At 43.7% G+C, this 55807-nt stretch overlaps 3 protein-coding genes across 3 annotated transcripts; 2 read left to right on the forward strand and 1 right to left on the reverse strand.

Annotated features, from left to right (window-relative positions):
• The first annotated feature begins 2396 nt into the window (after positions 1-2396).
• Positions 2397-41027, forward strand: pdzd3b (PDZ domain containing 3b). Its single transcript, XM_041894553.1, has 11 exons — positions 2397-2503; positions 33800-33827; positions 34365-34429; positions 34601-34812; positions 36541-36745; positions 36875-37011; positions 37239-37446; positions 37657-37853; positions 39013-39243; positions 39984-40196; positions 40296-41027. The coding sequence occupies exons 1-11, from the start codon at positions 2488-2490 to the stop codon at positions 40329-40331; spliced, it is 1548 nt and encodes a 515-aa protein (XP_041750487.1). The 5' UTR covers positions 2397-2487; the 3' UTR covers positions 40332-41027.
• A 1121-nt stretch (positions 41028-42148) lies between these two features.
• atp5l (ATP synthase, H+ transporting, mitochondrial F0 complex, subunit g) lies at positions 42149-45671 on the forward strand. Its single transcript, XM_041894555.2, has 3 exons — positions 42149-42296; positions 44999-45159; positions 45471-45671. The coding sequence occupies exons 1-3, from the start codon at positions 42245-42247 to the stop codon at positions 45567-45569; spliced, it is 312 nt and encodes a 103-aa protein (XP_041750489.1). The 5' UTR covers positions 42149-42244; the 3' UTR covers positions 45570-45671.
• Positions 45672-46561: 890 nt separating this feature from the next.
• On the reverse strand, positions 46562-50494 carry ift22 (intraflagellar transport 22 homolog (Chlamydomonas)). The gene is made up of 5 exons (XM_041894554.1): positions 50185-50494; positions 49785-49867; positions 49559-49648; positions 49133-49335; positions 46562-46932 (listed from the first exon to the last, which is right to left on the reverse strand). Exons 1-5 carry the CDS (start codon positions 50221-50223, stop codon positions 46784-46786), a joined length of 564 nt encoding a protein of 187 aa, XP_041750488.1. The 5' UTR covers positions 50224-50494; the 3' UTR covers positions 46562-46783.
• Positions 50495-55807: the final 5313 nt, after the last annotated feature.

The following is a 55807-nucleotide window of genomic DNA, read 5'->3' on the forward strand; positions in this document are numbered from 1 at the left end:
AAAATACTGATGGATTCTGATTTCTAAACTTGAAATATTGTTAATCATCAGTTATCCTAGAGACATGAGGAGTGACATGGTTTATACACCAGAGGTTAATGGTTATCTGTAGGAGGAATGTAAATTATATGGTGGGGTCAATGAAGGTTGGATAGGAGCCAGGGGGCTTTGGGAGGTACTGAGTAGAGGAGAGGCAATCACATGATTGCAGTCACTGATAAGGTGGAGAGCTGTGGATTAGTGAGGAATGGGGTCGAGGTCAGGTAAGGTCACATAAAGGGAGAAGGAACAGTTTATTGCCTGCATCACTTAACTTCCTGCCTAGCAATGAAAATGCAATGTTTAGAGGGAAGGAGGAGGTCACCTAAATTGGAGAATATATATCTGTGCTGGTTGGAACATGTCCTTTGTCTTATGCAGCTGTGTGACCCAGTGGGTGAATAAACTTGGTTTGCGCTTTACTAGTAGTCCGTCTGTGTTTACCTTGTTATTTAGAACCTAACAATTCATTAACAATTGTTGTCAGAGTTTGTAGAATATTTTATTAATATACATCACTGGTCAAAAGTTTTAGAACACCTACTCATTCAAGGGGTTTTCTTTATTTTTACTATTTTCTAGATTGTAGAAAAATAGTGAAGACATCAAAACTATGATATAACACATATGGAATCATGTAGTAACCAAAAAAGTGTTAAACAAATATATTTTATATTTGAGATTATTCAAATAGCCACCCTTTGCCTTGATGACAGCTTTGCACACTCTTGGCATTCTCTCAACCAGCTTCACCTGGAATGCTTTTCCAACAGTCTTGAAGGAGTTCCCACATATGCTGAGCACTTGTTGGCTGATTTTCCTTCACTCTGCGGTCCGACTCATCCTAAACCAACTCAATTTGGTTGAGGTCGGTTGATTGTGGAGGCCATGTCATCTGATGCAGCACTCCATCACTCTCCTTCTTGGTAAAATAGCCCTTACACAGCCTGGAGGTGTGTTGGGTCATTGTCCTGTTGAAAAACAAATGATAGTCCCACTAAGCCCAAAGCAGATGGGATGGCGTATCGCTGCAGAATGCTGTGGTAGCCATGCTGGTTAAGTGTGCCTTGAAGTCCAAATAAATCACTGACAGTGTCACCAGCAAAGCACCCCCACACTATCACACCTCCTCCTCCATTCTTTACGGTGGGAAATACACATGCGGAGATCATCCGTTTACCTACACCGCGTCTCACAAAGACATGGCGGTTGGAACCAAAAATCTCCAATCTGGGCTCCAGACCAAAGGACACATTTCCACCAGTCTAATGTCCATTGCTCATGTTTCTTGGCCCAAGCAAGTCTCTTCTTATTATTGGTGTCCTTTAGTAGTGGTTTCTTTGCAGCAATTTGACCATGAAGGTCTGATTCACAGAGTCTCCTCTGAACAGTTGATGTTGAGATGTGTCTGTTACTTGAACTCTGTGAAGCATTTATTTGGGCTGCAAATTCTGAGGCTGGTAACGCTAATGAACTTTTCCTCTGCAGCAGAGGTCATTCTGGGTCTTCCATTCCTGTGGCGGTCCTCTATGAGATCCAGTTTCATCATAGCGCTTGATGGTTTTTGCGACTGCACTTGAAGAAACTTTCAAAGTTCTTGACATTTTCCGTGTTGAATGACCTTCATGTTTTAAAGTAATGATGGACTGTTGTTTCTCTTTGCTTATTTGAGCTGTTCTTGCCATAATATGGACTTGGTCTTTTACCAAATAGGGCTATCATCTGTATACCATCCCCACCCCCACCTTGTCACAACACAACTGATTGGCTCAAACGCATTAAGAAGGAAATAATTTCCACAAATTAACTTTTAAGAAGGCACACCTCTTAATTGAAATGCATTCCAGGTGACTACCTGGAATGCAAAGAGTGCAAAGCTGTCATCAAGGCAAAGGGTGGCTATTTGAAGAATCTCAAATATAAAATATATTTTGATTTGTTTAACACTTTTTTGGTTACTGCATGATTCCATATGTGTTATTTCATCATTTTGATGTCTTCACTTATTCTACAATGTAAAAAATAGTAAAAATAAAGAAAAACCCTTGAATGAGTAGGTGTGTCCAAACTTTTGACTGGTACTGTATTTTATGTTGTGTCTTATGGTATCAGCCAGGTTCACTGAACTTTCTGACTTACCTTTGTGTTGCACGTTTCATAAGTTACATGTACTACAATGTTGTGATGTAATGCAGCAAGGTTTACGAGGCGGTGTGATTGAGTGCATGTGTGAATGTGTGAGTAGGGGGAATGGAGACGTGAGGGACAGTGTCTCACTATCAACTCCCCCAGCATCCCACCCACCTACGCCCTGTACACACGCACAGATTAGATATTAAGCCTAGTGCTGTCCCGTTTGTAAGTGGGAAGCTAGAGTCCCACAGTGCCACATTTTCCGTCACTCTGTGTGTTTCTCTGCTGACCAGCTGGGACAGAAACAGAGACAACATGAAACAAACTACAGGTACAGCCTTGTTCTCTTCATCTGCATCTTTTCTCATGACCATCTGAATCTTGCTCTGTTTCATTGTATTCATGTTCCGTCACAGTAATCCATATTCTCATAATATTATTCCTAAATAGGCTAATAGCAGGCAACCATATTGTTGAAATATTGATTTGTAGCCTACTTTATCTGTTTTGGAGAATATTCAGTTGTGATATCATATCATGATATTTTATGATATTATGCTCCTATTCCATAGATGTTTATCTATTGTCTTGTAAAGAGCAGTGAATGATCATAGTATATTGTTCGGTGCAATAGGTATTGCTCTGCAGGCAGTGTCAATAGGTTGGCTATAACCATGATTCAGTCACCAGACCCATCTACAATACCCCTAATCGACTGGCTCCATCTTTCCCACCCCTCTGTAGTCTGCGATGCCCTTACTTTATTAGGTTTATTTGACTGTGCCAATTTACATTTCTATAAATGTGCTGTAAAAGATTCCACCAGCAGGCTAATTTTCCACTGTAGTCCCTGCCTAGGCAGGTAGATAAAAGCCACGTTTCCCTAGCACTGGGTACATGCTGATGTCATTGCAGTGATTGTAGTCTAGTTTATGTGACCTCACTTGCCATGCTGAAGGTTTATTGCGGGGAAAGACAAACAGAGGACCATTAGCTAAACCAGAAAGGCCCGCTGTGCATGTTCAGTCAGGGGCGTGAGGTCGATGAAGATTCCCCTTAATGGAACATTGATCTAGGTTTTATTTATACATGTTATAAACAATATTATGTTATAAACCTATCATAAGCATCCATACATGTTCTGAACATGGAACAAATATACTAAAACATTCATTTTCAAGTTATTTGATTGGTTTACTTTGCTGCACTGATGGGTGCAGCAAAGTGTGATGGGTTTTAAAAAAAAGCTTTGAATGTGTAAATTAAACACTAATACACACCTCCATATCAGAGTCAATAAAGGATATATTGTGGTCAATATGAAGATCAACATAAACTCCATAACTATTGAATAACATCCCAAATACTGTATTCATGTGAGTTTGTATGAGGAGCAAAGTCCAATATCTGTAAGGCCGATATGGGAAGTGCTAACACCTACTGTATATGTCACTATTATTTACCAACTAATTTATCAAACTGATAAACACAAAGGTGAAGAAGAGGTTAGTTATTTAATGATGAGAATGATGTTTACTTAAGTTCTACCTTCCTGTAAATAGGTTGTAAATCGAAGATATTGGAATAACCTAGATAACCCACTCCCCTCCTTTCATAACACAGAAATCTCAATTATTACAGTGTATCTTCTGCTGTTGTGTTTATGAGATTAATTAAAACCGTGGCTGTTTCTGAAATGGCACTTAATTCCCTATATAGTGCACTTGTTTTGACAAGAGCCCTTTGGGCACTGTCACGTTGTATAATGATTAGAAGACAGGCGCAGGAATAAGTATTAGGGGTTTTATTTACTCCACCTAACACAAACAGGTAATATATATCAAAGGGATGTAACCCACACAAAGAGTGAGGTGTAACCTCTACACAATACACGGGACGAGACCCGTAAACAACAAGAGCACACTACACGGAACTCACGAGACCAACGGACATGGGACAATTATCGACAAGGACAATTGGGAACAGAGGGCACATATGTACACATACTAATCAGGGGGAACGGGAACCAGGTGTGCGTAATGAGACAAGACAGTCCAGGGTTGGTGGTAATGATCTAGTTCAGTGACACCTAGAAGGCCGGTGACGTAGCCCTCCGGAGCTGGTGAACGGAATGAGCAGCAGTACCGTGGGGATCTGTGACAGGCACTGGTCAAAAGTACTGCACTATGTAGGTGTAGGGATTGGGACGCATCCCAGTTTTCATAATGTCCTCCCTCTGTGGAGAAGAAAAGTAAGTAGCATTGCCCAAGCTCATAAGAGCAGGAGCATGTCTCCTGTTTCTGTAGTATGATGTACAAGTACACCCCCTGGATAGGATGCTAGTCTATCGCAGGGGGAAAGGACAAATGCTACATGTAATAACAGATTGATCAGAGCTCCGTTCGAGACTATCCTATCAACGTGATCTGAAGAACTGTAATATCCTATGTTTCTCAGAGTCGTGGCTGAACAAGGACATGGAAAATATACATCTAGCTGGTTTTTCTATACATCGGCAGGACAGAACGGCAGCGTCGGGGAAACTCAGGGTGGTGGTGTTTGTCTCTATGTTAACAACAGCTGGTGCGCAATCTCTAATATTAAGGTCTCGAGGTTCTGCTCGCCTGCGTTAGATATCTCGTGATACGCTGTAGACCATACTATTTACCAAGTGAGTTTTCATCTATAGTTGTCTACTTACCACCACAAACCGATGCTGGCACTAAGACCGCACTCAACGAGCTGTATAGGGCCATAAAGCAAACAAGAGGACTGTGAGCTCTCGTTCTCCGTGGACGACGTGAGTAAAACATTTAAGCGTCCCAGACGGCATCCCTAGCGCAGACCAGCTGGCTGGAGTGTTTTCTGACATATTCAATCTCTCCCTATCCCAGTCTGCTGTCCCCACTTGCTTCAAGATGTCCACCATTGTTCCTGTACCCAAGAAAGCGATGGTAACTGACCTAAATGACTATCATCCTGTAGCACTCACTTGTCCTCATGAAGTGCTTTGAGAGGCTAGTTAAGGTTCATATCACCTACACCTTACCTGACAACTTAGACCCACTGCAATTTGCATACCGCCCCAACAGATCCACAGATCTCTTTTGCACTCCACACTGCCCTTTCCCAACTGGACAAAAGGAACACCTACAGAACCAGTCAAAGTTTGGACACACCTACTCATTCAAGGGTTTTTCTTTATTTTTTACTATTTTCTACATTGTAGAATAATAGTGAAGACATCCAAACTATGAAATAACACATATGGAATCATGTAGTAACCAAAAAAGTGTTAAACAAATCCAAATATATTTTAGATTTTAGATTCTTCAAAGTAGTCACCCTTTACCTTGATGACAGCTTTGCACACTCTTGGCATTCTCTCATCCAGCTTCACCTGGAATGCTTTTCCAACAGTATTGAAGGAGTTCCCACATATGCTGAGCACTTGTTGGCTGCTTTTCCTTCACTCTGTGGTCCAACTCATCCCAAACCATCTCAGTTGGGTTGAGGTCTGGTGATTGTGGAGGTCATCTGATGCAGCACTCCATCACTCTCCTTCTTGGTCAAATAGCCCTTACACAGCCTGGAGGTGTGTTGGGTCGTTGTCCTGTTGAAAAACAAATGATAGTCCCACTAAGAGCAAACCAGATGGGATGGCATATCGTTGCAGAATGCTGTGGTAGCCATGCTGGTTAAGTGTGCCTTAAATTCTAAACAAATCACAGACAGTGTCACCATCAAAGCACCCCCACACTATAACACCTCCTCCTCCATGCTTCACTGTGGGAACCACACATGCGGAAATCATCCGTTCACCTACTCTGCGTCTCACAAAGACACAGCGGTTGGAACCGAAAATCTAAAATTTCCACCGGTCTAATGTCCATTGCTCGTGTTTCTTTGCGGCAATTCGACCATGAAGGCCTGATTCACACAGTCCCCTCTGAACAGTTGATGTTGAGATGTGTCTGTTACTTGAACTCTGTGAAGCATTTATTTGGGCTTCAATTTCTGAGGCTGGTAACTCTAATGAACTTATCCTCTGCAGCAGAGGTAACTCTGGGTCTTCCTTTCCTGTGGCGGTTCTCATGAGTGCCAGTTTCATCATAGCGCTTGATGGTACTTTGCGACTGTACTTGAAGAAACTTTCAAAGTTCTTGAAGTTTTCCGGATTGATTGACCTTCATGTCTTAAAGTAATGATGGACTGTCGTTTCTCTTTGCTTATTTGAGCTGTTCTTGCCATAATATGGACTTGGTCTTTTACCAAATAGGGCTATCTTCTGTTTACCCCCCCAACTTGTCACAACACAACTGATTGGCTCAAACGCATTAAGAAGGAAAGAAATTCCACAAATTAACTTTTAACAAGGCACACCTGTTAATTGAAGCTGGTTGAGAGAATGCCAATAGTGTGCAAAGCTGTCATCAATGCAAAGGGTGGCTATTTGAAGAATCTAAAATCTCAAATATATTTTGATTTGTTTAACACTTTTTGGTTACTACATGATTCCATATGTGTTATTTCATAGTTTTGATGTCTTCATTATTATTCTACAATGTAGAAAATAGTAAAAATAAAGAAATCCCTGGAATGAGTAGGTGTGTCCAAGCTTTTGACTGGTACTGTTTGTGAGAATGCTGTTAATTGACTGCAGCTCAACATTCAACACCATAGCGCCCTCTAAGTTCATCACTAAGCTAAGGACCCTGGGACTGAATACCTCCATCTGCAAATGGATCCTGGACTTCCTGACGGGCCGCCTCCATTTGGTGAGGGAAGGCAACAACACATCCGCCAAGCTGAACCTCAACACGGGGGCCCCTCAGGGGTGCATCCTTAGTCCCATTCTGTACTCCCTGTGCACACACGACTGCACACGACCTCACTCCAGTGCCTTGCTGTTCACCTTTGCACTCCTGTGCCAGACTACACTCAATCATAAGACCTACTGAAGAGATTCAGTAAATACGTACGTATGTACAGTGCATTCGAAAAAAAAAAAAAACATTTACACATTTACGTAAGTATTCAGAACCTTTACTCAGTACTTTGTTGAAGCACCTTTGGCAGCGATTACAGCCTTGAGTGTTGTTGGGTATGATGCTACAAGCTTGGTACACATATATTTGGGGAGTTTCTCCCATTCTTCTCTGCAGATCCTCTCAAGCTCTGTCTGGTTGGATGGGAAGCATTGCGCACAGCTATTTTCAGGTCTCTCCAGAGATGTTAGATTGGGTTCAAGTCCGGGCTCTGGCTGGGCCACTCAAGGACATTCAGAGACTTGTTTTGAAGCCACTCCTGCATTGTCTTAGCTGTGTGCTTAGGGTTGTTGTCCTGTTGGAAGGTGAACCTTCGCCCCAGTATGAGGTCCTGAGTGCTCTGGAGCAGGTTTTCATCAAGGATCTCTCTGTACTTTGCACCATTCATCTTTGCCTCGATCCTGACTAGTCTCCCAGTCCCTGCCGCTGAAAAACATACCCACAGCATGATGCTGCCACCACCATGCTTCACTGTAGGGATGGTGCCAGGTTTCCTCCAGACATGACGCCTGGCATTCAGGCCAAAGAGTTAAATCTTGGTTTCATCAGACCAGATAATCTTGTTTATCATGATCTGAGAGTCTTTAGGTGCCTTTTGGCAAACTCCAAGCGGGCTGTCATGTGCCTTTTACTGAGGAGTGGCTTCTGTCTGGCAACTACCATAAAGGCCTGATTGGTGGAGTGCTGCAGAGATGGTTGTTCTTCTGGAAGGTTCTCCCATCTCCACAGAGGAACTCTAGAGCTCTGTCAGAGTGATCATCGGGTTCTTAGTCACCTCCCTGACCTAGGACCTTCTCCCCCGATTGCTCAGTTTGGCCAGGTGGCCAGCTCTTGGAAGAGTCTTGGTGGTTCCAAACTTCTTCCATTTAAGAAATGGAGGCCACTGTGTTCTTGGGTACCTTCAATGCTGCAGAATTTGTTTTTGTCTGTCCTATACGGACAATTCCTTCGACCTCATGACTTGGTTTTTGCTCTGACATGCACTGTGGGACCTTATATAGCCTTTCCAAATCATGTCCAATCAATTTAATTTACAATAGTTGTAGAAACATCTCAAGGATGATCAATGGAAACAGGATGCACCTGAGCTCAATTTCGAGTCTAATAGCAAAGGGTCTGAATACTTATGTAAATAAGGTATTTCTGTTGTTTTTATTTCATTAATTTGCAAGAATTTCTAAAAACCTGTTTTTACTTTGTCGTTATGGGGTATTGTGTGTTGATTGCTGAGGATTAAAATTTTAGAATAAGGCTGTAATGTAACAAAATGTGGAAAAGGTCAAGGGGTGTGAATACTTTCCGAAGGCACTGTATGTAGCCTGAGAAACAAGGTTCATGAAATCAATAACTTTCTAGTATCAGATTACATTAATATTCTGACTATCTCTGAAACTCACTTAGATAATTCCTTTAATGATACAGTGGTAGCAATACATGGTTATAACATATATAGAAAGACAAACATGCCATTGGGGGCGGTGTTGCGGTCTATATTCAGAGCCATATTCCTGTAAAGCATAGAGAGGATCTCATGTTAAATACTGTTGAAGTAATATGGCTACAGGTTCACATGCCTCACCTAAAGGCCATTCTTGTGGGAAGCTGCTATATACCACCAAGTGCTATCAGTCAGTATCTGGATAATATTTGTGAAACGCTTGATAATGTATGTGATATCAACAGGAGATATATTTTCTGGGTGACCTTTTAATATTGACTTGCCCACTCAAGAAAAAGCTTCAAACTGTAACCAGTGCCTGCAACATGGTTCAGGTTATCAGTCAACCTACCAGGGTATTTACAAACAGTACAGGAATGAAATCATCAACATGTATTGATCACATATTTACTAATGCTGCAGAAATCTGCTTTAAAGCAGTATCCAATTTCATTGGATGTAGTGATCACATTGTAGTAGCCATATCTAGGAAAACCAAAGTTCCAAAGGCTGGGCCTAATATAGTGTATAAGAGGTCTTACAATAAGTTTTGTAGTGATTCCTATATTAATGATGTAAAGAATATTTGCTTGTCTGTGGTGTGCAATGACGAGCAACCAGACGCTGCACTTGACGCATTTATGAAATTGAGTATTCCAGTTAATAATAAGCATGCACCCATTAAGAAAATTACTGTTAAAACTGCTAAATCCCTGTGGATTGATGAGGAATTGAAAAATTGTATGGTTGAGAAGGATGAGGCAAAAGGAATGGCAAATAAGTCTGGCTGCACAACAGATTGGCAAACTATACTATGAAACAAAGAAAGATATATAAAGAATTATAGTAAAAAGCTTCACCTTAAATGAAATTCTGGGCAAAAAGGCAAACTCAGCTCCATCATTCATTGAATCAGATGGCTCATTCATCATAAAACCCACTGATATTGCCAACTACTTTAATGATTTCTTCATTGGCAAGATTAGCAAACTTAGGCATGCCAGCAACAAACGCCGACACTACACATCCAAGTATAACTGACCAAATTATGAAAGACAAGCATTGTAATTTTGAATTCTGAAAAGTGAGAGTGTGGAAGAGGTGAAAAAATTGTTGTTGTCTATCAACAATGACAAGCCACCTGGGTCTGACAGCTTGAATGGAAAATTACTTGGGATAATAGTGGACGATATTGCCACTCCTATTTGCCATATCTCCAACCTAAACCTACAAGAAAGTGTGTACCCTCAGGCCTGGAGGGAAGCAAAAGCCCCCTTTACTGGCTCAATTAGCCGACCAATCAGCCTGTTACCAACCTTCAGTAAACTTTTGGAAAAAATTGTTTGACCAGATACAAAGCTATTTTATAGTAAACAAATTGACAACAGACTTTCAGCACACTTATAGGGAAGGACATTAAACATGCACGGCACTTACACAAATGACTGATGTTTGATTGTGGGAGCTGTTTTGTTAGACTTCAGTGCGGCTTTTGACATTATCGATCATAGTCTGCTGCTGGAAAAACGTATGTGTTATGGCTTTACACCCCCTGCTACAGTGGGGGAAAAAAGTATTTAGTCAGCCACCAATTGTGCAAGTTCTCCCACTTAAAAAGATGAGAGAGGCCTGTAATTTTCATCATAGGTACACGTCAACTATGACAGACAAAATGAGAAAAGAAATCCAGAAAATCACAATGTAGGATTTTTAATGAATTTATTTGCAAATTATGGTGGAAAATAAGTATTTGGTCAATAACAAAAGTTTCTCAATACTTTGTTATATACCCTTTGTTGGCAATGACACAGGTCAAACGTTTTCTGTAAGTCTTCACAAGGTTTTCACACACTGTTGCTGGTATTTTGGCCCATTCCTCCATGCAGATCTCCTCTAGAGCAGTGATGTTTTGGGGCTGTCGCTGGGCAACACGGACTTTCAACTCCCTCCAAAGATTTTCTATGGGGTTGAGATCTGGAGACTGGCTAGGCCACTCCAGGACCTTGAAATGCTTCTTACGAAGCCACTCCTTCATTGCTCGGGCGGTGTGTTTGGGATCATTGTCATGCTGAAAGACCCAGCCACGTTTCATCTTCAATGCCCTTGCTGATGGAAGGAGGTTTTCACTCAAAATCTCACGATACATGGCCCCATTCATTCTTTCCTTTACACAGATCAGTCGTCCTGGTCCCTTTGCAGAAAAACAGCCCAAAGCATGATGTTTCCACACCCATGCTTCACAGTAGGTATGGTGTTCTTTGGATGCAACTCAGCATTCTTTGTCCTCCAAACACGACGAGTTGAGTTTTTACCAAAAAGTTCTATTTTGGTTTCATCTGACCATATGACATTCTCCCAATCCTCTTCTGGATCATCCAAATGCACTCTAGCAAACTTCAGACGGGCCTGGACATGTACTGGCTTAAGCACTGGGACACGTCTGGCACTGCAGGATTTGAGTCCCTGGCGGCGTAGTGTGTTACTGATGGTAGGCTTTGTTACTTCGGTCCCAGCTCTCTGCAGGTCATTCACTAGGTCCCCCCGTGTGGTTCTGGGATTTTTGCTCACCGTTCTTGTGATCATTTTGACCCCATGGGGTGAGATCTTGCGTGGAGCCCCAGATCGAGGGAGATAATCAGTGGTCTTGTATGTCTTCCATTTCCTAATAATTGCTCCCACAGTTGATTTCTTCAAACCAAGCTGCTTACCTATTGCAGATTCAGTCTTCCCAGCCTGGTGCAGGTCTACAATTTTGTTTCTGGTGTCCTTTGACAGCTCTTTAGTCTTGGCCATAGTGGAGTTTGGAGTGTGACTGTTTGAGGTTGTGGACAGGTGTATTTTATACTGATAACAAGTTCAAACAGGTGCCATTAATACAGGTAACGAGTGGAGGACAGAGGAGCCTCTTAAAGAGGAAGTTACAGGTCTGTGAGAGCCAGAAATCTTGCTTGTTTGTAGGTGACCAAATACTTATTTTCCACCATAATTTGCAAATAAATTCATAAAAAATCCTACAATGTGATTTTCAGGATTATTTTTCTCAATTTGTCTGTCATAGTTGACGTGTACCTATGATGAAAATTACAGGCCTCTCTCATCTTTTTAAGTGGGAGAACTTGCACAATTGGTGGCTGACTAAATACTTTTTTCCCCCACTGTATATTGTGGATAAAGAGTTACCTGTCTAACAGAAGACAGAGGGTGTTCTTTAATGGAAGCCTCTCCAGCATAATCCAGGTAGAATCAGGATTTCCCCAGGGCAGCTGTCTAGGCCCATTACTTTTTTCAATCTTTACTAATGACATGCCAATGGCTTTGAGTGCAGATGACTCAACACATTACACGTCAGCTACTACAGCGAGTGAAATTACTTAACAAAGAGCTGCAGTCAGTTTCAGAACGGGTGGCAAGAAATAAGTTAGTCCTAAATATAAAAAAAAACTAAAAGCATTGTATTCGGGACAAATCATTCACTAAACCCTAAACCTCAACTAAATCTTGTAATGAATAATGTGGAAATTGAGCAAGTTGAGTTGACTAAACTGCTTGGAGTAACCCTACAGTGGCTAAGATGGGGAGAAGTATGTTCATAATAAAGCACAGCTCTGCCTTCTTAACAACACTATCAACAAAGCAGGTCCTAGAGGCCTTGGTTTTGTCACACCTGGACTACTGTCCTGTCATGTGGCCAAGTGCCACAAAGAAGGACTTAGGAAAATTACAATTGGCTCAGAACAGGGCAGCACGGCTGGCCCTTAAATGTACACAGAGAGCTAACATTAATAATATGCATGTCAGTCTCTCATGGCTTAAAGTAGAGGAGAGATTGACTTCATCACTACTTGTTTTTATAAGAAGTATTGCCATGCTGAATGCACAGAGCTGTCTGTTTAAACTACTCGGATACCCATGCATACCCCACAAGACATGCCACAAGAGGTCTCTTCACAGTCCCCAAGTCCAGAACAGACTATGGGAGGCGCACAGTACTACATGCAAGTAGTACAATTTGATTTAAAAAACAAATAAAAATACACCTTTCGGAACAGCGTGGACTGTGTAGAGACACAGGCACAGACACATGCATACACATAATAACACACGCATTCTACACACACGTACACATGGATATTGTATTGAATGTATGTGGTAGTAGAGTAGTGGCCTGAGGGCACACACTTAATGTGTTGTGAAAAGTGTTATGAAAGGTAATGTAATCTTTTTTATTGTATGTAACTGCCTTAATGTTGCTGGACCCCAGGAAGAGTAACTGCTGCCTTAGCAGCAGCTAATGGGGATCCTTAATACACACACACACACACACACACACACACACACACACACACACACACATACACATTTTCACACTCTTCACATACACTGCTGCTACTCTGTTCATTATCTATCCTGATTGCCTACATACTTTTACCCTTACATACATATTACCTACATTACCTCAACTACCTCGTATCACTGCACATTGACTCGGTATCGGCACTCCGTGTATATAGTCTTGTTACTATTATTTCATTGGGTTACTATTTCCTTTTTGATTTGTTGTTAATTTTTCTTACTTTTTAACTCTGCATTGTTGGGAAAGGGCTCATAAGTAAGCATTCCATGGTAAAGTCTACACATGTTGTATTCGGCAAGCGACAAATAAAATATGTTTTGAATTTGATTTGTTTTATGATGCCATCAGCTGATAATTGGGGTCAACAACCTGGTAATCAACCAGGTAATCACAGGCTAACACCATAACACCAGTGTAGATGTCTCATAAAAGCATTAGAGGACGTTCAGCTGTACCCCTGTACTGGGATTTATGTGTAAGTGAAAGGATAGGATTTTGTTGTGCTGTAAAGGTAAGCCAGGGATTGGATTAATAGATATGATCTGTTAGTTTGAGTAATTGAAAGTGAAGGGGACCATTTAGGCTACTACCCATTGGGCAGATCACGCCAATGCAATGTGGATAATTAGGTAATATTTGGTTGAGACGTTGATCAATGAGATTACAACCTACTGTATTTTCACCCACTCAAAAAGACAGCCAAAAGTTAGTTGAATTTCCAATGTGTTATCACTATGCTCTCAACCATCTAAAAGCACAAACAAATTCCAATGGAAAAACAATGTCTGATTTTTTATTTAGTTTTCACCAAAATGTATATCACTGCACTTTCAACCATTTAAAAGCACAGCAAAGATCAAATGGGAATACAATGTCTGATATTTTGTTTATTTACAGTGCTATGAAAAAGTATTTGCCCCCTTTCTAATTTTCTCTACTTTTGCATATTTGTGATACTGAACGTTATCAGATCTTCAAACAAAACCTAATATTAGATAAAGGGAACATAAGTGAACAAATAACACAACAATTACATATTTATTTCATAAACAAAGTTATGCAACACCCAATTCCCCTGTGTGAAAAAGTAATTGCCCCCGGTCCTGCCTCAGGTCCTGAGGCAGCAAAGCATCCCCAAACCATCACACCACCACCACCATGCTTGACCTTTGGTATGATGTTCTTACTGTGGAATGCAGAGTTTGGTTTTCGCCAGGCATTACTGGAACCATGTCGTCCAAAATGTTATACTTTTGAAAAATCTGTCCATAGAAGGTTCTTCCAAGAGTCTTCATGATCATCCAGGTGCTTTTTGGCAAACTTGAGTCAACTTTTTGGACGAGATGGGTCCCATTATGCCTGGCGAAAACCAAACACTGCATTCCACAGTAAGAACATCATACCAAAGGTCAAGCATGGTGTGGTGGTGTGATGGTTTGGGATGCTTTGCTGCCTCAGGACCTGGACGACTTGCCTTAATAGAAGGAACCATGAATTCTGCTCTGTATCAGAGAATTCTACAGGAGAATGTCAGACCATCCGTCTGTGAGCTGAAGCTGAAGCGCAGCTGGGTCATGCAGCAAGACAATGATCCAAAACACACAACCAAGTCTACATGAAAATTGCTAAAAAGCAACAAATTGGAAGTTTTGGAATGGCCTAGTCAAAGTCCAGACCTAATCCCAATTGAGATGCTGTGGCAGGACTTGAAATGAGCAGTTCATGCTTGAAAACACACATGTCACTGAGTTAAAGTAGTTCTGCATGGAAGAGTGGGCCAAAAGTCCTCCACAGCGACATGAGAGACTGATCAACAACTACAAGAAGCAGTTGGTTGGAGTCATTGCAGCTAAAGGTGGCACAACCAGTTATTGAGTGTAAGGGGGCAATTACTTTTTCACACAGGGGAATTGGGTGTTGCATAACTTTGTTTATGAAATAAATATGTAATTGTTGTGTTGTTCACTTATGTTCCCTTTATCTAATATTAGGTTTTGGTTGAAGATCTGATAACATTCAGTATCACAAATATGCAAAAGTAGAGAAAATTAGAAAGGGGGCAAATACTTTTTCATAGCACTGTTGTCACGGTATACTTGTGGATGTGGTGGTGAAGTCAGGCGCAGGACACAGCGGATAAGTCAAAACGACTTTACTAAGACTCAATGACAAAATACAAAATAAATGGCCTCGAACACACAGGAGGCGAAAGCCTACGCGCAACGCGTAAAGATCACTAATGCACAACATATACCGAATAAAGACAAACGACAGGCGGACAATAACACAAAACTACAAAACATAACACAGTGAAACTTATAGGTGACATAATCAGGACAGAATACGAAACAGGTGCACTAAACTAGACATGACCAAACAAACATCGAAACATCAAACGGTGGCAGCTAGTACTCCGGGGACGATGAACGCCGAAGCCTGCCCGAACAAGGAGGAGGAGCAGCCTCGGCGGTATTCGTGACAGTACCCCCCCCCCTTGACGCGTGGCTCCAGCCGTGCGCCGACCCCGGCCTCGGGGACGGCCAGGAGGACGCGGAGCAGGGCGCGTGGGATGGTTACGGTGGAACTCCGTCAGGAGGGAGGGATCTAAGATGTCCCTCCTAGGCACCCAGCACCGTTCCTCTGGACCGTACCCCTCCCACTCCACGAGATATTGTAGACCCCCCATCCGACGTCTCAAATCCACGATGGACCGGACTGAGTACGCCGGAGCCCCCTCGATGTCCAGTGGGGGCGGAGGAGTCTCTCTTATCTCACTGTCCTGGAGTGGACCAGCTACCACCGGCCTGAGGAGAGACACATGGAACGAGGGGTTAATGTGATAATCATTAGGCAGTTGTAACTTGTAGCATACCTCGTTCAATCTCCTCAGGACTTTAAATGGCCCCACAAACCGCCGATCCAGCTTCCGGCAGGGCAGGCGAAGGGGCAGGTTTCGAGTCGAGAGCCAGACTCGATCTCCAGGTGCATATACTGGACCCTCACTGCGGTGGAGATCGGCGCTCGCCTTCTGTCTACGGATAGCCCGCTGCAGATGGACGTGTGCAGCGTTCCACGTCTCCTCCGAGCGCCGAAACCACTCATCCACCGCAGAAGCCTCGATCTGGCTCTGATGCCATGGTGCCAGAACCGGCTGATATCCTAACACACACTGGAAAGGGGTCAGGTTAGTAGAGGAGTGGCGAAGAGAGTTCTGAGCCATCTCTGCCCAGGGGATATACCCCGACCACTCCTCCTGCCGGCCCTGGCAATACGATCTCAGAAACCTACCCACATCCTGGTTCACTCTCTCCACCTGCCCATTACTCTCAGGGTGGAACCCCGAGGTAAGGCTAACCGAGACCCCCAAACGTTCCATGAACGCCCTCCAGACTCTAGAGGTGAATTGGGGACCCCGATCAGACACTATATCCTCGGGAACCCCGTAGTGCCGGAAGACGTGGGTAAACAAAGCCTCAGCAGTCTGTAGGGCAGTAGGGAGACCCGGCATTGGGATGAGACGACAGGCCTTAGAGAACCGATCCACAACGACCAGAATAGTGGTATTCCCCTGAGAGGGGGGAAGGTCTGTTACAAAGTCCACCGAGAGGTGAGACCACGGCCGTTGTGGAACGGGCAGGGGTTGTAACTTCTCCCTGGGCAGGTGTCTAGGCGCCTTACACTGTGCGCACACCGAGCAGGAGGAGACATAAACCCTCACGTCCCTAGCCAATGTTGGCCACCAGTACTTAACACTAAGGCAGTGCACTGTCCGGCCAATACCTGGATGTCCAGAGGAGGGTGACGTATGAGCCCAATAAATTAGACGATCGCGGACCTCGAGCGGCACGTACGTCCGACCCACTGGACACTCTGGGGGAGTAGGGTCGGTGCGTAACGCCCGCTCAATTTCCGCATCGACCTCCCATACCACCGGTGCCACCAGACAAGACTCCGGCAGTATGGGAGTGGGCTCAATGGACCTCTCCTCTGTGTCATACCGCCTGGACAGGGCGTCTGCCTTACCGTTCTGGGACCCTGGGATGTAGGTTATCTTAAACACGAACCGGGTCAGAAACATGTTCCACCTAGCCTGATGAGGGTTCAATCTCCTAGCTGCCCGGATGTACTCCAGGTTACGGTGATCAGTCAGAATGAGAAAAGGGTGTTGAGCCCCCTCAAGCCAATGCCTCCACACCTTTAGAGCTTGAACCACGGCTAACAGCGCCCTGTCCCCTACGTCATAATTCCGTTCCGCCGGGCGGAGCTTCTTAGAATAAAAAGCGCAGGGACGGAGCTTAGGAGGTGTGCCTGAGCGTTGCGACAGCACTGCCCCAATACCGGCCTCTAACGCGTCCACATCTACCTGGAACGGTAAAGCGGGGTCCGGATGCGCCAGCACCGGAGCCGAAGTGAACAGGTCCTTCAGTTTACCAAACGCCCTGTCCGCTTCAGCCGACCACTGCAAACGCACCGGGCCCCCCTTCAACAGGGAAGTGATGGGAGCTGCTACCTGTCCAAAACCCCGGATAAACCTCCGGTAGTAATTAGCAAAACCCAAAAACCGCTGCACCTCTTTAACGGTGGTTGGAGTCTGCCAATTACGCACGGCTGACACACGGTCAACCTCCATCTTCACCCCTGACGCGGACAACCGATGACCCAAGAAGGAGATGGACTCCTGGAAAAACAGACATTTCTCTGCCTTGACATACAAGTCATGCTCCAACAGCCTACCCAACACTCGGCGCACCAGGGCTACATGCTCGGCTCGTGTAGAAGAGTACACTAGGATGTCGTCAATGTACACTACCACACCCTGCCCATGCAGGTCCCAGAAGATCTCATCCACAAAGGATTGGAAGACCGATGGAGCATTCATTAACCCGTATGGCATGACGAGATACTCATAATGACCCGAGGTGGTACTAAATGCTGTCTTCCATTCATCTCCCTCCCTAATGCGCACCAAGTTGTAGGCGCTCCTGAGATCCAGTTTTGTGAAGAAACGCGCTCCGTGCAATGATTCAGTCATACTCGCAATCAGAGGAAGAGGGTAACTGTATTTAACATTTCTCTGATTGAGACTACGGTAATCAATACACGGGCGGAACCCTCCATCCTTCTTCTTCACAAAAAAGAAACTTGAGGACGCAGGAGAAGTGGAGGACCGTATGTATCCTTGTCTCAGGGACTCAGCTATGTATGTCTCCATAGCCACCGTCTCCTCTTGAGACAGAGGATACACATGGCTCCGCGGGGGTGCCGCACCTGTCTGGAGGTTTATCGCACAATCTCCCTGTCTATGAGGTGGTGCATCGCGTCGCCCCTCGTCTTGCTGAACACGAGTGCCAAATCCTCATACTCAGGGGGAATGTGCATTGCGGGCACTTGGTTCGGACTCTCCACCGTGGTCGCCCCAACGGAAACACCTAAACATCGCCCAACACACTGGTCAGACCATTCCTTGAGAGCCCTCTGTTGCCACGAAATGGTGGGGTCATGGGTGATTAACCAAGGAAGCCCCAGCACCACGGGATACGCAGGAGAGTCAATCAGGTACAACTGAATGATCTCCTCATGACCCCCCTGCGTCTTCATCTTTAGTGGCGCTGTGACCTCCCTAATCAACCCAGATCCCAACGGGCGGCTATCTAGGGCATGGACAGGGAAGGGTGCATCAACGGGCAGGAGGGGAATCCCTAACTTAGTGCAAAATTTCCGATCAATAAAATTCCCAGCTGCGCCTGAATCGACTAGCGCATTATGCTGGGAATGAGATGCAACCTGAGGAAATACCACAGGTATACACAAGTGAACAACAGAGAGCTCTGGGTGAGTGGGGCGCCTACTCACCTGAAATGACTCCCCAGTGCGCGACCTGTTGCCCCGATTCCCTGGAGACCCTCCCCAGCACCTAGCCGCAGTGTGTCCTCCACGGCCACAGTTGGTGCAGGGGACGGCCCCCCTCGGGTTCTCTCTCCTTCTCTCTCTAGCGCCAGCACCCCCGAGCTCCATAGGGCTCGGCTCGGAGGTGCTGGGGGATGGAATGGACGGCCCCAACTCGGGACGTCCGCGGGTGGCCAGCAGGATATCCAGACGGATGGACATGTCCACCAGCTGGTCGAAGGACAGATTGGTGTCCCTGCAGGCCAGCTCTCGACGAACGTCATCACGCAGGCTACACCGATAGTGGTCGATGAGGGCCCTCTCATTCCACCCCGCATCCGCCGCTAGAGTCCGGAAATCCAGGGCGAACTCCTGTGTGCTCCTCTTCCCCTGTCGGAGGTGGAACAGACGCTCCCCCGCCGCTTTACCCTCAGGAGGGTGATCGAAAACAGCCCTGAAGCGGCGGGAGAACTCCGCGTAGCTGATGGTGGCGGCGTCTATTCCCCTCCATTCGGCGTTGGCCCACTCCAACGCCTTGCCGGAGAGACAGGAGATGAGAACGGAAACGCTCTCGTATCCCGAGGGCGCCGGGTGTATGGTGGCCAGGTAGAGTTCCACCTGAAGGAGGAACCCCTGACACCCGGCTGCGGTGCCATCATACGCCCTCGGGAGCGAGAGCCGAATCCCACTGGATTCCGGAGCTGGTCTGGTGGGGCTGGCCGATGGTGGTGGTAATGTAGGAGGAGGTGTGGGCACGCCTCCCCTTTCCCATCGGCGCAGGGTGTTCATCACCTCCTGCATGGCGGAGCCGAGTTGCTGGATCCTGGCGTCCTGGCAGCTGACCCGATCCTCCAGCGACTCGGTCGCCGCCGCTGCTCCTGCTGACTCCATAGTATGGTGTGTTGTTCTGTCACGGGCTGATGTGGATGTGGTGTTGGAGTCAGGCGCAGGACACAGAAGCTTAGTCAAACCGACTTTACTTGTCAAACACGACAATACAAAATAACGGGCCTCAAAACAACGGAGGCGAGCGATTACGCATACAGTGCGTCAATACACTAAATACAAGAGAGCAATAACAAATCACCAGTGGACAGGCGGACAACAACACACAACTGCCAACAAAACCAAAGGAAACGTATAGGTGACATAATCAATACATAAGACGAAACAGGTGCACCAACAAGACTAAACCAAACAAACATAGAGAACATCAAGCGGTAGTAGCTAGTACTCCGGGGACGACGAACGCCGAAGCCTGCCCGAACAAGGAGGAGGAGCAGTCTCGGCGGAATTCGTGACAACTATGAAATAACACATATGGTATCATGTAGTAACCAAAAAAGTGTTAAACAAATCAAATATATTTATATTTGAGATTCGGCAAAGTAGCCACCCTTTGCCTTGATGACAGCTTTGCACACTCTTGGCATTCTCTCAACCAGCTTCATGAGGTAGTCACCTGGAATGCATTTCAATTAACAGGTGTGCCTTGTTAAAAGTTAATTTGTGGAATTTCTTTGCTTCTTAATGCGTTTGAGCCAATCAGTTGTGATGTGACAAGGTAGGGGGTTATACAGAAAATAGCCCTATGTGGTAAAAGACCAAGTCCATATTATGGCAAGAACAGCTCAAATAAGCAAAGAGAAACGACAGTCCATCATTACTTCAAGACATGAAGGTCAGTCAATAAGGAACATTTCAAGAACTTTGAACGTTTCTTCAAGTGCAGTCGCAAAAACCATCAAGCGCTACGATGAAACTGGCTCTCATGAGGACCGCCACAGGAAAGGAAGACCCAGAGTTAACTCTGCTGCAGAGGATAAGTTCATTAGAGTTACCAGCCTCAGAAATTGCAGCCCAAATAAATGCTTCACAGAGTTCAAGTAACAGACACATCTCAACATCAACTGTTCAGAGGACACTGTGTGAATCAAGCCTTCATGGTCAAATTGCTGCAAAGAAACCACTACTAAAGGACACCAATAAGAAAAAGAGACTTGTTTGGGCCAAGAAACACGAGCAATGGACATTAGACCGGTGGAAAGCTGTCCTTTGGTCTGATGAGTCCAAATTTGAGATTTTTGGTTCCAACCGCCGTGTCTTTGTGAGTGTTTGTGTGGTTTCCACCGTGAAACATGGAGGAGGAGGTGTGATGGTGTGGGGGTGCTTTGCTGGTGACACTGTCAGTGATTTATTTAGAATTCAAGGCACACTTAACCAGCACAGCATTCTGCAGCAATACACAATCACATCTGGTTTGGGCTTAGTGGGACTATTATTTGTTGTTCAACAGGACAATGACCCAACACACCTCCAGGCTGTGTAAGTGCTATTTGACCAAGAAGGAGAGCGATGGAGTGCTGCATCAGATGACATGGCCTCCACAATCACCCGACCTCAACCCAATTGAGATGGTTTGGGATGAGTTGGACCGCAGAGTGAAGGAAAAGCAGCCAACAAGTGCTCATTATATGTGGGAACACCTTCAAGACTGTTGGAAAAGCATTCCTCATGAAGCTGGTTGAGAGAATGCCAAGAGTGTGGAAAGCTGTCATCAAGGCAAAGGGTGGCTACTTTGAAGAATCTAAAATCTAAAATATATTTTGATTTGTTTAACACTTACAATGTAGAAAATAGTAAAAATAAAGAAAAACCCTTGAATGAGTAGGTGTGTCCAAACTTTTGACTGGTACTGTAGGTAAGTGGGTTATTGTCAGTAGAAATGGCAAAGTGTGGTGCATAGAACAGTCCCAAAACTTCTCACACACTGCCCATATTAAGGATAGGAACTCAAGTTTGCTCAAGTGTAGGTTGTAGTTTCCATTAGCTAGCGTGAGAGTTCTAGATCCATAACTGATGACCTTCAACTTTCCTTCCTGCCACTGATACAGCACAGCTCCGAGACCATTTTCCGAGGCATCTGTATGGAGTGTGAACTGTAGGTTGAAGTCAGAGTACTCCAACACAGGTGGGTTGGCCAACATGTCAAGGAGTCTTTCAAGGGTTCTCTGGTGTTCACTCGTACACTGGATGGTAGCCCTAGAGGACAGCTTTCCATTCGACTTTCCCTCTGTATGGTTTTACTGGCAGTACATCAGTTGCAGTTTTCACCTGGAGCAACTCATAGATCAGTTTTGCTATCCTGGAGAAGTCCTGGCTGTAGCTTCTGCAGTAGCTCAGAAACCCGAGTAGTTTCCGGACATCACCAACGGTCTGAGGTGTTTTCTCCTTCAGTGCCATGATCGCGTCCAGGTCTTTGGGATCCATCCTTACACCATCTGCTGATACGAGTCATCCAACATATCATACCTCATGCTTAAACAACTCACATTTTGTTGTCTCCGTTTTTCTCCATGTTTCTGAAGGGCCTTGAGGACCATCCGGCGTCTGTCAACGTGGTCTTCAAAGGACTTTGTGTAGCACAGTACGTTGTCGAGGTAGGGGATATAACATTCATCATGTAGCTTGTCCAGCATCTCCTCCATGCTCCTCTGGAATGTGGCAGGTGCATTCGATAGCCTTTCAGGGATTCTGACCCACTCGTAGAGCCCCCAGGGAGTGATGAATACCGTCAGATGTCTGGACCCTTCGGCCATGAACCTTTAGCCGATACGCCTTACCCTAATCCAGGAGGGTAAACCAGCTGTAGCCACCCAGGGTATCCGTCAGGTCTTGGATCCGCGGCAGTGGATGTCTATTGGGGACTGTTTTCTGGTTGAGTTATCTGTAGTCGACACATAACCGCAGCAACCCATCCTTCTTTCGGACACATACCACTGGCGCGGAATATGGTGACTTTGACGTTACTATACATCCTTTCATTAACAGGTTTGGAAAGTTCCGAGATTCAGATTCAAAGTCTTTAATGGTCACATGTACAGGGTTGCAGGTGTGATTGCAGGGTACAGTGAAAACCTTAGGGTTTGAGCTCCAACAAGCAGGACTAAGTGAAATAAAACAATGAAAATGGTAATAAAAAACAACAATATAAATTCAATTAGTACTATATACATAATAACAACTGTGGCAGTGATTAATAAATAAATGCCCATTGGGTTGGAGGCAGAGTAAAGACTGTTGAGGGGGGGTGGGGGAATGGCCATAGGGGGAGCAACATGACAATTGAGGGGGTCTGGGGACCAAGTGAAAGAAAAACAATACAAATTGGAATAATATTCATATTAACACCTAAAACAGCTAGCTGACTAGTGGTGGCTATTCAGCAGCCTGATGGTCTAAGGGTAGAAACTATTGGCCAGTCTTTCAGTTTTTGTCATGATGCTCCTGTACTGCCCACGTCTGAGTGAATGAAGCGGGGAGAACAGGGTATGGCTTGGGTGGCTGGGGACCCTGATTATCTTCTTGGCCTTCCTGCGACACCTGGTGTTGTAGGGGTCCTGTAGGGCAGGCAGTGTGCACCCAATGGTGAGTTCGGCTGCACATATCACCCTCTGAAGAGTCTTGGGGTCCACGGCGATGGAGTTGCGGTACCAGGCTGTGATGCAGCCCGACAGTGTGCTCTCGATGGTGCTCCTGTTGAACACTGTGAAGACCCTCGGGGACAGGTCGAATTTCTTCAGCATCCTGAGGTTGCAGAGTCGCTGTCGTGCCTTCTTCACTACAGTGTCCATGTGGTTAGACCATTTCAGCTTCTCTGAGATGTGTACACCGAGGAATTTGAAGTTATTGAGCATCTCCACAGCGGCCCCGTTGATGAGCCTGGTTCCTCCTGAAGTCCACAATCAGCTCCTTTCTTTTGCTAACATTGAGGGAGAGGTTGTTCACCTGGCACCATGCCGTCAGAGTGCCTACCTCCTCCCTTTAGGCTGTCTCGTCGTTGTTGGTAATCAGGCCCACTACTGTCGTTTCGCGTCATCACCGAACTTGATGATGGAGTTGGAACTGTGTGAAGCCACGCAGTCATGGGGATACAGGAGGGGACTGAGGACGCACCCTTGTGGGGCCCCCGTGTTGAGAATCAGTGTTAAGGAGGTCATGTTGCCTACCTTCACCACCTGCGGATGGCCCATCAGGAAGTCCAGGACCCAGTTGCATAGGGAGGAGTTCAGACCCAGGGCCGTGAGCTCATAGGGCACTATGTTTTTGAAGGTTGAGCTGTAGTTGATGAACAGCATCCTCACATATGCATTCCTTTTGTCCAGGTGGGTAAGGGCAGTGTGCAGTGCAATGGAGATTGCGTCGTCCGTGGATCTGTCAGGGCGGTTGGCCAATTGGAGAGGGTTGAGTGTGTCAGAGAGGGAGGAGGTTATATGGTCTTTAACTAGACTCTCGAAGCACTTCATGATGACGGAAGTGAGTGCTACTGGTTGGTAGTCATTCAGTTCAGTTACTTTCCCTTTCTTGGGCACGGGATGATAGTGGGCATCTTGAATCAGGTGGGTATAGCGGCCTGAGCTAGGGAGAAATTGAAAATGTCTGAGAACACAACAGCCAGCTGGTCTGCACATGCTCTGAGGGCATGGCTAGGGATGCCGTCTGGCCCGGCAGCCTTGCGAGGGTTAACACATTTGAATGACTTACATATGTCCTCTGTGGAGCCAACGTTGTCATCGGGGGCGCTCCTCGGCAGCTCAGGGTCATTGTGTTTAGCTCGTCTGGTAGGGTGACATTGGTGACCGTGATGTGGCTGGATTTCTTGTTGTAATCCATGATCGTTAGGAGCCCCTGCCACATATGCCTTGTGTCCGACCCGCTGAATCAACTTTGTCCCTATACTTGTGTTTCGCCATCTTGATCGATCTGCGAAACTCATATTTGTACAGTTTAAACAAACTATTGTCCCTGGTCACCTTGCCCTGTTTATAAGCAGCATCTCTATCTTTCAGCTTTCCTACAAGGCTGCTATCAATCAAAGTTTTTGATTTGGGTACGTTTTGGAAGATACTATCGGTATCACGTCATCTATGCATTTTTCATGAATCTGGTGACTGAGTCGACGTATTCATTGACATTATCTCCAGAGGCAACCCGGAACATATTCTAGTCCACGTGATCAAAACAGTCTTGGAGCGTGAACTCTGATTGGTCGGACCAACGCTGTACAGACCTGACCATCATAACTTCCCTCTTGAGTCTTTGTTTGTAGGCGGGGAGAAGCAAGATGGAGTCATGGTCGGATTTCCCGAAAGGAGGACGGGAGAGAGCCTTATACCTGTGTTGAAAAGGCGTATAGCAGTGGTCAAGAGTAGAATTTCGCAGGTTAGACAGTCGATGTGTTGGTAATAATTTCGGAGCACGATTCTCAAATTACTTTTGTTAAAGTCCCCCACAACAATGAATGCTGCCTCCGAGAATGCGGTTTCCAGCTGGTTCAGGGTCCAATGAAGATCTTTGAGAGTCTTTTTGGTGTCGGCTTGGGGTGGGATGTACACAGCCATGGTGATAATCCCTGAGAACTCTTTCGGAAGGTAAAAAGGGCGACATTTGATGACCAAGTATTCCAAGTCGGGGGAGCAGAAGTTCGCAAGTTCCTGTATGTTTCCCCCGTCGCACCATGTGTTGTTGGTTATAAAGCAGAGCCCACCACCCTTGCTCTTGCCAGAGAGAGCCCGCTTCCTATCCGCTCGAAAAACTGTAAAACCCACTGGTTTTATATAATCTGTTTGGATGTCGGAGAAAAGCCAAGTCTCAGAAAAACAGAGTATGTTGCAGGATCTGATGTCCCTCTAGAAGGAGATCCTCGCTCTGAGTTCGTCAAGTTTGTTCATTAATGATTGAACATTGGCGAGTAGTATGCTCGGTAATGGAGGATGGCTCGCCCGACGTCTTAATCTCACTAAGACCCTGCCATGTCTGCCTCTCTGTTGGCATCTTCACTTCCTACTCTCCGGTATGACTCCCAAGCAGCAATAAGCTAGTCCATTGTTCTGCCATCTCAGGGAATTCGGGGAGGTCAGGTGGATGGTGAGTACCCAGCAATTCGTATTACAATAGTTCTACCCGGGTGTGTAAAGTAATGCACGAAACAAACTGATTAAGAAAATGAGAAAAACACCTGCAATGTTTTATCGGAGCTCGAGGCGAGGCACCCTCTGTCGGCGCCATTTTACCCATCTCCTTACATTTCTGGTAAATTGGTTTTGGCACTGACGCATACGCTCTCTGGACAGGTACTTCATCTTTGAGACTGAGTGATATCTGCAGGTTTTTGATGCACCCGATATCATTGTCGTCAAGCGCGAAAGCAGCTGATTCCTCATACAATATGTTTGTGACCATTTGTTGTTGTGTTTCTTCCAAGTGTCTTATGTCATATGGAGGGTGCCATAGTGACACTGCATCACCATTTGGGCTAGGTGAGTTGACACTGTTAACCTCCACACTGGCTTTAGGTTTCACTTGTTGGTCTGTCCCAACTATTTTGGCTATTGGCTGGATGCTACCAATGGCTGTTCTTGGCAGAGGTATGTCATGCCGGGTGTGGTTTCTGACAGGGACCTGTACATAGGGTTTGTGTAGCCTTTTGGATCTCTACTAAGCCCTCCCCAACATCTAGTTGTTCTAGCTGCATGTGGTTTTCGGACGTCGACAAAGTTTACAATGGCTTTGGCTTGGACATCTTGGATTGCCATGGCCCCACTGAGTAAGGTAAGACTATGTTCCACAATACTCCCCATTTGTCCTTTAATGACCTTGCTCCTCTATCACATTAAACCCAAGTAAGGGCCTCTCAAGCGTCAGCTGACTAACTAGGAATTGGACATGAATGGATAGATCAGGGTTATCATTCCCAGGTAGGTTGACAGTAACTTCAACCCAGCCATCGAAGGGTATGGTATCTTCATTCACAGCATAAACATCAAGACCTCCGTCGGCTCCAATGAGCTCAGTGAGCGGCCTCACTTTTTGACCAGGTAAGTATTTTTCCTTCCAGGCATATGATCTAAGATGCTCACTTGGGCCGCTTGCTCCCAAGCCATACATGTTACATCAGAGCAGGCATTTCTTTTCTATAAGCTGGGCTACTTTGTCATGTTCTGTGGCCGGCTGGCCTTGTGAGTATACCTTGGGAGAACCACCCCCCGTCCTGCCTCTTTTCTCTACACCAGCTGTCTTGGCGGATGCACGTTGTGAGACCGTACTCCTGCGATTTACACTTTGAGTTCTCAACACTGTGAAACCACCCGGTTGGGACTGTAGCTGCGGCTCGATCACTGGTTGTTCCTGCGCAGTGACCGGCTCCCGTTTCCAGAGTGCTTTAGTCTCTTTAGACAGCCTACTGCTCTATGTCCTTCCCTGTTCAACACATCATGGGGAGCCGTATGGTTTCTCTCTTCTGGGCCCAGACTGTTGGCTTGTGGAACACTGGCATGTATGTACTGGTTGTTTTGACCTTGTCAGGGAGTCTATCATGCTGGTTAAAGCTTCAACCTGCGCACTGAGCTGTTGTATGGTCTTACTCTTGTGTTTATGGTCAGCAACCGCCTCCCCTTTGATACAGTTTTCATTACTATGGCTATCACCAAGCTGTACGCTATGAGCATGTATTGGTTAGGGACAGGTTATTGGGCCTAGCCAATGCTGCCTCTCATTCTCGTTACTGGTTATTTCCATCACATGCCTTAGTATTACTTAGTCAGACACTTTGCTGTCAGAAAGGAGGGGTCTCAACTCCCTGCGAATATGGCTGTGTTTGTGTCTAAGCCCTGGTACACGGTGTGTAAGAATACATCTTGCACTGTCTGTACATCATACCTTATGTCTGTGTTGGCTTCTTTTGACATCAACAGAATTTTCAGTTTCAGCCCTATCATCCTATAGAGAAACTGTTGCGAAGTCTCTTGTTCACTTTGATTAGCGCACATAAGCTCTTGGAATAGTTTGGTACTGTTTTTTTTCCCCTAGGTGACTCTGGAGAAACCCTTTAAGCTCTACTATTGTCATGACGTCTTTGTTCATGAGCATGTCCTTGAAATGTCCAGGCCTTATGAGCCGCAACACGCTTCTGACTATCTCATTTTCACTGCAGTTCTCTTCAATCCCTTCTTCTATCTGTTTGCACGCATTGGTGTAGCTTATGTCTGAAGCGTGGTCGCCTATTTGACCCCCATGAATCTTGAATTCTCTCCGCTGCATGTAAAAGATATCTTAGGGAGACTACACTGTCGTGCTTAGATGGGTGGTGCACGCTCAGAGTGACGGCTACTGTGTGGTGAGTTATCATGTACAGTGCTTTGTTTCACAGCTGTGGGCGGGGTAGGGTTACTTCTACATTGGAGGCGTTTCCTACCTCATAGCTAGAAAGCATTATCTGGTATTCAGTGTCAGTATCGGATGTGTCATTGGCTACGTTAACAACATCAGCTGCATTGGTGGGCGAAGGAGGTGTATTTTCAGACTGATTTTCAGACTTCTGTAGCTCTGACTTGTCTTTGTCTGGTACCGGGCCGACGGTCTTGCCGATCCGATAGTTCTTCAAATGTCAGCGCATGCAGGCGCTTCCTGATGTCCCACACCAGGCCCTTCCTTGCACCATCCGACGTGGCCTCTCTTTATCCCTCACGCACGTCACACAGCTACACAGGCCACACAGTCCCGGATGTCTGTATCACTGGTTCAGCATCCTCCAGCAGGCGAAGCCTATCCCGGAAAAGCCCCCAAGAATCTGTAACAGGCTCCAGACATGAGATCCCACTACAGATAATAAAGTCCTGTTATACACAGGGAGAAAGAAGACACAGGAGATACGTTTGTTTTTCAATCAGGCAGTTTCTTCCTCTTTTTTTTGCTGTAGAGCGTACTCTATACCCCAATTCCCCTGCAGCTCTCCCTAGTGGTACACACTGGATAACAATCAAATCAAATCAAATGTTATTTGTCACATACACGTGTGTAGCAGATGTTATTACGGGTGTAGCGGAATGCTTGTGCTTCTAGCTCCAACAGTGCAGTAATATCTAATAAGTAATATCTAACAATTTCACAACATATGCCCAATACACACAAAACTAGTAAGGAATGGAATTTAAGAATATATATGTGGACAAGCAATGAGAGAGTGGCATGGACTAAGATACAGTAGAATATTATAGAATAGAATGCAGTATATACATATCAGATGAGTAGTGCAAGATATGTAAACATTATTAAAGTGACAAGTGTTCCATTTCTTAAAGTGGCCAGTGATTTCAATAGGCAGCAGCAGCCTCTAATGTGCTAGTGATGGCTATTTAACAGTCAGATGGCCTTGAGATAGAAGCTTTGATTCACCTGTACTGACCTCGCCTTCTGGATGATAGCGGGGTGAACAGGCAGTGGCTTGGGTGGTAGATGTCCTTGATGATCTTTTTGGCCTTCCTGTGACATCGGGTGCTGTATGTGTCTTAGAGGGCAGGTAGTTTGCCCCGGTAATGCGTTCAGCAGACTGCACCACCCTCTGGAGATCCTTGCGGTTGCGGGCGCTGCAGTTGGCGTACTAGGCGGTGATACAGCCCGACAGGATGCTCTCAATTGTGCATCTGTAAAAGTTTGTGAACGAAGTTCGAATAGCAATGGTCGAGGATTTTGGCAGTGCGAGTACAACAGTCGATATGTTGATAGAACTTCGGCAGCCTAGTCCTCAAATTTGCTTTGTTAAAATCCCGCCTACAATAAATGCAGCCTAAGGATATGTGGTTTCCAGTTTGCATAAAGTCCAGTGAAGTTCTTTGAGGGCTGACGTGGTATCGGCTTGAGGGGGGATATACATGGCCGTGACTATAACCGAAGAAAATTATCTTGGGAGATAATACGGTCGGCATTTGATTGTGAGATATTCTAGGTCGGGTGAACAAAAGGACTCGAGTTCCTGTATGTTACTACAATTACACCATGAGTCGTTAATCATGAAACACACACATCCGCCCTTCTGCTTCCCGGAGAGATATTTATTCCTGTCTGCGAGATGAACCAGCAGGCCGCTCCTAGTGCCTCTCCTCCTCTTCCCATTGGAGGTATATGGAAAAAAAACTCTAATAAAAAAACACAACCAATACAAAAACATAACAGATAGAAAAAATACATATATCTTTCTCAAAACACCAAATTGTGACCAACATATTTATGTGCATCACACTATTGTATCATCTATTTTTAGTTGAATTCTGGGTTGAATTGAAACAATAGCTGTTGATGACTTTGCAATGCTATATAGGCCTAAATAGCATCATTGATGATATATGAGTGGTAAAGTATGGTCACATTTAATTTGCTCTGTTAAACCTACCCTTTGGAATGATGTCGATAGCAACAAAGACCTCTCAACAATCATTCTCACGATAGCACAATGGTAATAGTCAGTGACAAATATCATAGCTGGGCTTGGTTAAAAACCTGGATGGGAGACCAAAGGTTAGCTGTAGGTACAGTGCATTCGGAAAGTATTCAGACCTCTTGACTTTTTCCACATTTTGTTATGTTACAGCCTTATTCTAAAATGGATTAAATAGTTTTTTCCCCCTCATCAATCTACACACAATACCCCATAATGACAAAGCAAAAACATGTTTTCAGAAATGTTTACTAATTTATAAAAAATTATTACATTTACATAAGTATTCAGACCCTTTACTCAGTACTTTGTTGAAGCACCTTTGGCAACGATTACAGCCTCCAGTCTTCATGGGTGTGACACTACAAGCTTGGCAAACCTGTATTTGGGGAGTTTCTCCCATTCTTCTCTGCAGATCCTCTCAAGCTCTGACAGGTTGGATGGGGAGCGCAGCAGTTTTCAGGTCTCTCCAGAGATGTTAGATCGGGCTCAGGTCCAGGCTCTGGCTGGGCCACTCAAGGACATTCAGAGATTTGTCCCGAAGCCACTCCTGCGTTGTCTTGGCTGTGTGCTTAGGGTCGTTGTCCTATTGGAAGGTGAACCTTCACCCCAGTCTGAGGTCCTGAGTGCTCCATTAATCTTTGCCTCGGTCCTGACTAGTCTCCCAGTCCCTGCCGCTGAAAACATCCCCACAGCATGATGCTGCCACCACCATGCTTCACCGTAGGGATGGTGCCAGGTTTCCTCCAGACGTGACGCTTGACATTCAGGCCAAAGAGTTCAATCTTGGTTTCATCAGATCAGAGAAACTTGTTTGTCATGGTCTGAGTGTCTTTAGGTGCCTTTTGGCAAACTCCAAGCGGGCTGTCATGTGCCTTTTACTGAGGAGTGGCTTCCATCTGGCCACTCTACCATAAAGGCCTGATTGGTGGAGTGCTGCAGAGATTGTTGTCCTTCTGGAAGGTTCTCCCATCTCCACAGAGGAACTCTGGAGCTCTGTCAGAGTGACCATCTGGTTCTTGGTCAGCTCCCTGACCAAGGCCCTTCTCCCCCGATTGCTCAGTTTGGCCAGGCGGCCAGCTCTAGGAAGAGTCTTGGTGGTTCCAAACTTCTTCCATTTAAGAATGATAGAACCCACTGTGTTCTTGGGGACCTTCAATGCTGCAGACATTTTTTGTTACCCTTCCCCAGATCTGTGCCTCGACACAATCATGTCTCGGAGCTCTACGGACAATTCCTTCGACCTCATGGATTGGTTTTTCCTCTGACATGCACTTTTCAACTGTGGGACCTTATATACAGCGGGGAGAACAAGTATTTGATACACTGCCGATTTTGCAGGTTTTCCTACTTACAAAGCATGTAGAGGTCTGTAATTTTTATCATAGGTACACTTCAAATGTGAGAGACGGAATCTAAAACAAAAATCCAGAAAATCACATTGTATGATTTTAAAGTAATTAATTTGCATTTTATTGCATGACATAAGTATTTGATACATCAGAAAAGCAGAACTTAATATTTGGTACAGAAACCTTTGTTTGCAATTACAGAGATCATATGTTTCCTGTAGGTCTTGACCAGGTTTGCTGTCAGGGCGTGTGTAGGTGTAGTGTAGGAAATCAAATGCAGGACGCCGACTGTAAGTTCCAAATGCTGTATTACTGGCCCAACACAGGCAACAGGACAACTAAGCCCAAACAGCTAAACTACGCACAAGGCGAAAAGGCAAATGCGCACAAACAGGTGCGACAAACGAAGTTTTGCACGAACAAGTGCAACTGTGCTCCAGCGCAGTGGAGAAACTATGCTCAACTGAGCAAACACAACACTGACGAAAAACAATCATACACAACACATGACAAACACAACGAGAAACTTATAGGACACTAATTACGTAAAACAGAAACAGGTGTGACACAAACAGACAAAAGCAAGCGAACATGAAACATCTATCGGTGGCAGCTAGAATTCCGGAGACGACGAGCGCCGAAGCCTGCCCGAACAAGGAGGAGAGGCAGCCTCGGCCGAAACCGTGACATTTGCACACACTGCAGCAGGGATTTTGGCCCACTCCTCCATACAGACCTTCTCCAGATCCTTCAGGTTTCGGGGCTGTCGCTGGGCAATACAGACTTTCAGCTCCCTCCAAAGATTTTCTATTGGGTTCAGGTCTGGAGACTGGCTAGGCCACTCCAGGACCTTGAAATGCTTCTTACGGAGCCACTCCTTAGTTGCCCTGGCTGTGTGTTTCGGGTCGTTGTCATGCTGGAAGACCCAGCCACGACCCATCTTCAATGCTCTTACTGAGGGAAGGAGGTTGTTGGCAAAGATCTCGTGATACATGGCCCCATCCATCCTCCCCTCAATACGGTGCAGTCGTCCTTTCCCCTTTGCAGAAAAGCATCCCCAAAGAATGATGTTTCCACCTCCATGCTTCACGGTTGGGATGGTGTTCTTGGGGTTGTACTCATCCTTCTTCTTCCTCCAAACACGGCGAGTGGAGTTTAGGAAACGTATGATCTCTGTAATTGCAAACAAAGGTTTCTGTACCAAATATTAAGTTCTGCTTTTCTGATGTATCAAATACTTATGTCATGCAATAAAATGCAAATTAATTACTTTAAAATCATACAATGTGATTTTCTGGATTTTTGTTTTAGATTCAGTCTCTCACAGTTGAAGTGTACCTATGATAAAAATTACAGACCTCTACATGCTTTGTAAGTAGGAAAACCTGCAAAATCGGCAGTGTATCAAATACTTGTTCTCCCCACTGTAGATAGGTGAGTGCCTTTCCAAATCATGTCCAATCAATTGAATTTACCACAGGTGGACTCCAATCAAGTTGTAGAAACATCTCAAGGATGATCAATGGAAACAGGATGCACCTGAGCTCAATTTCAATTCTCATAGCAAAGGGTCTGAATACTTATGTAAATGAGGTATTTCTGTTTTATATTTTTAGTAAATGTGCAAACATTTCTAAAAGCCTGTTTTCACTTTGTCATTCTGGGGTATTGTGTGTAGATTGCTGATTGCTGAGGATTTTTATTTATTTAATCCATTTTAGAATAAGGCTGTAATGTAACAAAATGTGGAAAAAGTCAAGGGGTCTGAATACTTTCCGAAGGCACTATAGATCCATTTTCCAGTAGGAGGTGCTGGCCAGCCTATTGTTTTTTGTTCTGATAGTGGATATAACGTTGAAGATCTGACGTTGTTTTAAAGGTACAATTTCAACATATGTTATACAAGGTTTGACATAAATCTGTGGTTGAAATTTCACCCTGAAAATGATGACTTTTTTCAAATCCAATGTATTTACCATGTTGATTCCACATCACAATATGTTGACAAATTACGTTGAAACAACATTGATTCAACCAGTGCGTGCCCAGTGGGTAGACAGCCAGTTTGAAATGTATTAATGGATGTCAGGAAAATTAGGTAATTAGGATTCACTGATGCAAACTTTTGTTTTTTTGCGAGGTTAAGGTTGACCAAATGTATTTTGTCTTCAGATTCACATAAAGAAACCTATTTATTGTGGCTGGCCCCACACTGATGAGATCAACCATTGCTGTAAACTATTAAACTGACTGTTGTGTCCTGTTGTTCTCTTTCAGGTCTTGTGGAGGTCATAGAGCTAACAGAGTAAGCTTTGTTCCTCTCCTCCTCACAATCTACCCTCACTGTTTTACTATTTTTTGCACTATTCCACAGTTTTTGCATGTGAAGAAATACAGGTGTTGGCCTAAGCAAGTGATCAGTTGAAGTGGAAACATTCAAGTTTATGTTACTCATGTGTTTACCTCTTTGCTGAATAGAAACTAAGTTTCATAGCAATTCATAGTACTGTACTGCACATTCTGTCCCTGAAGACCTTGGAAACACAGTAACATCTGAAACTCTTAGCCTGGATTTGCTGACTTTTGAGACTGTTGTCTCCCCTCTCTCTCTCTCTCTCTCTCTCTCTCTCTCTCTCTCTCTCTCTCTCTCTCTCACTAAGAGCTTTAAGACTTTGGGCTCAAGATAAGCCTTCATACGCACAGATAAATGGTTGCAGATTGCGCTTACGTAGTGGGCCCATTTACTGTACTGCTGAAATTCCACTCAATGACTCGTGAAGTGGTGATTTGCAACTTGATGGCTCAATTCTGAAATATAAAATGATTATCTTTTATGTAAAAGGAAATTCACCTTCAATCCTAAGGAGGGAATAGACAACCCAGCAATGGTCATCTCAGATGATGCAGGTAGGCTACCCCTTTAGTGTTCTTCATTACACACCTAAATTCTTTCACCTCTACTGACGTTTTTGGAAAAAGACGATATACTATAGACTTTAACTTTAGACTATAGACTTTAGACTATAGACCTTAAATGTATGTCCACTGTTCCTTCTCTTCTATAACTGTCCCCTGTAGAGCCTTGCTCAGGGCCCACACCGCGTCTCTGCATTCTTAAACGTGAAGAGGGTGAGTCCTTCAGCTTCCACCTGCGTGTGGAGAGGGGCTGCCTTGGTCATGTGATCAGACAGGTGACACCGTGGGGGGTGGCGGAGCGCGGTGGTCTCAGAGACGGGGATCGACTCCTGGAGGTCAATGAGAGCTTTGTGGATGACATCACACACCTAGAGGTCAGATGGCCGATGACCTAGAGCGACTTTTCAGGCGGATTTAACCTAAAATATTGGTCATTATACACATATGTTTTGTTTTATATTTACCCTGATTTTACCAGGTTTACCGTTGTAGTCAAAATACAAATTTTTCAAGAGAGACTTAGCCAAAATTGCACCTAGACTGAACATAACATTCTAACTTGTACAGTGGGTATCATAAGTATTCACCCCCTTGGATATTTTCACATTTTGTTGCCTTACAAAGTGGGATTGAAATAGATCTCATTTAGATTTTTTGTCATTGATCTACACAAAATATTCCATAATGTCAAAGTGAAAAGAAAATTCTACAAATCTGTACAAATGAATAAAAGTACAGTATATAACTAAAATATAGTCGTTGCATAAGTATTCACCCCCTTAGTTTAGGCAAGCCTAAATTAGTTCAGGAGTAACATGTGGCTAAACAAATCACATAATAAGTTACACGGACTCAGTCTGTGTGAAATAATAGGGGTTGACATTTTTTTTTTACCCCTTCATCTGTCCCCCATGCATACAGCATCTGTAAGGTCCCTGAGTCAAGTATTGAATTTAAAGCACAGATTCAACTACAAAGACCAGGGAGCTTTTTGAAATCTTCATAAAGAAGGGCAATGATTGGTAGATGGGTAACAATAACAAATCGGACATTGAATATCTCTTTAAGAATGGTCAAGTTAATAATGATGCTGTGGATGACGTATTAAACCAGCCAGATACATCCAAGCTATAGTCATCCTTCTGAACTGAGCTGCAGGACAGGAAGGAATCTGCTCAGGGACGTCACCATGAGGCCATAGGTGATTTTAAAACAACTACAGAGTTCAATGGCTGTGATGGGAGAAAACTGAGGCTGGATCAACAACATTGTAGTGAATCCACAATAATGACCCAAATGACAGAGTGAAAAGAAGAATACAAATATATAGAATACAAATATTACAAAACATGCATCCTGTATGCAACAAGGCACTAAAGTAATACCACAACAAACATGGCAAAGGTATACACTTTTTGGTCTAAATGCAAAGCCTTATGTTTTGGGGATAATCCCACACAACACATGACTGAGTAATTGCCTCCTTATTTTCAAGCATGGTGGTGGCTGCATCATGGTATGTAATGCTTGATATCTGCAAAGACTGGGGATAAAAAGAAACAGGATGAGGCTAAGGATCTCAGAGTCAAAATCCTAGAAGAAAACATGCTTCAGTTTGCTTTACACCAGACACTGGGAGAGGAATCCACCTTTCTGCAGGACAATAACCTACAACACAAGGCCACATCTATACTGGAGTTGCTTACCATAAAAACAGTGAATGTTCCTGTCAAGTTACAGTTTTTACTTAAATCTGCTTGAAAATCTATGGCAAGACATCAAAATTGCTGTCTAGCCATGATCCCTAACACCTTGACAGAGCTTGAAGAATTTTGAAAACAATTTAGAAAACAATCCAGGTGTGCAAAGCTCTTAGAGACTTACCCAAGAAGACCCAGTAATCGTTGCCAAATGTGTTTCTAACATGTATTGAATCAGAAGGGTGAATACTTATGTATATTAGTATTTTATCTTTCATTAATATTAAAAAAAAGACAATTAAATCCATTTTAGTCCCACTTTGTAACACAATAAAATGTGAAGGGGGGTGAATACGTATGATACCCACTGTATGTCTGTCTTTGTCTCTGTGTGTGAGTCAGGTGGCCATGCGTATAAAGCTTAGTGGGCGCCAGCTGTGTCTGCTGGTGTTGGATGGAGAGGAGTACGACCAGGCGGTGTCACAGGGTCATGACCTCCAGGCCCTAGCCAGAGCACACAGGGGAGAGGGCTGCAGCCCACCCAGGCTCTGCCACATCATCAGAGACACAGCCTCAGGCCTTGGAGTCAACTTCCTGCCTGTGGAAGGTACGCGAGACTGCAGTTGAGAGGAAATTTATACAAATGATGAAATTATTAATTAATCAGAATCAGAGTTAATTGGTTGGTCCTAGAATGGTTGTTGACTTTGTGTCATGCCATGTGAACCCCCTCTAGGGGAGAAGGGCCAGATCTCAGTGAGCCTGTTGAGTGGGGGTCCGGCCGAGAGAGCGGGGGTGCGTCGGGGAGACCGCCTGTTGTGGATCGATGGTGACACGGTGTCAGAGCTCACACACTCTGTTCTCATCAAGATGGTAGGTGGACTTGGACAAACAGACCTCCCTCCACTGTATGGACCAGCCTTTGAGCAATCTGGGTCACGTTAATTAGGGCAAGAAAACATTTTGAAATGGAAAATGAAAACCAGCGGCTCTTATTGGACAAGTCCAGATAGTCGCTCCCTGTTTCAAGCCCTTTTTCTTTGTTTTGTGCCTAATGAACATGACCGGTCTGATACAGCTTGTCCATGTATTGTGTGCAGGTGAAGAAGTGCAGGGACCACATTACCATCCTGGTGATTGACAGTGAGAGTGAGCAGAGCTATGCCCGCAGGCGGATGCCAATCCTACCCACCCTGGCTGGTTCCCACCACAACCTGCCCCATACACCCAGGAAACTCCATCTGGTCCCTGGGCCCGAGGGGTATGGCTTCCTCCTCAGAGAGGAGATGACCCCATCGGGATGCAAAGGTCAGAGGGATGATGATATATGTACAAACAAACTCAACTATGCATACCATATGCAGGAAATAGCTATGACACAAGCAATAACATAAACTATATGGAAAAAACAAGACACACACACACATGCACAGCACACATTCACAAACCCATACACATATATCTATAATCCAGATTGTAACCGTCAGTGTATGTATGTGAAATGCTTTCCTTCTTTAGCCCACGTAATGCGTGAGGTAGACCAAGGCAGCCCGGCTGAGGAGGCAGGCATTGAGGAAGGAGACCTGCTACTGGAGGTCAATGGAGAGGCAGTGGAGTCACTGGGCCATGAGGACATAGTGGACAGAGTACGGAAGAGTGGCCAACAGGTCACCCTTACCACCATCACAGCCAGTGGCCAAGAGTTTTACACGCAGGTAGCTGTGAGCACAGTCATCCCAAGTGTGTGTGTGTTTGTAGCAACGTGCATGCCCCGCCCATATGAGGATTTGTCTTTTTCAGACATCCATTTCCTGTGTTTGAGGGGTGCAAAATCCACTTGTCACTTAAATCTCGCTGGATTGATTGCTTTCATTTTACTCCTCCGACTCTTTCATACTCCTGCTTGTGCCTGTCGTTTTTCTGTTAACGTTACGACTGCGGAAATGTTTGTAATGACCTGTCAAACATCCTGGTAATGGCTGAAATGTGCTCAATGGAATACATTGTCTTTCAAGAATGCTAAAGATTCATCTGGGATTTTAAGCACCGTCTCGATCACTTACATCACAAAATAGAGAAGAACTTTAATTTGATGGGTGTTCATTTTTTGTGTAATAAAAAAAAAAAATCATTTATTACAGTTGAAATGTTTACAAATTAAATGCACTGAAATGAAAGCAACTTCTGAAAATGAACACTCGGATTATAGTGATAATATGTCTGATCTCTCAAACAATTTTTAGATTGGTGTAAACTAGAGTCAAGCGTGTTGATTTTTAATCCGAGGGTAAATGGCATATTATTATTATTATTATTATTATTATTATTATCCTGCTATTGACACACTTGTTGAATTATGCAACTCTGTTCCACCCCTTTATGTTAATGTTTTTATATATGCAAATACACCCATTGTGTTTATGCAAATTAGGCACATATAGTTTTCTTTATTGTAACACAAAATATATAAAAAATTACCTGATACAATAACAACATGTGTGCATTCTAAGAAAAATAAATAAATTGAATACCTGAATTTCCACCAAAATCCCTGAATTCCATTCATTATTAGTCCGTGCCAGTAAAATGATTTATGTGCTATAATTCAGTCAATATATGATGGATTATACAATTTCTAAATTTTGGAGTATCTTCCATTGTCCAACTGTTGCATTTATTAGAATTGTTTTTAAAAACGTTTAACAACTTTGTAGACCGTTGATAGTGTTTGTGTGGTAGGGCTTAATAAACGTCCTTGACTAAAGGGTTCCAGGTTAAATTATAACCAGAGTAAGCAGACATTAAACATTTAAAGTACATATAATGAGCTAATGATTGTTCTCTTTGTTATGTACCCTATTTTACTCCATTCAGTTGGATCTATCCCCTCTGCTCTTCTGTGGGAGTAATGCAGTTGAACAGGTAAAGGAAAAGGAGAACCTAGCCCCACCACCACTCCCAGTTGTAGTGGAGGTTCCAAAGGAAGAACCAGTGGTGCTGCCCACTGTGCCTAGTCCACGACTTTGTGTTCTCCAGAAAGGACCTCTGGGTTTCGGCATCAACTTGGGCTGTTTCCAGGACACCCCTGGAACCTTTGTAAGCCAGGTAGGGCACCGTAGGACACTCATGGACACACACTAGCTGTTGGGCAGCAATAGGCTTACTAAAGATGTGATGTCTCCAGCAGTGAGATGAGAAAATTAAGTTTTTTACTCAAACCAGAGATTACACTGAATTATTGTATTTACAAGGAGCTGAGAAGAATTATATTTATTATAAAATGTAAGGTAAAAAGGTCCAATGGAGCTGTTTTGATCTCAATATCAAATCATTTCTGGGTAAAAATTAAGTGCCTTACTGTAATATTTTTCTATTAAAATGGTCAAAAAGAAACAAAAATAGCTTCTTAGCAAAGAACAATTTCTCAAGCAAAAATTTAGCTAGGACTGTCTGAGAGTGGTCTGAGTGAGGGGCCTAATTGGACGAGTCTAATGGGAGGGATATAAAACCTGAAAACTAGCTGTTATTGGCAGAGAGGTTTGAAACTCTCTTTGTTATTGGTCTATTAACTTATACCGCCTGGTGATGTCGCCAGGCAGGCCAAAACTACATCCCACCAAAACAGGCAGATATTTTGGGTGGTCTTTTCAAACAGCTCTTACACCAAAACGGCACTATCATCATTTTCATAATTTCCCAGTATTATTCCAACCTCATAGTGTGGAAATATATATAAAACACAGGAAAATTATAATTTTGACTGCACTGGGCCTTTAAAGAGGTGAAATTAGACAGTTGATGGCCTTCTAATATGGAAATTATGTCGATTTTTTGGGGTCCTCTAGGTGGCACTGGGGGGCTCTGGGAGTAGAGCAGGACTACAGGTAGGGGACGTGGTGATGGAGGTGAACGGACAGAACATGGAGGAGAATTGTCTGGAGGATGTGATGGTTCTGGTTCAGGAGGGAGGACATTATCTCTCTCTTCTGGTTGTGGAGAAGAGTGGGTACAACAAGCTCGAACAGAGCCAGAGCCCCTTCACTACTGTAGAGGCTACGGTGAGAGAACAGGTCCTTAGGAGATTGTACTGTAGCCTATGTATTTATTATCTTTAATAAATTATCACATCTAATTGATCTTGTTATTGATCTCTACAGATGGAGGAGGAAACTGATGTGAAATCTGCCCTGTGAGTGACCGAAAATTACCCAAGCACCTGTATATCTGAGAGCGTATACTAGGACCCATACTCATCCAGCATCATTGCCACTAAAGGGTAAAGAAAGTGTTAACCCCTGTAGGTAATATAAGTGGTCTAAATATGATTCAAATTCAATCTGAGGGAGATGATACAAAAACTATTTCTGTGAGGAGGCATGTCTTTAGAGGGTCCAGATGATGACCCCGATGAAGAGCACAACCACAGCTGCCAGAAACCAACCCCAAAAGACAGAAGAGATCTTGGTCTCAACTTGAACCACACAATCTGCTGTGCTATGGATCAAGATGAAGAAAATACCTAAATAAAGTGGTAGATATCAGTATTGTAACCTCTATCCATGAAGATCGACTGTAGGTTGTTATCCTATTAGATTATTGTTGTTTGATTCATGTATTTAAACTTGAATATGTTGATGTAATTTGGCCTGAACTTGGAACTTATGTATTTTACAACATTGAACATGAATGTTCTATATGATGCTACCTGAAACAGCAAATGAATAATGACTGCAGAATTGGAAGTTTTATCCCCCTCTATTATTTGTCTTTCTCACCAAGAATGGAAATAGGCATAATACAGTGCCTTCAGAAAGTATTCACACCCCTTGACTTTTTCCACATTTTGTTGTGTTACAGCATGAATTTAAAATGGATTTACAGAATAAAACTATTCCTAAAACATGCATCCTGTTTGCAACAAGGCACTTAAGTAATACAGCAAAAAATGTGGCAAAGCAATTCATGTTTTCTCCTGAATACAAAGTGTTATGTTTGGGGCAAATCCAATACAACACATTACTGAGTACCACTCTTCATATTTTCAAGCATAGTGGTAGCTGCATCATGTTATGAGTATGCTTGTAATCGTTAAGGACTGGGGATAAAAAATAAACAGAATGGAGCTAAGCACAGGCAAAATCCTAGAGGAAAACCTGGTTCAGTCTGCTTTCCACCAGAGTTACAGTTTTGACTTAAATCTGCTTGAAAATCTATGGCAAGACTTGAAAATGGTTATCTAGCAATGATCACCAACACATTTGACAGAGCTTGAAGAATTTTGAAAAGAATAATGGCAAATATTGTACATTCCAGGTGTGCAAAGCTCTAAGAGACTTACTCAGAAAGACTCACAGCTGTAATCGCTGCCAAAGGTGATTCTAACAAGTATTGACACAGGGGTGTGAATACTTATGTAAATGACATATTTCTGTATTTCATTTTCAATAAATGTGCAAACATTTCTAAAAACATGCTTTCACTTTGTAATTTAGGGGTATTGTGTGTAGATGCGTGAGATGTTCTATTTATTTATTAATTTTGAATGCAGTCTGTAACAACAAAATGAGGAATAAGTCAAGGGGTATACATAGGCCTGTATATAAATGCAACAAAGAAACAATAAGCTTAGCATTTTTTACATTCAGACATACAATTGATTAATATTATAGATCCCCAAGCCCTGAGTGCATCCTTTCCCCCATCTGCTCTGATATAACAAATAACATCAGTGAAAGCAATATGGCAGAAGTCTGCTATAGGGATATGTGTGTACAGTGCTTTTTCAGATCAGATATAGTGGAAGGAAAGTGTGGAGATTTACTCACACTGGGTTCAATTTGTTACAGTCTGTTGTTGCCATGAAAAACAGATTTTTTACCTTTGAGAAAGAGAAAGATTAGGTGGGGGGAAAGAATAAGAAGCACACACTAGTTTACATCAATTCAGTGTCCATGCGTTACATGAGGCAGCGCTGCAGCTATTTCTGTTCAGGCAATTCATAAGGCAGCCCCACTTGAAGGGTCCTTCCAGCTAAAGGTGACATTCGCAGTTGCAGCGGACAAGCCGGTTAGAGAAGTCATAAAAATTACTCCAAAAATAAAGCATCATGGCACAGGCAGTCCAGAAACTGGTGGCCAAAGTACCTACTTTGATCGGAGGTAAGTCTAATTATTTTGTTTGGACATTAGCTAAACGTTGACGCTATTAAAACATGCATGTTATTGCAGTCCGGCTGATAGTCAAGCGTGCCTGGTTTAGCTGGCTATGCTAACTACGTTAGCATATCCTTCCGACTGCAGCTAACTACTCAAGTTTGATAGCTAACTAACGATTGACAACGAACAAACCGTCCCCCCTTAATCTCGAATTAAAACGTGTCTCCAGATGAACGTTAGCTAGCTAGCTATATGACGTTACTCATTTTAGTACTGTAGTTAGTAACTAACGTTAACTAACGTTAACCTGTTAGCTAGCTGGCTAACGGTAACTACCTATGTAGCCACAGATTAATATTTGATGTAGGCAGCTAAATGTCAATCTCAGTTGTTTTTGACAATCTGAGTCACCTGACCTAGCTCTCACCTGTAGTCTGATTTAATCAGGCTGTAATACACAATTCATTGGTATATACAGTCTGACGCTAATGCGTACAAAATTCGTGTAAATGGACGGCAGGTAGCCAAGCGGTTAGTGTTGGGCCAGTATCCGAAAGGTCGCTGGTTCGAACACCCTAACAACAAAGTGAAAAATCTGTTATGCCCTTGAGTAAGGCACTTAACCCTAATGTGCTCCAGGGGCGCCATACTACTATGGGCTGACCCTGTAAAACAACACATTTCACTGGATGGCAGATGGATAGATATAATACCAGTCAAATGTTTGGACACCTGCTCATTCAAGGGGTTTTCTTAATTTTAACTCTTTAATTATGTTTTTACGTTGTAGAATAATAGTGAACACATCACAACTATGAAATAACACATATGGAATCATGTAGTAACCAAAAGTGTTAAGCAAATGAAAATATATTTGAGATTCTTCAAATAGCCACCCTTTGCCTTGATGAGAGCTTTGCACACTCTTGGCATTCTCTCAACCAGCTTCACCTGGAATGCTTTTCTAAACAGTCTTGAATGAGTTCCCACATGCTGAGCACTTGTTGGCTTCTTTTCCTTAACTCTGCCGCCTGACTCATCCCAAACCATCTCAATTGGGATGAGATCGGGGGATTGTGGAGGCCAGGTCATCTGATGCAGCACTCAATCACTCTCCTTCTTGGTAAAATAGCCCTAGAGGTGTGTTGGGTCATTGTCCTGTTGAAAAACAAATTATAGTCCCACTAAGCCCAAACCAGATGGGATGGTGTATCGCTGCAGAATGCTGTGGTAGCCATACTGGTTAAGTGTGCCTTGAATTCTAAATAAATCAGACTTGTCACCAGCAAAGCACCCCCACACCATAACACCTCCTCCATGCTTTACAGGGCGAACTACACATGCGTTGATCATCCGTTCACCCACACCGCGTCTCACAAAGACACGACGGTTTGACCCAAAAATCTCTAATTTGGACATTTCCACTGGTCTAATGTCCATTGCTCGTGTTTCTTGGCCCAAGCAAGTCTCTTCTTCTTATTGGTGTCCTTTAGTAGTGGTTTCTTTGCAGCAATTCGACCATGGAGGCCTGATTTACAGTCTGCTCTGAACAGTTGATGTGTCTGTTACTTGAACTCTGTGAAGCATTGATTTGGGCTGCAATCTGAGGTGCAGTGAACTCTAATGAACTTATCCTCTGCAGCAGAGGTAACTCTGGGTCTTCCTTTCCTGTGGCGGTCCTCATCAGAGCCAGTTTCATCATAGCGCCTGATGGATTTTGCGACTGCAAAGTTCTTGAAATTTTCCAGATTGACTGACCTTCGTCTTAAAGTAATGATGGACTGTCATTTCTCTTTGCTTATTTGAGCTGTTCTTGCCATAATATGGACTTGGTCTTTTACCAAATAGGGCTATCTTCTGTATACCCCCCTACCTTGTCACAACACAACTGATTGGCTCAAACGCTTTAAGAAGAAAATTCCACAAATTAACTTTTAAACAAGGCACACCTGTTAATTGAAATGCATTCCAGGTGACTACCTCATGAAGCTGGTAGAGAGAATGCCAAGAGTGTGCAAAGCTGTCAAGGCAAAGGGTGGCTACTTTGAAGAATCTCAGAATCTGTTTTATTTTATTTCTCTTTACAAGCCAGAATGTTCAATTACATTTAAACTTACTCTACAGGTTGTCTGTGCGGTTTGTCCTTCAACAGGTCGAAATATGGTTCGGTTTGGCACTGAGGCATAGTTAGTTTTATATTTGTCAATGGCTATCAATACTCAAAGAAATCAAAAATGTTTTTAAAAGGGTGATTGTTCTCCACGCTCCTCTAATTCAGAATATACCATTTTCATTGTCATAGCATACTTGGTTCAATAACTATTGACAAGAACCTCATATCCAATAAAACGTACTTTACTTCGGTGCCGACACATGTAATGTAGAACCGAATCATATACCTACCGGCTCTCTAAAAAGTTGGTTAAACGATACTTTCCTGTGGATATTTTGTCTCAAATTTCAAGCAGCTGAAGGACAAACCGCACAGACAAACTGTAAAGTTTAAATGTAATTTTATTCAACATTCTGGCTTGTAGGGAATATTTACACGATGTTGCAGGTATTTGCTTCAGGCTGTATATACCAATTAATTGTATCTCGCCTGTAAACTAATTTTTATGCTGGCTAGCTATGTTTCTTGTCTAGCTTGACCCAGCAGCGTGCAGCAGAGGACACATTTCATGACATGTACATTGTTTTTTCAGCCGCTGCCACCTACACCAAGCCCCGTCTAGCGACCTTCTGGCACTATGCTAAAGTCGAGCTTGTGCCCCCTTCCCCTGCCGAGATTCCCCAGGCCATTGTTGGCATCAAAAACATCCTCACCGGTGTCAACAGTGGACGCCTTGGACAGACCACAGTGAAGGTGAAAACTGAGAAGATTACTTGAGTGTGAATTACTGTATAAGTAGCTAGCTAATTCTTTATTTTGCCCATTGGACTCTGACTGTGGGTGTTGTGACCTATCCAAAATCTAACAAGTAGTCCCTTCATAAACAAAAATAAGTGCTTAAGATTGACGTAAGCCACAATCCACTAGAGTAAACATTAGGCCTACACCCTAACCATTTGGGAAATATGGAATTCTCTCTTGTCCCTGAATATATTCACATGTTGTTTTAAGGTGTGACTTGCTGGGATTTGTGTGGCATTAATCTCAATATGCTTTTGTTACAGGATGCATTCAGAAATGGATTGGTGTGCACTGAAGTGTTGATGTGGTTCTACATTGGAGAGTGCATCGGGAAAGGAGGCATTGTTGGATACGCCGTTTAAATCTGACTGTCTTGTTGCTCTGCTGAGTGTTATATGCTCTTAACTTCCACCTCCAAACTGTGGAGATCCAATTAATAAATGTATATTGTTTAAAGAACTTTAGCACTGTGTAACGTGGAACATTTACAACTCTATCATATTTTGTTTGACACTACAGGACTGCTATCAAAAATATTGAAGTTGCCAACTTTCTTCTGAGATGTTTTAGTGGAAAATATACTGAACAAAAATAGAAACGCAACAATTTTAAGATTTTACTGAGTTAATCAGTCAATTGAAATAAATTAATTAGGCCCTAATCTATGGATTTCACATGACTGGGAATACAGGTATGCATCTGTTGGTCACCGATACCTTAAAATGGGCCTCACGATCTTATCACGGTAGGTTTGTGTATTCAAATTGCCAATCGATAAAATGCAATTGTGTTTGTTGTCCGTAACTTATGCCTGCCCATACCATAACCCCACCCCCAGGGGCACTGTTTACAAAGTTGACATCAGAAAATCGCTCAACCGTACACATGGTCTGCGGTTGGACGGACTGCCAAATTCTCTAAAACGACGTTGCCTCCAACTTATGGCTTATGGTAGAGAAATGAACATTCAATTCTCTGGCAACAGCTCTGGTGGACATTCCTGCAGTCAGCATGCCAATTGCATGCTCCCTCAACTTGACAACTGCACATTTGAGTGGCCTTTTGTCCCCAGCACAAGGTGCACGTGTGTCATGAGCATGCTGTTTAATCAGCTTCTTGATATGCCACACCTGTCAGGTGGATGGATTTTCTTGGCAAAGGAGAAATGCTCACTAACAGGGAAACAAAATGAGAGCAATAAGCTTTTTGTGCGTATGGAACATTTCTGGGATATTTTATTTCATCTCATGAAACATGGGACCAACACTTTACATGTTGCGTTTATTTTTGTTCAGTGTATTTATAAAAGTAGACATTTCAACAATTTGTATACACACACAAAATCCAAGTGCAGTTGAAGGTTGACAAAGATTTAATTTCTGGTTACTTTTGCCACCTCAACTCTGGAAAGGGGGTAGAATTATGTTTAGTAAAAGCACAAATGCTGATTGGTTAAAGTTAGACATTCCTGTGCGTGGAGAAGTCACAAAGCGTTTGCAGAGCCTTTGACTACAGAAAGTGTCAAGTGGAGTCTAAATCCAACCTTCGATAGATGAAGCTTGGGTTTGGGACGATATTAAGTAATGATAGACATCTCCTCTCGCTCCCGGCTCTCTGACAGTGTTTGCACAATGTTCTCCAAGTACCTGCGGAACCCCTGGCGCACACCCTCAGGATCTTCCTCCAGGTTAGAGTGGCTCAATGGTAACCTGTTCAAATGCGAAGCTACACACACACACAAAAACATGTCAAAGAAATCCAACTGACAATTGTGTCCTCATTATTGGTATGAATTGAAAAGCAGTGGTGTATGTCCTGGCTTTAAAGGCCCAGTACAGTCAAATGTGATTTCCTGTGTTTTATATATTTTTCTACACAGGTTGCAATAATATACTGTGAAAATGACATTGTCGTTTTAGTTTAAGGGCTGTTTTAAAAGACTGCCTGAAATTTCCGCCTGTTTTGGTGGGATGGAGTTTTGGCCTTCCTGGTGACATCACTAGGTGGTATAAGTTAATAGACCAATAACAGCTAGTTTTCAGGTTTTATATACCTCCCATTAGGCTCATCCAATTAGGTCCCTCACTCAGACAGTCCTAGCTAAAATCTTGCTCGAGAAATTGCTATTTGCTAAGAAGCTATTTATGACCATTTTATTTGGAAAAAAACAACAGTAAGGTACTTAATTGTTATCCAGAAATGATTTGATATTGAGAACTGCTACATTGGTCCTTAAGTGGCATGATGACAAATGGCATGTACAGTCGTGGTCAAGTTTTGAGAATGACACGTACATTTTCACCAAGTCTGCTGCCTCAGTTTTTATGATGGCAATTTGCATATACTCCAGAATGTTATGAAGAGTGATCAGAAGAATTGCAAAGTCCCTCTTTGCCATGAAAATGAACTTGATCCCCAAAAAACATTTCCACTGCATTTCAGCCCTGCCACAAAAGGACCAGCTGACATCATGTCAGTGATTCTCTCGTTAACACAGGTGAGAGTGTTGACGAGGACAAGGCTGGAGATCACTCTGTCATGCTGACTGAGTTAGAAATAACAGACTGGAAGCTTTAAAAGGAGGGTGGTGCTTGAAATCATTGTTCTTCCTCTGTTAACCATGGTTACCTGCAAGGAAACGTGCCGTCATCATTGCTTTGCACAAAAAGGGCTTCACACGCAAGGATATTGCTGCTAGTAAGATTGCACCTAAATCAACCATTTATCGGATCATCAAGAACTTCAAGGAGAGAGGTTCAATTGTTGTGAAGAAGACTTCAGGGCGCACAAGAAAGTCCAGCAAGCGCCAGGACCGTCTCCTAAAGTTGATTCAGCTGCGGGATCGGGGCACCACCACTGCGGAGCTTGCTCAGGAATGGCAGCAGGCAGGTGTGAGTGCATCTGCAAGCACAGTGAGGCGAAGACTTTTGGAGGATGGCCTGGTGTCAAGAAGGTCAGCGAGGAAGCCACTTCTCTCCAGGAAAAACATCAGGGACAGATTGATATTGTGCAAAAGGTACAGGGATTGGACTGCTGAGGACTGGGGAAAGTCATTTTCTCTGATGAATCCCCTTTCCGATTGTTTGGGGCATCCGGAAAAAAGCTTGTCCGGAGAAGACAAGGTAAGCGCTACCATCAGTCCTGTGTCATGCCAACAGTAAAGCATCCTGAGACCATTCATGTGTGGGGTTGCTTCTCAGCCAAGGGAGTGGGCTCACTCACAATTTTGCCTAAGAACACAGCCATAAATAAAGAATGGTACCAAGACATCCTCTGAGAGCAACTTCTCCCAACCATCCAAGAACAGTTTGGTGACAAACAATGCCTTTTCTAGCATGATGGAGCACCTTGCCATAAGGCAAAAGTGAAAACTAAGTGGCTTGGGGAACAAAAAACATCGAAATGTTGGGTCCATGGCCAGGAAACTCCCCAGACCTTAATCCCATTGAGAACTTGTGGTCAATCCTCAAGAGGCAGGTGGACAAACAAAAACCCACAAACTCCAAGCATTGATTATGCAAGAATGGGCTGCCATCAGTCAGGATGTGGCCCAGAAGTTAATTGACAGCATGCCAGGGCGAATTGTAGAGGTCTTGAAAAAGAAGGGTCAACACTGCAAATATTGACTCTGCATAAACTTAATGTATTTGTCAATAAAAGCCTTTAACCCTTATGGAATGCTTGTAATTATACTTCAGTATACCATAGTAACATCTGACAAAAATATCTAAAAACACTGAAGCAGCAAACTTTGAAGACCAATACTTGTGTCATTCTCAACTTTTGACCACGACTGTACTCGAACAAGGTTCCTTTAGCAGCAGGGGCATTGGAAATATATGTCATTCAAAGGAAAGACGCTCCTACACAGTGCACTAGAAAAAAAGATACATAATGTAACAAGCTTGTTGATAATTAGTCCTACCTAGGTTGGGTCGTCCGTTATCTACTCCACTGCCAGGCTTGTGGTGGGCCATCAGCAGACACTGGCTGTCCTGCAGCCCCTGTGAGGAGATGAACATGGAGTACCATGTCTCTACTTCCGTTAGGTGGCGTGGCATGTCTGGGTTGAACACTATCACCACACCGTTGGAGTCTTTCATCAACGCTGGCCAGCATGACTCAAACCTGCATCAGAAGAGACAAGTTGGTAGAATGGTAGCTTTGATTCGATTGACATAACTGCAATGCAGTACTCTTGTTTTGCTGTGAATGATGATGGCCAGATTAATAAATTACACTACTGAACCGGTTATTTGACTGATTCTGTGAGCGAGTTTCTGTGTTAGATGTACATTTCAATTGTGAAATGGGCTTGAAAAGTGTTTGAAATAGCCCTATTGGTCCTGACTTGAAATCACCAGCACAGTCCCAAAGTTCCACCTCACATGTCCAGGATTTGTCCCCACTTCCCTCATTCTGAGATTCGAACTCCAGTATCCTTGGAACAACACAACAATGGTTAAATGGTGCACAAGCCATCATTTGGAGTTGTAGACATCTACCAAGCTTTTGCTGAATGATTGATTGACACATAATCTGATGCTGGGACTGGGAGATATGAGTCCTCAATTTACCTGACACCTTGAGTAGGACAGTACTCCCCTCCTACTGTCTCCACTGTGTCAGAGAGAAAGTTGGCTAGAACAGTTTTTCCAGACTGAAACACAATGGAAGATCTGTTTAATCAATTTTCACTGGAGAGATAGCTAGCAATATCTTGTATTACAACCCATCTAACCTAGACTGGTCCCACATCTGTTTGTACTCTTGTCAACTCCATTGCTGTAATTGTCAAGAGAGTGTTTGGAATGCCAATTCCATAAGGAGTTGTCAAAGAAAGCAGAAACAGACTCGCACCCAGGCTACATCTTACCAACGAATCCAAACAATTAATCATTGCTAGCCAGCTCAAGCCAGCCACAAAAATATATACACACAAGCCCAAGGTTGCAGAAAATAGCTCTTTCGTCTTACCTCACTTGGTCCAATTAAAAGTATTTTTGCTTTAAACATCTCCCCTTCTCTTGTGTTGATAGCTTGTCCAGATTAGCTAGCAGCTAGCGGGCTAACGTTAGCTAATTAGCAGTACCAAGCTGCTAAATGCAAGCTACTCAACAATGAGAAAAGGTAGATAGCTAGCTTTTAAAACAATATGCAAACGTTCTTCTAATTCCAATACTTTCTAGTTCTAGCACGATATATAGCTAACACATGCAACGTAAAACATCCCTTGCTAACTAGCTAGTGATGACGTGTGTAAACATATTCGTCATCTCTATGGTTTCCAAGGCAGACAGGGTTGCCAGGTTTTGCAGAAATGTCAAGAACAATGACCAAATCAAATCCTGTCAATTTGCACTTTTATTTTTCTGTACTATTTCTTTTCTGCAGCAAGAGGAGATTCCACTATATCCAATAAATCCTTTTTCCATAACGTTATCGAGCGAATTAAGAAGGAATATCGACGTAATTTGTGTCGACGTCTCCATCAAATAATTATTCTTGACAGTTTAACGTGAAGTTCAAGGAATTTGACTATGTTACAAGAGAAAAGATAATTCAACCCTATTAAACTCCCCACGTCATGTTCCATTAATGTATGTCGATTTAAAGTGGAACTGACAGCGTTTTAGCAACATTAAATCTTATTCAAATCTGTTCATATACACCTCCAGGAATAATATGACCCTTTATTATTCTTATTATTTTTGACATTTTCTGACAAGTGAGCAATTGGTCTTTTTCATATTGTCATAAATTCAGAGAATGTTTGGGGATTATGTATACTAAGGGTGTGTTTGTAAATTCAATCTGGAGTACCAGAGTACACTCAGAGTGCGCTCTGGGCGTTCGTAAATTCAGAGCGTTATCAGATTGTCTGTTCGTAAATTCAGAGTGTTTCGCTCTTGGAGCGTTCATAGTACACACTGGATGCTCTGGCAGAGGGGTAGGGTTGATCCAAGCATTCTGACCTCACAACGGCAGTCAAGCACCCAAGCTAACTGGCTAACGTTAGCTAGCTTGCTATCTACTTCCAGACACAAATGAGAGAACACCTCAGTCTGATCATTTCACCTTCCCTAGCAGAGCTTGTTAGGTTTTTTTCATGTTATCCAGAGCGTTGGTGACTGTAACTGTGCTGCTGGTAACAATTTAATTACGCTTTTTTGCCGATTTTTACTAACACCGGCCATATTCAACTGGTGTTGAGCATTTGTAAATTCACAAGTTATTCTGTGCTCTTGCACACTCAGACAAGAGTGCTCTGAAATTGGAGTTGATAACCAGAGTGAATTTACGAGGCATTTGTGGAAATTCTATAGCAATATAGAGTGGGAAAATGGCTGTGCATTTGGACAATTAATAGACACTGCAGTAAATAAAACCAAATAAAAACATATCTTGTCCAGGACCGCCATTTGCCACACGGGCCTGCCATTATTCACTTTGAACTGGACTGTGTGATCTGTGTGATGTCAATCTACACACCATAACCCATAATGACAAAGCAAAAACAGGTTTTTAGAAATTCTTGCAAATTAATTACAAATAAAAAACAGAAATACCTTATTTACATAGGTATTCAGACCCTTTGCTATGAGACTCAAAATTGAGCTCAGGTGCATCCTGTTTCCATTGATCATCCTTGAAATGTTTCTACAACTTTATTAGAGTCCACCTGTGGTACATTCAATTGATTGAACATGATTTGGAAAGGCACACACCTGTCTATATAAGGTCCCACAGTTGACAGTGCATGTCAGAGCAAAAACCAATCCATGAGGTCGAAGGAATTGTCCGTCGAGCTCTGAGACAGGATTGTGTCGAGGCAAAGATCTGTGGAAGGGTACCAAAAAATTTCTGCAGCATTGAAGGTCCCCAAGAACACAGTGGCCTCCATCATTCTTAAATGGAAGAAGTTTGGAACCACCAAGACTCTTCCTAGAGCTGGCCACCCGGCCAAACTGAGCAATCGGGGGAGAAGGGCCTTGGTCAGGGAGATGAACAAGAACCCGATGGTCACTCTGACAGAGCTCTAGAGTTCCTCTGTGGAGATGGGAGAACCTTCCAGAAGGACAGCCATCTCTGCAGCACTCCACCAATCAGGCCTTTATGGTAGTGGCCAGACGGAAGCCACTCCTCAGTAAAATGCACATGACAGCACGCTTGGAGTTTGCCAAAAGGCACCTAAATGACTCTCAGACCATGAGAAACAAGATTCTCTGGTCTGATGAAACCAAGATTGAACTCTTTGACCTGAATGCCAAGTGTCATATCTGGAGGAAACCTGGCACCATCCCTACGGTGAAGCATGGTGGTGGCAGCATCATGCTGTGGGGATGTTTTTCAGCGGCAGGGACTGGGAGACTAGTCAGGATCGAGGAGCAAAGTACAGAGAGATCCTTGATGAAAACCTGCTCCAGAGCGCTCAGGACCTCAGACTGGGGTAAAAGTTCACCTTCCAACAGGACAATGACCCTAAGCACACAGCCAAGACAACGCTTCGGGACAAATCTCTGAATGTCTGTGAGTGGCCCAGCCAGAGCCCGGACTTGAACCCGATTGAACATCTCTGGAGAGACCTGAAAATAGCTGTGCAGCGACGCTCCCCATTCATCCTGACAGAGCTTGAGCGGATCTGCAGAGAAGAATGGGAGAAACTTCCCAAATACAGGTGTGCCAAGCTTGTAGCATCATACCCAAGAAGTCTCGAGGCTGTAATCGCTGCCAAAGGTGCTTCAACAAAGTACTGAGTAAAGGAATACTTATGTAAATGTGATATTTCAGTTTTGTTTTTTTAATACATTTGCAAGAATTTCTAAAAACCTGTTTTGCTTTGTCATTATGGGGTATTGTGTGTATATTGATGAGGGAAAAAAACAATTTAATCAATTTTAGAATAAGGCTTTAACGTAACAATATGTGGAAAAAAGTCTAGGGGTCCGAATAGGGGAGACCGGGGATGGATTTAACATGGGATAGTTGTAACACTTGCAATTCCTCCAATCAGGAGCGAGGTGAAATCATGTGATTGACTGTGCACATGCTCAGTTTAGTCCTGAACCCTCATGTGAAAAAGCAAGTCCCTGTGATAAACTCTGCAGATTCTATTGACAGAAATCTGATTTTGAGGTAAGAAAGTAAATATTTTGACCAAATGTGTTTTTGTGATGGCATCAACTGCTTTGTAGTTCCATTCACCAAACTTATATCAGGTTTATAACCAGTCTTTGTAGAGATATTTGATACAAGTTAGCAATGCTAAAGTTCTAACATTTAGCTAAAATGGAAGCTAGCTATTGGCTGCAAGGGTCGGGGTTAGTTGTAACAACTTGTGAGAAAATTTTACAACTAACCCCGAGTAAAACTGAATGTTTTTCATACATGTTTTGTTTTACTTTCAGCATGCCTAGATCATGTAGAAGAAAGACAGACAGGGGAGTACCTCTCCACAGAAAAGAGCGTCAGATGATGTAGCACACCTTGGGAAGTCAATCAGATCGTTTGCAAAGTTGTATGGCATATGTCATGTGACGCTGTACAGATTCTGCAAAGAGAGAAAGAAGCTACTGGAGAAGTGGTCGCGAGAGCTTCCTCATGTTGGCTAATGTTGTGGAAACAGGGTCTTCATTGATGAGCAGGAGGAGAAGCTGTCACAGTATCTCTTGAGGGCAGCTGATTTATATTATGGATTGTCTCCCTGTGAGGTAAGCACTTGATAGGAATTAGTGAGGAGTAAGTCAGGGAAAAGTTCGCAGTTAATGTTGAAGGCAATTAAGGTGAAGGGAAGGAGTACTAATGTAAATTATTAATGTAAAGTATTAATTGGGGGAAGTATTGAACATATATTTTATTATATTATTACAGGTCAGGAAAATTGCCTACCAACTCGCTGTACATTATGGTTACAAGCATTCTCAGTCCTGGGATGAGACCTCTATGGCAGGAGCAGACTGGTTCTCGTCTTACCTAAAGTGGCACCCTACTCTCTCCATTAGGAGCGCTGAAGCAACTAGTCTGTTGCGGGCCACAAGTTTCAACAAAACAAATGTGGGAGAGTTTTTCAACAAACTAGGAGAGGTGATAAATAAATACAGATTTGATGGCAATGACATATGGAATGTTGACGAGACAGGAATAACCACAGTACAAACACCTGATAGAGTGGTTGCGAAACATGGCACTAAACAGGTTGGAGCAATCACATCAGCAGAAAGGGGTACACTAGTGTCAATGACATGTGCTATAAATGCAATAGGAAACTCAATCCCCCAACTTTTGTTTTCCCACGTAGGCCACCTCTCCAGCTGCCTTCCAGCCCACCTCTCCAGCAGCCTTCCAGGCCACCTCTCCAACTGCCTTACAGGCCACCTCTCCAGCAGCCTTCCAGGCCACCTCTCCAACTGCCTTACAGGCCACCTCTCCAACTGCCTTCCAGGCCACCTCTCCAACTGCCTTCCAGGCCACCTCTCCAGCCACTTCACAGGGCACCTCTCCAACTGCCTTCCAGGCCACCTCTCCAACCACTTCACAGGGCACCTCCCCAATGTATCAGGCTGTGGCTGAGAAACACCTGATTACTCTTCTGGTTTCAACCCTTCCCAAAAGCAGGGCCCAGGAAAATTACAAAACTGCGATTTTGACGGATACCCCGTCAATCAGGCACTGGAAGAAGAGCATAAAAATCTAGCACTCAGAAGGCAGAAAAAAAAATTGCCCTGCCTAAAAGAACAGCTGGAAAGAAGCAAGACAAACCACACTGAACAACAACAAAAAACTGTCCTGCCTAAGAAAAAAGCCAAAACAAAGCACATTAAACCAGAAGATTCAGATTCCTCCAACAAGGAAAACGTCTGCATTGTGTGTATGGAGCACTTTAACAATTCCATGTCCAAGTGCAGGTCTGGGTGCAGTGCTGGAAATGCAAATGATGGGCCCACCAAGCCTGTACCCCAGGACAGCTATACCACTGTCACAACTGTGACTCTGATTAAGTGAACATGTCCAACATTCAGTCACACACACACACACCCACTGTGATGAGGTGATGTCGAAGGAGTTAGGCACAGGAGGGTAAATCACAGAATAACAGGCTTTATTCTGCAAATACAGGGTTACACAGAAATGCGTCAAACACTCTAGTGCGCAAAACAGGCGCACTGGAAATTACAAGGCACACAGGGAAATATCCCGCCGATACAAATATCCCGCCGATACAAAATACACGGCGCTCCACCGAGCTTCACTATCCTCCACAATAAACAATCACACACAAAGACAAGCGGGCAGAGGGATCACTTATACAGGTACTGATGAGGGGATATGAACCAGGTGTGTGTAATAAACAAGACAAAACAAATGGAATGATGAGATGAGGAGCGGCAGTGGCAAGAAGGCCGGTGACGTCGAACGCCGAAGCCTGTCTGAACAAGGAGAGGTGGCAGCTTCGGAGGAAGTCGTGACACCCACACACACAGACATGCACGAACACACACACACATACATACACACACACACACACACACACACACACACACACACACACACACACACACCACAAATGTTCAGATGTTTAGTTTAGCTTAGATGTTGTTTG

The sequence above is a fragment of the Coregonus clupeaformis genome, chromosome 13, assembly GCF_020615455.1.
Source record: "Coregonus clupeaformis isolate EN_2021a chromosome 13, ASM2061545v1, whole genome shotgun sequence".
NCBI classification, from domain to species: Eukaryota; Metazoa; Chordata; class Actinopteri; order Salmoniformes; family Salmonidae; genus Coregonus; species Coregonus clupeaformis.

What these genes read in the sequence shown, in the direction of transcription:
- pdzd3b (XM_041894553.1), top strand. An exon ending in GGTCATCTCAGATGATGCAG is followed by an intron (nt 34,430 to 34,600) that starts GTAGGCTACCCC and finishes TGTCCCCTGTAG; the next exon opens with AGCCTTGCTCAGGGCCCACA. An exon ending in GACCCCATCGGGATGCAAAG is followed by an intron (nt 37,447 to 37,656) that starts GTCAGAGGGATG and finishes TTCCTTCTTTAG; the next exon opens with CCCACGTAATGCGTGAGGTA.
- atp5l (XM_041894555.2), top strand. Translation starts at nt 42,245, where the DNA reads ATGGCACAGGCAGTCCAGAAACTGGTGGCCAAAGTACCTACTTTGATC. An exon ending in AGTACCTACTTTGATCGGAG is followed by an intron (nt 42,297 to 44,998) that starts GTAAGTCTAATT and finishes TTGTTTTTTCAG; the next exon opens with CCGCTGCCACCTACACCAAG. An exon ending in TTGGACAGACCACAGTGAAG is followed by an intron (nt 45,160 to 45,470) that starts GTGAAAACTGAG and finishes CTTTTGTTACAG; the next exon opens with GATGCATTCAGAAATGGATT.
- ift22 (XM_041894554.1), bottom strand. Translation starts at nt 50,223, where the DNA reads ATGTTTAAAGCAAAAATACTTTTAATTGGACCAAGTGAG. An exon ending in TTTTAATTGGACCAAGTGAG is followed by an intron (nt 49,868 to 50,184) that starts GTAAGACGAAAG and finishes ATTGTGTTTCAG; the next exon opens with TCTGGAAAAACTGTTCTAGC. An exon ending in TAACGGACGACCCAACCTAG is followed by an intron (nt 46,933 to 49,132) that starts GTAGGACTAATT and finishes GTGTGTGTGTAG; the next exon opens with CTTCGCATTTGAACAGGTTA.